Genomic DNA, 61,272 nt, shown 5'->3' on the forward strand with positions numbered 1-61,272 from the left:
CTGGCCCTCAGATTTTGCAAATAGTCCTGCCTGTTCCAACCTAAGGGACTTTGTACTTGCTGTTCCCCCTTCCTGATGGTCTCCTCTGCTTTTAGGCCTCAGCTCAAACCCCACCTCCTCAGAGAGGCACCCTCCAGCCCCCACACCCAGTCACCTTAGCCTACATCACACTCATCCACATCCTGCCTCGTGACTCTTCATAGTTTTTTTAAAGGCAACTTTTTTTTTATTTTAATCATTGTTCAAATACAGTTTTCTCCTTTTTACTCCCAATCCAATCCCCCAAAAGGCAACTTGTTTTAATTTTTAAATTAATTTTAGAAAGAGAGAGAGAAACATCAATTTATGTTCCACTTATTTGTGGATTCATTGGTTGGTTCTTACATGTGCCCTGACTGAGGATCCAACCTGCACCCTTGGCTTATTGGGATGATGCTCTAACCAACTGAGCTCCCCAGGCAGGGCATGACTCTGTACAGCTTTTTTCTTTCACAGTACCAATCACGTTCTGAAACATTCTCCTTGTTACTAATAAATTATATGCTTCCCAAATAAAGTGTGAGCTCTGAGAGGACAGTGACTTTGTGTCTCTTATTTACTGTCATACCCTTGGCTTCCAGAACATGGCTTAGAACCAGGGTCAGGATCAGAGGGAGGCGAAAAAGTCAGCCATTAAGATGTCATATTCTAATGCAATATTTTAAAAAAATCAAAATCCATGATCAACAAAATGTCAAAATCTTCCATAAAAAGACAACATCAGTACTCTTGGCTTTCCCTTCCCAACATGGTTCTGCATGGCACTGCATTTGTTTAAAAAGTTGACTATTTTGGTCATCATGGATTTTTGGCACGATTTTGTGTTTTTTAAACATTGTGTTGCAATATTATTTCTCTTAACCACTGAGGATTTCTTTTCTGCCTCCTCTGAAATTTTGCGGCCCAGAAAGGGCCTCCCTCCCCTTACTCTACTGCCAGCCCTGGCTGGCATCTGGTATTCACTCCTTCCATGCACAAGTGTTTGAGGACGAACCGATGAGGAGGAGGGAAGCTGGGAGCCAGATAACCGCCGACTCCATAGCCCCTCTTTTCGTCCCCTGCACAGCCAAGCAGTATTTCCAAGTGACCGAGTCCCTGGGTCAGACGGGCTTGGCTCAGAACCTGACTGTACTTTAACTTCTTGGGTGAGTTTCTCCTTCTGTAACCTGGGGAGAAAGTACCTACCTCATGGGGTGATCATAAGAATAAACGAGATGGTCCGTTTTAACTTGGGCCATTTCTTAGCTACCTGGGCCTCTCCCCAGTCACCACTGAACACCCCCACTTGAACATCTATTGAACCAAATGTAACTCCAGGATCTAACCTCCGAAACTGCACCCCCACCCCACCCCATGGTCTCCATCCTTCCCAGTGCTCAGGCCACAGGCTTTGACTTGCCTCTTCCCTTCACATCCACTTCCAATCTGTCTGTTCCACCTTCAAAATACACCCAGAATCCACACCTTGCTCACCTGGACTGTCACTACTCCTAGCATCAATCACCTGGATCAGTGCAGTTGCCTCCCCCCTGGCCTCTCAGCTTTTGTACTTGACCTCCACAGTGTTCCCCCACAGTGGCCAGAGGGTGCCTGTGAACACCTGAGTCAGGACATGTCACTCTTCTGCTAAAGAACCTTCCATAGCTCCTACCTCACTCAAAGCAAAAGCCCAAGTCCTCCCCAAAGCACACCAGGACAGCACAGTCTGCCCTGTTGCCTCCCTAGCCTCACCTTCTCGTGCTGCCTCATTCACTTCCCCCAGCCCACAGGCCCTCTCGTGGCACCTTTGAATACCCAGCATGTTTCTGCCTCAGAACCTTTGCATGGGATGTTTCCTCTGCCTGGAATGCCCTCTGCCCAGGTCCCCCATGACTCCTCCCTTGACCTCCCCTTTCTAAAGTGCAGCCTTCGCCATGCCCCCTGTCTTCCTTCCTTAAATTTTTCCCATAGTACTTCATATCATCTGATATTCTGTATCTTTCACTTATCTGATTTCGTATCTGCCTTCCCCATTAGAATGACAGCCCCATGAACAGACTCTTGCCCGCTTTGTTCACCACAGTGTTCCCACACTCAGCACAATGCCTGGTGCACAATAGGTGCTCAATAAATGTTTGTTGACTGACTAAATAGTTCCCCCCACCAAAGACAGCAGTTGGAATGAATCCTAGCCCCCATCCTTCCAGAACAACACTGAGATCTCTTAATCTTGCTTTGCATTTGGCTGAGGGTGTAGAACGGAATGGGGCTTGGACATTGACTAAGGTGGGAGTACCGGGAGCCTCCAAGAGAGACAGGGACACACAGAACCCCTTTGACTCACCCCTCAAGGTCTGATGGGCCTGCCATCCATTCCCTAGCATCCTGTTCATTTTCCAGAGCTAATTCCATCATGCCTTTTGTGTCTACCTCACCCACTAGAACTCGGGTGCTCTTGAGAGGGCTCCAAGTCTTGCTGGTGGGGCCCTAGATCATCCTCAACACCCAGCGCTGCACCATATTAAGACTATGTAAGGGGTACTATGTGAGGGAAAAAAATGGAAGGAGTAAATGCATGAATTTGATGATGAAATGTCCCGAAGCGTGATGCTTCACGTGCGTGTATGTCTGTGCACGTGCTCTGAGAAAAAACCCGGCTGGTGACAGTGGAGGCCTGGGTGTTGTACTGGTTCCCCTGAGTCCCAAGAGGTGTTTCTCTTACATCCCCCCTCGCCACCCACCTCTAGCAGACCCTAAGGGGTCTGAGGTAGCACACTCAGAACCAGGGAGCTTGGCCTGAGGCAGAGCACTGGGGACAGGGGAGAGTGGAGGAATGCAGCACCGGGGATGGTCAGCGTAGGCCTGGAGGCTGTGGGCAAACACTTGGAAGGCACAGTGAGAGGGTAGAGGGCCCAGGTCTTGAGATCGGGGGTGCCCAGAGGTGCTAGATGCACAGCATATAGGGTCCCCAGGAGGCAAGGCATTAGAACGTGAGGTGTCCTAGGCATGGAACATGCTGGTTGTGGCTGATTTCCTGACACGGGATGCAGAAAAGGTGGAGTGCCCAGGTATAGGGTACACGGGACTTGGGGTATCCAAGGCCCGGGATGGGGGTTAGTCCAGAGGCTCAAGGTAGGGTGTGTGAAAACAGAAGCACCCAGGAGTAGGAAGCAGGGGTACCAACCCCTGAGGGGAGGGGCGTGCAATGCCCCGACAAAATTGCGCTCGCACGGGCGCTGTGGTTCCCTGAGCCCAGCTACCGGCGTGCCTCCCAATGCGGCTGCGCGGCCTAGGGTTGGGGGCGGGGGTGCCGCAACTCTTTCGCATCCCAGTCTCTCCGCACCCTTCGCTTCCTGGGCCCCTGGCCCACGAGGCCAGAGACCGGGATGGGATGGAGTCTGGCAAACCGAACCCAGTCGCGAACGGGGGTGCTGTGTTGACCGCGGGGCACTGGGAGAAAGTGGAGGAGGGGCTGGGAGGAGGTCCTGGACAGGATTTTTGCAAATTGAGCATGCCACCTCTTTTCCTCATAAAAATAATGGTCACCCCTTCTCACAGCCTCGGGAGAATGCAAGTTACAACCACCTTCTAGGAAAACTCACAGAGATAGGTTCCTAGAGTCTGCGCGGGGAGGTGGATGGTCTGAGTAGTGACAGAGGGTGGGGTGGTAGGAGGAGGCTTGGAGCCAGAGGTCTCTGGAGGTGCCCAGGTGCCCCCCTAAATCCTGCTGGGTTAATGGAAAGCTAACAGGACTGGACTGGGAGGGGCGTCCTGGTCGCCCCTGAAACACTGTATCCACTCCCCAGCATCCCCAGGCATTCCATGGGTCCTACTAGGTGCTGTTGGTATATCTCAAAGTGGGAAATTGAGGCACCGCCCACCCTACCCCTATAATTGATAGATTTGCTGCCAGATACAGATGGATGGGGTCCTCAGCCTCTGCTTCATTCACATTGGGTCTTTCAGATCCAGCTGTCTGGCGTGGCAACCCAGAATCAAGGCTAGAGCTCTATAGATATAGAGTCCTGCACATGAAGGGGGAACGAAAGTGGCCCACATACACACTCTACCCCAAAGTTTGGGATACAACTGTGACCCAGGTTTCAGGTTAAGATAATCCCTGTCTAGTCCTGAAATGAAGGCTGTCTATAAAAGAGGGTAGAGGGTGGGTGTTCACCACAGAATCACCCCTGGTCACCCAGCCAGCCTGCAAGTCTGGTGTCTCTCTGGCGTTCCCTAAATTCAGCCACCAGGACATGTTTCTTGGAAGGGATTACAGGGCAGATTAATACATTTAGGTTTTCTCAGATACTCATAGTTCCCATGCAATTCTGCCCCAAGTTTTGTGTATTTGCTCCCCAACACCTCCCACTGCCTTTCCACACTCTTTCTCTTTTCCTCACCCATTCTACAATGCCAAACTTGGTTGGCAACCCGGGCAACACATTCTCTTTTCTGGAGACAGAGACTGACTGGGTTTGAGCTCCTCCCCATCCTTGGCCCACCCCCTTCCTCTGTAATTCAGATCTGGATTTGTCTGCCTTACTCTTCCTCACACCCCATTAATGCCCCTTCTTGGTCCACTAAGTTTCAGCCCCTACTTTGGACTTTGCTTTCCTATTTAGGCCTCACTTGGATGGACTTCCTTCCCTAATGATCAAAGCCAGGGATCTGCTCTTCCCCTTCCATCAGTCTTAACTGTTGCACCCATCTTTCATAAAATGGAGCCAGCCAGCAGCCAGGCTTCCAGACCCTCACCGGATCTCACTGCTCAGGACTTTCCCCCTACTCCCCTCTCCAGGATTCTACTCCCTTCCAATTTCCTCCCACCCCCTCTAGCACTGAGTTGTCTATTATGCTGAAGCGCCTATTTTTGGCCTGGGGCCCGGTTTTACAGCCCCTACTCCGGGTCTCGGCAGTCACCGCTGTGGCTCGGGGAGGCCAGGTCGGACTGGAAAGGGGGTACCAGGGGCTCCCTCTGCAGCCTCAGCCTGAAACCTGTCCCTCGCCTCAGTCAGCCAGATGCCCGAAACCCTGCCGGCTCCTATCCTTACTTCTTTACATCTACCAGCAGCAGTGTAGTTGTTAGGCTGAGAATATCCGTACCGGGTTTTTGCTCTTGCCAAGAACCTAAAATTCACTTTTTTTCTCTCTTCCCCCCCCCCCCCCCCCCCCGCCCACCTCAAAGTGAGACTTTTGAGGCGTTTCTAGATACTAACCTCCCCCTAACACTCCCCTCCGCCCCTGCAGCTCGGTCAGTTCCAAGCCCTTGTCCGGTAGCCCGGGATCTTCTGCTGGGATCTTGTCCCGTCCGGTGCGCTCCAGTCCTGGCTTTGCGGCCTTTTCTCGCCTTATATTGTACCTCTGGTCTCCCAGGGTGGCAGCCTCCTCTTCGCTCACCCAGCGCAGAGCCTCTGTATCCTGAAACCGCTTTTACCTTCCCGCTCTGGTGCAGCCAGTGCTCCAGGTTGCCTCGTGCCTGAGTCCTGCCCTCCTCTTACCCCTCCCCCTTGCACGTTGCTGCCAGGAATACGGGGGCAGCAGACGCCTCCTCAGCTACCGAGTGGCCCCCTCCGGGAGCCCCCTGCTAGCCCAGGTCCGCATACACCACACCGGGTCTTACTTGTTTCCACTGCATTAGGCATGACGCATTACTCCGTCTCCCGAGAAAGGATCCGGCCCGAAATTTGCGTGCCCCGCGTGCATTTGGCCGTGTCGCAGCTCCCCAACTCTCGGTTCCTCCCGTTTCTGCCTAATCCAAACCGGGTTTTGCATACCCTTTCCAGATCGCCCCATTTCTCCACTGTCCGGGCTCTTAGCCTCTCTTTTACTTCCCTGCCGTCATAATCCGGAGCTCCGGGTATTACATGCGCCTTTTTTCGCTACCCCCATCCCCTCCCCGTTCCAACGCTGGGATCCAGCACCTCGCCTTCCCTCTCACCAATTTCCCAGGGGGGTCGAAGAAGGCGAAGGGGAGAAAACTCCAGCCCGGGTTTTCAGGCCGGCCCTCGGTGTTCCTGGGGAGGCTGCGGCGGCCGGTCCCGGGCGGTGGTTCCGGCCCGGGTTTTGCGTGCTCCCGCCGTCCCCCTCCCGGAGCTAGTGCGCCGGGGAGCGGGGAGAACAGGCGGCTTGTCATTGCTGGTGCCCGGCGCCGGCTCGGTCCGCGCGTCCTGCGGTGCCCACGGGCCCGGCCCGGCGCCCCACCTCCGGCCCGGGGGCGCGACGCCGCCGCGCTCGCTTCCAGCCGCGCCCCCGCCAGGCTCCGCGCCGCCTGCTCCCTACCCAAGCCCACCGCGGCCACTGCGGGGAGCCCGAGCCGTCGGTGCGGGAGCTATCGGCGCTGCGGCTCCCCCGCCCCGCCGTCTGCCGAGGAGGCCCCGGCTGATGGGGCCGCGCGGGTCCCGGAGCGGCGCCGCCGGGCGGCGGGGGGTTGCAGGGGCGCCACTGCTGCCCCGTTAACCCCTCGGTCGCCGCCGCCGCCGTCCGAGGGGGCTGGGAAGTCTCCTGGGCGCACACGTGCCACCTCCGTCGGGGCCGCGGAGCTGCGGGGGATATGCGGGCCGCGGCCGGCACCGCCTCGGGGGGCTCCGCCTCACTCCAGCCCCCAGAGCTCTGACACCGCCCCCGCCCCGCAGCCTTTGCCGCCTCCCTCCCCGGGAGGGGCGCGGACCCGCTCGCCCCCAGCCCAGAGCTGCCGCCGCCGCCGCGAGGGGGCCGCCTTTGGAGCCGTGTGATCCGCTTTTTTCTTTTTTCTTTTTTTTTGGTTGGTGGCGGTGGTGCTGGGCCAGGGGAAAGAGGGGACACAGGCTGCCCTCGCCCCGCCACCCCTCACCCGTTTCCCTCCCCGTCCGGATTCCGGGAGATGTGCCGGGCGGGGGGCCCGGGTTCGCGGAGCCGCAGAAGAGACGCCCAGGGCCCAGCTCAGAGCAGCGCTGGACAGGTGAGTGTCTGCGGGCCCAGGGTGAGGGAGATGCAGCACCTGGGCCAGGTGTTCAGGCCAAGACGGAGAGGATGGGAACCGGGGTCTCTCTGGGCCGCAAAGGGGGAGGGGATGCTGGAGCCGCGGGTCATCGCACCGGAGCCGGAGGGGAGTCAGGAGAGGCCCGCACTTCACCCCTATCGGCGATGAGGCCGGAGGAGCGGCGCCCACGGAGCGCCGAGGGCTTGGGGGTGCAGATGGACGTCCGTGGGGACCGGGCGGGGGGAGGGGACTGCGAGTGTGCCCGCGCGTGTCTGCGTGTGCCCGCGCGCGCACCAGCCTTTGTGGGGAAGCGGCGCGGCGGTGCCTGCGTGTCCCTGGTGCGTGTGCGCGCGGGTGCTTGGCGCCCTGTTTGTGTAGGTGTCTGGGTGTGAGCGGAGAGGGTGCGTGTGCGCGCCGCGCGCGGGCCCCGGGCCTCGGAGGCGCCTTGTTGGGGGTTGGCACCGCAGGATGCTGGGCTGGGGGTTGTTTTTCTCTGGGAAACAGAGACGCGGGGGGATAGGGAGGGGTCGGTCTGGGCGCCTGTGTCAGGAAGAATGGTGCAGCCCAGGAGCATCTTCTCTCCGTGGTACTCAGTTAAGCATGGGAAGCTGTCAGAATTAATCCTCCGGGATTTGGGCTTTGAGAACGAGCCTTCCCGCTATACCAAGTGTTGGGGGCTTTCATTGCCATCCTCTCATCTGAGGGTCCTGGGACAGGAGTCTGGGCCAGAAGAGGGTGGGGAGTGCTGGGTGTGCTCCAGCCATGGCCAGGAAATACCTTCCAGTGCACCCCTGACCCCCATCTAAAGACAGCACCCAGCACCCTGTACAAGGCCTCCATGCGCATCCCTGTCCCAACTCTTCCAGTCTAGGTCAGCACCCAGCCCCATCCTTGCCCAGCACCTCACTGTACCTTACTGGCCCACCCCCTTCCCCCCAGAGATGGCAGCTGCGTGGGTGTCCTTCCATCCCAGTCTTGAGGCAGGGCCCCCTTTCTTCCTGGCTTCTGCAGGACCCTTAGCCTCGGTTTGTCTGCCCACATCCAAACATGTGGTGTGCCTAGGGGAGCAGGGGGAGGGGTTCAAAATGGCTGCCAAGATGGCTGGTCGCCTCTCTGCCTCTCTTTCTCTGTCTCTCTCTTCTTGGTCTGTTTCCTTAGCTGCTGCAGGAGTCACTTACAAGAGGGGGTTGAACAACGTGGGTACAGGCATGTGGGACACCTGAGTGTGGATATCTGCTCTGGGCCTGTTGACCTCAAATGCTGCTGGGGAGAGGCCGTTGGTCTCTTCTCCCCCTTCAACACCCCAGGGGCTGGCATAAGCTTGTAACCTGACCCCAGACTCAACCTGTTCACCCAGGCAGACGACCTGGGGGCTGGCTCTCTGCCCATCACCAGGTCTCCTAGGCCTGACATCTGAATTGATCACTGGAGTATCAGAGTGCCCCACAGAGGGTCCCCATCTGTCATCTTCTCTGCCTGCTCAGTGGCAAGGGGCTAAGGACTCCCGGTGGGCCTGAGTTAGGCCCCAGCTGTGGGGCAAGTTGACTTCTCCTTCCTCCCCACTCCTTTCCCACTAATGTTGAATTTATTACTTAAAAGTGGATAAAAGGGGGAGAATAAGAGAAGGTATACAACCTTCATTATCATATCGAGAAAATTATCCATGATTTTCCTAACTAGCAATTTGCCTGCCATGCCGTTCAGAACTGACTTGCCCATTAATTACAGAGATGAAAAATCATCTGGAAAGAGGAAAAGGGAACTAATTCGATCCCTGGCTGGTGGTAATCGCACCCATGCACTGAGCCACATACTTGCACGTGCACATGTAAGTGCCAGCCCTCTTGCTGGCATTGCCACCTTCCTCTTCCTCTACCTCAGTGACCTGCAAGTCCTCAGCCCATGTGCTGCTAGGCCTGTCCCTCCTCCACTGGGCACTGATTTCAACCCCCACTCATGGGGAGCTGGCACAGGACTTGATCACTGACTGGTCCATGGACGCCTGCCCTTGAATGTAGAGATGGCACCCAAGGTGGGGGAGGGCAGGGAGCTGGGGACCAGCGGACCAGCGCATCTGGGCTGTGGGGCCCTACAGGGAGGAGGTGGAAGGCAAGAGACTCAAAGCCCAATTCTATTCCCAGCCCTCCCTAAGGAGCTCCCTCTCCTGGTGGTAGGGGGACCAAAGAGGACCCTGTGGGTGTGGGGGGCGGGACTGGCAGGCACCTGGACTGCTCCCAAGTCTGTTTGCATCCCGGCCTGGGCTCCAGGACCTTGGACCTGTGGGTAGGGCTGCATGTCATTTCCATCTCCAGTGTCTGTCCTTCCTGTGTGCCCCAGGCTGGAGGGAGATGGTAGAGCGCTTCAGCCCCAGTATGGGCATCTGGGGTCAAGTTTCCTAGGAAGCTGCACTGCTATGCCCTGGAGTGGTACCCCTAATGGGGAACAGGAATGGGATCTCTGCACAACTGTCTGCTGGCCACTCGGAGCTCCGTCATGGTCTCTGCCCCTCCTACCTCACCAGTCAGACGGGTGGCCAAGGACACAGAAGGCTCTGGTTTCTGTGTGGGCTCCTCTCAAGGATCCAATTTCCAGACGCCAGACACTTCCCCTCCTCCAGGCCCCTCCATGGGGAGCCAGGGGGAGGGGCTGCTGAGGTGGGGGTTCCCTGGGTCTGGAACCTGACCGCAGTGACCCTGGAGGTGCAGGCTCCAGCCAGGGTCTCCCTTGGGCTGGGTCTTGCTGATCTAACAAAAGAAAAAAGTGGGGTCCGAGGGTGGGAGGGTGTCTCACTGCCCCCGGAATCCAGTCCTCTGTTCATCATCGTCTGTACCTGTGTGTCCCTGCTCTGTGACTGATTTGGATGGTGACCTGACTGAGCCAATATGTGGCCACCTGTCATCAAGCTGGTCCTGTGTGTCATGAAGGGGTCTCCTGTGTGCTGGTATTTGTGAGCCTTGCAGAGGTGTGGGCCCTGCGTATGTGTGTGCGCGTTTGTGGCTCCATGCGTGAGCAGCTCTCTGCATCCTGTGCGCTGCAGCCATGTGCCCAGGTGTGTAGGTCTCCTTGAAATGAGGCCGGGTCACCTCTTTATGCAGTCTGTGACCATTTGCCAAGTGCCTTCTCTACTAGGCGCCATGCTGGGGACATGGTGGGGACAGTGCTCTGGTCCTGCCCTCATGGAGCTCACATTCTAGTGACACATAGGTGATTTCGGTCAATGGCTCATGTAGTAGGAGTTGAGGAAAAGGCTGTGTCTCCCCCTTGAGAGCGACCAGGGTCCCAGCTGGGGAGGAGCAGCCCCAGATCGGGATGGCAGTGGCCCCTGCATCCCAGCGCTACAGCAGTCCCAGGCATGGGGCATCCTGGGGTCCCACCCTGCCAGTCCTTCCCTAGTGCCTCTTCCCCTGCCCCCTCTCTCCTTGCTGTTCCTCCAACATGCAAAGCATGATTCTACTCCAGGACATTCGCACTGGCTGTCCTTCCACCTGGGACCTCACCCAGACATCCGCAAGGGTTTTGCTCCCTCAGCTGCTTCAGTTGTCATCCCCCCAGTAAGTTTTACCCCATGCAGCCTCGTTAAAATTGCAGCCTTCCACTTGCTTCCTGACCTTCCACAGCACAGGTGGCTTTTCGCATACCCTGGAACTTCCTGATTTATTGGCCATTTGTTTGTTGTCTGTCTTCCTGACCAGGACCCAAATGCTCAGGCAGTTTGTGTTAATTCGGTTTGCTTTTGGATCCCAGGTGCCTAGACTCATACCTGGCCCACAGTGGTTGTTCAAGCAATCCTACCTGAGGGAATGGGAGGGGGCCTCATAATGAACCAGAGACCTCTGGGTGACGCCCATGGTTGTGCACATCTAGGGTTCTCCATTGCCCTGGACCCCGTGGGGGAATTAAAGGCTTCCTGCCAGAGGCCAGGCCAGACCAACTCTGCACCTGTCCCCTGGCACCTCTGGGCAGACTGGGCGGGTGGCCTCCCAGTGGGGCTGTCTGTGCTATGGAGTTTAGAGCCCAGGGGGGAAATGTGTGGGCTCCCTGCCCTTGCCAGGGGTAGGAGCCCCAGAGTCGAAGCCTGAGCAGCCCCCTCCATCTCCTTCTGGGGCACTGATTCAGCCTCCGTGTCCCAAGATGGGGCCCATTATGTGGTCTGCCCTGGCCCTGAGGGACTGGCCAAGGAGAGGCCCCCTACCCCCAATTTTGGGGGAAGGTAAATATTTTAATAAGTAGATGCTGAGGCTAAAAATAGCTCTGTTCAGACTGGTGTGGCTCAGTTGGTTTGGTTCTGTCCTACAAAGCTAAATGTCGCCAGTTTAATTTCCAGTCAGGGCACCTGCCTGGGTTGCTGGTTCAGTCCCTGGTCCAGATGCATATGAGAGGCAACTGATTGATATTTCTCACATCGATCTTTCTCTCCCTGTCTTTCTCCCTTTCTTCCCCTCTTTCTAAAAATAAATATTTACCAAAAAATAGCCTTGCCCCCCAAAGCTAAAAATAGCTAGGACCCCCTTCCTCAGAGGCTAAAGATACCCAGAATTCAGGTGAGGCTCCTCTCCACAGGCAGGTGAGGTGGTGCAGACAGGTGAGGGACGCAGGGAAAGGTTCTCAGCCATGGCAGTCCTGACACTGGAGTCACTTCATTCTTTGTGGGGGCTGTCTTGTGCATCCTAGGACTTTTAACAGTATCCCTGGTTTTCACCCACTAAATATACCAGGAGCATCCACATACATACACCCACACCCTGGTGGTAACACCTAGAAGTATTACCAGACATCGCCAAATGGCTGGGGTGGGGGACAAAATTGGCCCCCTCCCCCGCACACCCCCTCTCCCCGCAAGTTGAGAACCACTGCTCTATTGCAGACCTTCTCCATGAAGAGCCAGGTGTGTTAAAGACTTTTGTGGACCCCTTACCAATTCTGTCGCATATTCTTCCTCTGCCTGTTCTCAACCCTTTGAAAGTGGCAAAACCATTGTTAACTCACTGGCTATACAAAAGCAGGTAGTGACTGGGCCATAGGTGGCCAACTTCTGCCGTAGAGCACCCCCAAATTGCCCTTGGTAGTGGAGGTTGGGGTACCCTTATCAGCAGAAGGGCAGCCCCATTTGGGACGAGTCCGGTGCAACCTGTTCCTGTCACCTCCCCGCCCTCACCTCCTCCTAGTCTCCTGTGCACACTCCCCACTGGTCACACTGGCTTCCTCACTAGTCCTCAAACATGCACAGGATGCCAGGATGCCGGCCCCTTCCCCTCTTCCCTTCATTCTCTGCGTCCCTTACCCTGTCTCTTCACCCCCAGCATCTGGTGGCAGCAGAGGATCCAGAGCCCTCTTCCCTGGCTTCTATGACTTTTTAGTTTTGCTCTGCCTAGCCCACAGTGAGAAGCTTAGGGCTGTGCAATGGGTGCCTCGGTGGGGAAATGGACCATGGGACGCCGTGGTACCACCCTTCTTGGTGGGGAGCACAGAGGAGGTGTCTGGCCAGCCTGAAAGCCAGGGAGGGTTTCCTGGAGGAGGGGGCTTCACAGCTGTGGCCTGCAGGGGGAAGGAAGGATAAAGTGGAGGGGAAGAAGAATGGGGGGAGGGCCTTGGGGGAGGTCAGAAAGGTAGTGGCTCAAAGGGGAAAAGGAAAGATGATGTTTCATGGCTAGGTGTACAGAGAGGAGGCTGGAAGCTGGTCAGGGGGCCAACAGACTGAGTTTGTGAGTTTGCTTGTGTTTGTCTGTGGGGATGAGAAGACCCACGGTGGGGTCAGGGCCCACAGGACAGGGTCTGAGTGTCCAGCATAGGCTCCCTCCGGCTGCTGTGTGGGAGACGACTGCAGAGGGCAGAAGGGAAGGCCACTGTGGCTGTCCAGGTGAGGGTCCCAGTGGGGGCTGTGGGACGTTAGAGGTGCGCTGCTGTGGGGTTTTCCAACCTGAGTTGACATGGTTGGCTAGAGGCGGAAGAAAGAAGGGGTGGGAAGAATTTCAAGTTTCTGGTTTTCAGCAAGTAGACAGGGAGGAAAGGAGAGGGTGAGGGTAGGGAGCACCCACCACTCTCAGTCCCCCCACCTCCCCTCCCTGCATGCAGTCTAATAATCTTCCCTCTCCATAGGAGTCTGAACACTTGAGCTAGGCATGTGTGTCCCACCTCCCTCTCTACTCCGAACCTCCGTGGCTCCCACCTCACCCGGAAAAAAGCCCAAGTCTTTCTCAAGGCCCAGAAGGCCCTGCATGATCTGCCCTTTAAACCCCAACCCTTTTCTTCTTCCCACTCTCACCCTCTCTCGCCTGGCTGAAGCAACACTCCACATCCTGCCTCAGGGCCTTTGCACATGCAGTTCCTGCTGCTTGGCATCCTCTTTCCCCAGGTACTTAGGTGGCTCGCCTCCCTGAGACCTCTGCCAAAATGTCACCTCCCCAGGGAGGTTTTCCCTGTCTATACCGCTTCCCCCCAATCTCTCCCTCTTGGGCCTATTTCCCCCAAAGCACTCGTGCCTCCGTGGGAGTTGGGTAACCATCCGCTGAATGGATGACCTGTGTTCTGGGTTTGCTTCGTCTTAGTTCATTAAACAAATCGACAAGTGTATAGTCCTGGCCCAGAGCTGGGGATGCAACAGAGCGCTAGACGACCATGATGGAACTTTCCTTCTGGAGTCCCCTGTGGGTGGAAAAGGCAGCCGACCAGCAGCAGAGTCCAAATCCGATTAGGGGAGCAAAAGGTGGAGGCTCTGTGTGCTGCAGGTGTGGGTCCAAGTAGGGACCACTGCAGCCCTGGTGGGCAGATCCTTTGGGAGGAAGAGGGGGTGGGAGGCCCAGCACTGTGCAACAGTGTGTGTGTGTGTGTGTGTGTGTGTGTTGTGTGTGAGGGAGGGGGAGAGTTAGGGGGTGCAGAGAACAGGTACCTTGGGGGGACAGAGTAGAGAAGGTGATGACTAAGTGGCAGGAGACCAGGACCTGAGATGCCGTGTTAGGGCACTGAAGCAATAGGGAGCCATGGATGATTGCAGGCAGGGAGGGACTTGATTGGGTTTTCATTTTGCAAAGATCCCTCTGGCTACAGGGTGGAGATTGAATGGAGCAGGAGTGGCAGATAGAGAGTGGAGACCCTAGGGAAGAGGATACTTTAAACAGCCTCCACTCCTCTGCAGTCCAGTGCAGCTGGAGGGCAAACCCCACTCTGTGGTGCCAAGGTCTAGTGGAAGAGAGATAAAAAGTAAGATTCATGGGATTTTTTAAAAAGAAAGAAAGCCAGAATGGGATGTGGGAGTGCTGGGGCCAGCAGGACCTCCCAGAGGAGGTCATGTTTGAGTCAAGGCCTGAAGTGGGCAAGAGAGGAGCTGTTGGGGTGGCCGGGGAACAGTGAGCAGCCGCGCGTGCAAAGGCCCTGAGGTGGGACTGTGCCTGTTTTTCACCAGGGAAATGGGAGTTGAGTGAGCCAGGTAGTGAGGGCAGGGAGGCAGGAACTTGGGGGACTTACAGGCCACAGGAAGACTTGAGCTTTTACTCTGAGTGAGGTGGGAACCTCAGAGGGTTCTGAAAACTTTGGAGGGACACATGTGTACTCAGGTGCTCGTCGGCGCCCTCTGGCTGCTTTGTGGGGAACAGACTGAGCATGAGAGCTGGAGCCCAGAGACCTGGGAGAGGGCCGCTGGGCTGGTACAGGTGGAAAATGATGGGCCTAGACCAGGGAGGTGGCCAAGGGGTGAGGAGAAGTGAACAGATTCTGAAGGGGAGGCCACAGGAGCTGCCGGGTTGGATGTCGGGGAAAGAAGATGAGAGAGGGGTTCAGGATGACTATAGTTCCTGAGCGCCTGGGAGGACCAGCTGCCCACTGTTGAAATGTGGGAATATGGAAAGATGAGTGTTTGGCAGGGACCCTGCCCTCCCTGAGCCCACAGTTTCCTTCTTGAAGGAGGGCCATGCTCTGGGGACTCTCTGGGCAGCTGTTTTGTCTGTTTGAAGTAGATCTGTTAGTCTGGAGTAGGGATGGGGAAATGGTCTCCGAGAGGTCAAGCACCTTGCCCAAGGCAGTACAGCAGATTCCTACCCAGGGCCTGCCCCTTCCTCACCCTGTCATGCCTGAGGGCTTCCTGGAGGTGGGCCTGTGGAGCTGCTCTCTCAGGCTGCTGGGCTTGGGGAGGACAGGCTGCTGGGAGGGAACTGGATGCAGGAGACACTGTGTGGAGGGATGGGGTAGTGAGGGCCTCAGGGCCCCCCCACTCAGACTCCCACCCACTCGCGCACAGAGGGTTGCCACAGCAGCCTTACTTTAGGGCAAGCTAGAGGCGCCCCTTCTCCTCCAGCAGTTTCACCTTGCCCCGCCCCAGGGCATCTGAGGACAGAGCCTAGATTGCAACACCTACCACCAGGTTGCCACTGCACCCCACGCCCCTTGACTTGAGACAGACATGGGGATCAGGCCTTAGGTGCAAACACCGAGGCAGGTGGGCCGACCTGGTAGTCGGACACGTCTGGGGTTCAGTCCCTCTCTCAACTTGAGGGCAGTGAGCACTGTTTCCCTTGGGTTCATCTGAAGAACAAGGTGGCGACACATGCAGGTGCAGGCTCACCTGGCCCTGATGGTGTGGAGCCAGCAGGAGGGCCCATCTCTGAGGACCATGGATCACACGAGTTCCTCGGGGGACCTGGAAGAGGGGCTCTTCTAGCCCCCAGGGTCAAACCAGTTCCGGGTGCCCAGCTGGGGATCCTGCCTGGGTTCACAGCCCCCTTACCAGGTGGGTACCCCTAGGACCTCACTTTCTTCATCTGTGAAATATGGGTGTCCCCCTTTATTAAGTTCTTACAAGAATTAAAGGAGGTACGTGTGCAGAGTGCTCGGTACAGGACATGGTGTCTGCTGCTGTGCCCGGCACCTGGGGGGTCTGAGCACTGGCAATCCTAGCAGCACCCCATCCCACAGTCTGTGAAAGGCTCCCTGAAGTTGCATGGCCCGGGTCCTGCCCTCCTTTCTGCCTCCCACCTCCCATGTGTCCTGGCCCCTTTGTGACTTTCCTAGGGCTGATGTGACAAAGTACCCTAGACTAGGTAGCTGTAATACCAGAAATGTATTGCCTCGGTTCTGGAGGCCGCAAGTCCAAGATCAGGGTGTTGTCGGGCTTGGTTCCATCTGGGGTCTCTGAGACCAAAATCTGTCCCAGGCTTCTTCCCTGGCATCTGGGACCTGCCAGCGGGCCTTGCTATGCCTTCACTTGTTGAACCATCACTCCAGTTCTGCCTCCGTCTGCACATGGGGTTCTCCCTCTGTGCATACTGTGTCCAAACTTCCTGTTTTCATAAGGACACCAGTCCTACTAGTTTGGGCTGACCTTACTGACCTCAGTGGAACTTGATTATTTGTTTTGTTTATTGATTTTTTTTTTTTTAGAGAAAGAGAGAAATACCAATTTGTTGTCCCACTTATTTACGCACTCACTGGTTGATTCTTGTCTGTGCCCTGACGGGGGGTGGATCGAACCCACAACCTTGATGTATCAGAACACTGACCAACTGGGCTACCTGGCAGGGCCTTGATTACTTCTTTTAAATAAGGCTTCACTCTGAAGTGCTGGGGGATAGGACTTGAACATATCTTTTGGGGAGAGGATAAAACTCAATCCATCATAACCCCCTCCAAAGACCTCAGGGATGGCCTGGGTCTCCCTGGTGGCTCCTACATGCCTGTGACTGGCTTCTCCACCGAGGTGGGCACCAGGCGACAAGTGAAACTCTCCAGTGTGGGGTGGGCACACAGGCCAGGATGGGAGGGAATGGGAGCTGCAGAGCCCAGCTCCTGAGCCGGTGGTTCTGAGTGTGCCTAGGGCTTCCTAGGGGAGCTGCTCCAGGGAGGGGTTGCAAAGAGCAGCAGGCAGCCCTTGGGAAACCCTTCTGTGGCCCTGAGACATTGGTGTCTGGCCAGTGTGGGCCAGGTTGGGCCCCTGGTCTCGGGGCAGACGCCCCCTCTCCAGCTGCCCCCTCCACCGTTCGTCACTCACCCTGGTTCATTTGATGTTTGTTTGAGGACCTACTGTATGTCTGGGTGCCAGGAAATGGTCCCAGGAGCTTCCGTCCCCCTGGGGGTGCAAAGGAAATTCACCAGTGGACAGGTAAAGTCACATGGTGGGGACATGGTCGGTGGTGACAGTGGTGATAACTGCTGCAGGGGCCTGCTGCACTTACTGCATGCCTGGCTCGGCCCTAAGTGTTTCACGGGTGTGAATCCATCTTATCCTGCAGCTGTCCTGTAAGGCACCCCCATTTCACCAAGAGGAGAATGGGGACACAGGAGGTCACAGGATGGCAGGGGCTGACAGGCAGCCCTGACTGCAAGGCGCTGTGATACAGGGTGTGGGAGGCCCGTGCACGCCTCTGAGGAGTGCCCATCCTAGCTGAGGTCTAAGGGGTGCAGAGCTGGGGACGCAGGCCAAGACCTTGTGGCAGGAACCTGTTGGCCTGAGCGGGGCTGGGGACAGGAGTCAGCACATGTGGCCTTGCGGGCCGCATTGTGCGAGCTGTTGCAGGTGTTTAGGCTAAGGAGCGATCTATCTAGATTGTCTTTGGAAAGACCCCTCTGTGGAAACAACCCAGTGTCCATCTTGCACAAATAGATAAAATGCGGTCCGTCCATACAGTGGAATATTATTCAGTCATAAAGAGGAACGAAGCACTGGCATGCTACAACTTAGATGAACCTCGAAAACATCGTGCTGAGTGAAAGAAGCCAGATACAAAGGGCCATGTGTTGTGTGATTGCCTGTGTATAAAATGCCCAGAGCAGGCAGCTCTTCCGACACAGAAAGCAGACAGTAGTTGCCAGGGGCTGGAGGGAGAGTGGGGAGGAGTGTTTAATAGGCACAGAGTTTCTGTTTGGGGTTGGAAAAGTTTTGGAAATAGCTCTGGTCGGCATGGCTCAGTTGGTTGGAGCATCAGCCCATAACCAAAAGGCTGCTGGTTCGATTCCTGGTTAGGGTGCAGGCCCAGGTTACAGGCTCAATCCCCCACTGGGGCACATGGGAGGCAGCCAGTCAGTGTTTCTCACATTGATGTTTCTCTCTTTCCTTCCCTTCCTCTCTCAAATGAGAATAGAATAAACCCTTAAAAATTACTTTTTAATTAAAAAAAGTTTTAGAAATAGAATATGGTGGTGGTGACACAACATCAGAATGTAGTTACTGCCACTGGCTTGTATGGTTAAAATGACTGATTTTGTTGTATGTAAATATGACCTTTTTTTTTTTTTTTTTTGCAAGGCCTCTCTGGTGGCTGGGGTGCCTGGAGTGCAGTAGGAAAGGGGTCAGAGCTGCCGTGGGTGGGCAGTGAGCTGGGTCTGGAGGGTGGCTGTCAAGCATGGGCGGACACTGGGATGTTCTGGAGGCGCAGACCCAGGACTTGCTCCTGAACTGGAGGTGGGAGGTAAAGGATGGCGGAGCCCAAGGAGTCAGACTTCTGAGGCTTTGGCCCGAGGACCTGGGAGGGTGGTGGCAGGGTGGGCGGATGCAGGGCTGTGTTTCGGTCCAATCAGGCTGAAGGTCTGTTGGAGACTCCAACAGAGGTGTAGGTGGTGAGGAGGGAGGCAGGGCTGGAGCTCAGATGCGACAGTCATCACAGTATAAATGGTGGCTAAAGCCATGAGGTTGGTTGGGACCTCTGAGAGGGGGGTATGGGCAGGGAAGAGGTGTGGGGACCCCAGTGGGGTCCCGGGGTACAGCCTAGGAGGAGGGAGAGGAGCCATCCCCTCCAATGGGTGCCCCCTGTGCCCCGAGTCGCACTGCGCTGTGGACAGCACCCTCTGAGGGGTCCCAGCTGGCCCCCTGTGTATGTGTAGACTGTTGACCTTATCAGAACCCTGCCGGTTCAGACTGCTGAGGGAACTGGGCAGGGGTGGGGGAGGACCTGTTCAAGGTCGCACAGCACAAAAGCAGCAGAGTCATGGCATAGCCGTGGGGATCCAGACCCACATGGGTTAGCTGTCCTCAGTGCCTGGCACCCCAGCCTCCCCAGCATTAACCAGCTGCCAACCAGTTCAACTGCCTCTCCTGAGCCTGGCAGGCTGGGAGATGGGATTGGGGGAGAAATGAGGTGGTGGGGAATACCCTTCCATCTCAATGCTGTGAAAGGAACCGAAAGTTCCGCAGGCCAGGTCTGGTCAGGGTTATGGGAGGGAGACAGTTTTGGGCAGTAGAGGGGCAATTCCAGCTGCGGGGTGGGGAAGAGGCAGAGAGTTGCCGCAGGGACGGGCACTGGGATGCAGGGCTGCACTGTGAAGTCTCCGTCCAGTGGGATGTGAGAGGAGATGGAGGCCTGAACACTGAAAAGCTGCAGCAGGTGTTTGGGATCCTGGGAGAGCGGTCCAGGCAGAGGGCACCCCTCAGGCAAAGGCAGGCTGGGGGGCAGAGAGAGGCTGGAGCATGTAGGAATGTTGGGATGGGAGAGCCTGGTGGCCCCAGATCCCCAGCAGCCCCTGGACCCTGGTGAGGAACAGAGGCCCCAATGGAGAGCAGAGGGATCTACATCATTAAATGATTTCTTCTTGAGTGGAAGGCAGGCGTGGAGGCTGGGAGGGAGAGGCCAGGACGATGTCCAAGTGCAGCTGGATTGTGGCTTGCTCCTGGGTGGGGGTGTTGGGGACCAGAAATGGGCAGATTGGTGAGATTCTTTGGAGGCAGAGCCCACAGGACTTGCTGACAGAGTTTATGAAGGGAAGGGAAGAGGCGAGAAATTGAGGCAGATTCTTAGGTTGGAGTCTAAGATTCATTCAACAAACATTTGTTGCTGTGTGCCAGGCCTGTTCTAGAAGCTGGGAATGGGGTCGTATACATAACAACCCAATGACCCCTGCCCGTGCAGGGGCCACTCCATACACAGGGTAGTTGCATGTAACCAAAGGCCCAAAGGAGGTGAGGGAGCACGGGGAGTGGCCTTGTGGATAACCGACTGGCGGGCAAAAGATAAATGTAGAGGACTCGAGCCCCTGGGGTAGGGCTCGGCTGGTGGAGAAAGAGCAGGAGGCAGGAGAGGCGGAGCAGAGAGGGGGCCAGCAAGCTAACTGGGCCAGTCAATAGACTTCGTCTGGGGCTGGGGGAGGCGGGCAATAGCTGGGGCTCTGTTCAGAGATTCCAGACTGGAAATGAGAGATTTGGAAACTGTTGAGTAGTTGATGGTGTTCAGATGGTGGGAGAGGCACTGGGGTGACAGCAGGAGAGGACAGAGTCGGGGTTCATACACTGGAGGACCAGCCCACCCCAGGAGATGTGGTTCCAGCAAGTTCCTGGCCAGGCTGGTGTTGCCTGCCCAGGGCCACACGTGGCAAACTGGGTGAAGATTCAGCAAAGGGCTGAGAGTGGAGATCTGGGCATGCAACCTAAGAGAGGAAACTGAGGCAGCAAGAAGTGGGAAGGAGGGACTGAGGGAAGAGATAAAGGGTCAGAACCCAGCCCTGTGCTGGAGAAGCCCCAGTGAGGGGGACGAGCTGGCAGGGGTGGCCAGGGCTGCAGGGGAGGGCACCCAGTCCTCACCCTTCCTGGCCCTCAAGGGGACTGCACACTCCTCCCCGCCTGCCTGTCTCCACTTTACCTCTAAGGTCCCCTGGAAAGGAGAGAAGGGACTCAGTTGTCCCTGGTCCTCATCTGTGGCGCCAGCCAGCTGGATTCTAATTAGCTACCAGAGTGAGAGAGCTAGGGGGCAGGGCCTGGATTCCTGCTCATGATCCACAGGGCGAGGCTGCAAGTCCAGTTCCTACCCTGGGTTCTCTGCCAGGGGAAGAGTCCAGGCTGGAGGACCAATGGACAGGGTCAGGATTTCAGGACGGGGAAGAAGCTTCTGGTGGGTCCCTTTCCCCAAGATATAGGGTCTGAGGCCTGGCTGGTAACATGCTGATGAGTTGTCCCTGTCGCCAGAAGGGGTTATCAAACCACAAGAGGTACTTCCAGGAGGTCCCGAAGTGCCTACACAGGTGGGCCTGTCTGCTGGGGTGGGGGTGGGAGCACAGCATGAGCTAGAAGCCCTGGAGGGGGACAGTCTCTGGCCAGAGGGTATGGCTTCTGTCAGTGGAGGTGCTGGACTTGGACTGGCCTCTCTTGGGCCTGCAGGCCAGGTGCTCTTGACCACCAGCAGGAGGGAGTGGCCCAAAAGCCCCTTGTCCTGGGCCTGCTGAGGAGTGACCCCCATCTCACTCTCCCTGTCCTCCCCAGGCTGGTGGCCCAGGCTGTGGTGCCCACTTGGTGATGAGGGTCAAGGACCCCTGCACAAGCCACTAAGAGCCTCGGAAACACCCCCAGCCGTTGCCATGGCCCGCCTGGCTGCCGTGCTATGGAGTCTCTGCATCACCGCTGTCCTGGTCACCTCGGCCACCCAAGGTAGGTGCTGCTGGGGCCATGCCTCCAAAACTCAGTCAGGAGGGTGGGTGACACATTGAAATACCTCTGGAGCACTGATTAAAGCCCTTACCCCATTCATACCTCAGAGGAACCGGGCCAGAGGAAGACTTGGTGGTCACACACCCCCAGCACCACTGAGGGGTTCCCAGCCCCTCACCCCCAACACCCAGGGGTCCCAGAGCCTGGGATGCAGGCTGTGGCACCCTGGCACCAGGGGTCCTTCCTGGTTAGCTGAGGCGTGTGTGTGTGTGTGTGTGTGTGTGTGTGTGTGTGTGTCTGTGATTACATTGCCCGGCTCTCACTGGGAAGAGGCTTAATTAAAGTGTGCCCGTTGACATTTATTTAAAAACAACTAATTACCCAGCTCAGCCCTATGCCGGCCCTGGGATCTTGTGCATGCCACAATTAGTGCCCTGGGCCTGCCTGCCACTCTCCCTCACCAGTTACTCAGTTACGGTCCCCATAGCAGGCAAGGGCAAGTCGAGAAGGGAGGCAGAGAGAAGGGGCTTGCTGGCTTTATCTCTCCCCCTGGGGCATAGCCCCTGCCCACCCCTCGCTGCTTCCCAGTGTCCCATCATATAGCCCTACCTTCAGAAAGCCACAAAAGGGGAAAGGGCATTATTCATCCATTCCCCTGGGCCTTGGCACTGGTCTGGCTAGCTGGCACCTTCTGCTACCCCAGTACCCGGGTTCTCTGCCCATGCAGACCCTGCCCCATACCCGTGGTTGGGGTGGGAGGGGTTGCTTTCACTCCCCAGACCCATCTGAGCCAGCCCTCCACCCCCAGCCTGCTCCCAGACCCAAGAAAGGCTAAAATTAGCTGTGGAAGCAGATGGTACTGGAGGAACATGTAAAACTTTCCCCCGAGTGGGACAGCTCACCCCAGAAAACCCCAGGGGCCTAGCTGCCATTCTCCGTGGGTCCCCAGCCAACAGTGGAGGGACCATATCTCAGAAAAGGGGACTGCGTAGCTCTGCCGCCATCATGCACTGGTCCCTTCTCTTTATCTACAAATCACAGGTGGCCCTGTGTTGGAGCCTGTGAGCCACTCTGTGCATCCCCACTCCTTGCTGGCACCCAGCAAGGCCTGGCTGGGACCGGTGTCTGGGAAGGTGGCTGCCCCTGATGCCTGCTTGGACCCTGCCAAGCATGCTTTGTCCTGCAGGGACTGGCTGCCCTAATCATCTTAATAACAACAGTAATTAGCACCCTGTTGTCTCACTGTGTGCTATTGCGTACCTCCCCCATCCTGGTTCTAGGTGGTGAGAGCTGTCAGCCCCTTAGGGAAGGAAACAGGCACAGACTGGACAAAGTGACTGGACAGTGACTAGACAAAGCCACAAGCCAGGGAGTGGCCAAGCTGGGATTCAAACCCCAAGCTCTCAGTCCCTCCGTGGCATGTGATGGGGACTGGCATGTAACGATGTGACCCTGCTAAGAGCTGGGCCTGCCCAGGGTGTGCTCTGTCATTCTCACACAGCCTGGGAGGGTCCCAGGTGGCTCGAGGAGGCACCTCTGGTGGCACCTTCCCCCTTCACAGTGCCACGCTCAGCTCTTCCTTCACAAACATACCTAGCGCATAAATACTGGGCTATGGGTGCTCATTTTACAGACCAGGAAACTGAGGCCTAGGGAGGCTACAGGGATGGTGGTCCAAAGGAGTGTGCATTAGAATTGCTGGTGGGTGCGTAGATCCAAAGGCTCCCAGCTTCACCCCAAGATCGTGATTCTGCAGGCCTCAAGGTAGTAGGGTGGCCACAGTTTGCATTCTGAACCAGCTGCCCTGAAATTCTGGTGCTGCTGATCCCTTCTCACACTGTGAGAAGCCCTGGGCCAAGGGACATGCCAGGCCTGTCAGCTGGAAAGTGGCAAACTCAAGCTCTGTGGTTTCTTCCAGAATATGAGTGATTTCCCCCAGCCCCCATGCCACTTCTCCTTGTGTGGGGTGGTGTGAGTTTAGGGAAGCACCCAAGAGTACCCTCACTTCTGACACTAATTGCAGTTCGGGGGTCCCTCAGACCAGCCTCAGGTTTGATGGTTTGCTAGAAGGATTCACAGCATTCAGAAATGCCGTTAAACTTACAGTTATGGTTTAAGCCAAGAGAAGAGGTGCATGGGGCAGCATCCAGGCAAGTTCCATGCGTGGAGCTTGCAGTTGTCCCTCTCTGTGGGGTCGTGGACAGCATTAACTCTCCTGGCAGTGCTAGGTGACAACACACCTGGTGTGCTGCCAACGTGGGCAGCTCCCCTGAGCCTTGGGTCCACCACCTTTACTGGGGCTCAGTCACATAGACCACCCATATGGCTGACCTTGATCTCAGCCCCTCCAGGGGTCACCTGATGCCTCATGACCCAAAGCTGCCTCCCAAAACTGCATTGTTAGTGTTCTAGCTTGTCAGGGCTGCCATAACCAAGTACCACAGACTGAGGGGCTTAAACAACAGAAATTTATTTCCTCACAGTGTTAGAGGCTGGAATCCCAAGATTAAGGCACAGTCAGGGGTGGTTCTTTCTAAGGACCCCAAGGGAAGGATTTGTTCTGGACTTCTGTCTGGCTTGTAGAAGGTTATCTCCTGCCTCTGCGTCTTCATGGCCTTCCCTCTGGTGTCTCTCTCTATGCAAATTTCCTCATTTTATATTGAATTAGAGCCCATCTTCATGGACTTCTTTGAACTTGATTATCTCTATAAAGACCCTAACTCTAAATTTGGTCACATTCTCAGGTCCTAGGGGTTAGGACTTTAGCGGAGGAACTTGGTGAGGGGGATGGGACACAATAACAGTTAGCACAGGCTGTCTGGCATTGCCAGAGACCCCCAGGTAAACAGACACTCTATTTTTTTAAAGATTTTATTTATTTATGTTTAGACAAAAGGGAAGGGTGGGAGAAAGGGAGAAAAACATCAGTGTGTGGTTGCCTCTCACACACCCCCTACTGGGAGTGTGTGGGAGTGGAGGGAGGGCCCAGAGTCTGGTCCCCCTACTGGGGACCTGGCCCACAACCCAGCCATGTGGCGTTACTGGGAATCGAACCAGCGACCCTTTGGTCTGCAGGCTGGCGCTCAGTCCACTGAGCCACACCAGTCAGGGCTAAACAGATACTCTAATCAGGTAGAACATTCCAAGGACTTGAAGGGTCCTCCTAGGTCCTGAGGCAAAGGCCAAACACTCTGAGCAGGTTAATAACCTTACTGTACATTGGGCACACTGAGAAGTCCATTTTACAGATGAGTAAGCTGAGGTTCAGACAGCTTGTGTCCCAGACACAGCCAAGGTGCAGGTGGTGCCTTGTCTGTGGGGTCTTCACTCTCTTCTTCCCTGTGCTGAGCGTGACACTTCCCTTGTTCCCGCAGGCCTGAGCCGGGCTGGGCTCCCATTTGGGCTGATGCGCCGGGAGCTGGCATGCGAAGGCTACCCCATCGAGCTGCGGTGCCCGGGCAGCGATGTCATCATGGTGGAAAATGCCAACTACGGACGCACAGACGACAAGATCTGTGACGCTGACCCTTTCCAGATGGAGAATGTGCAGTGCTACCTGCCAGATGCCTTCAAGATTATGTCTCAGAGGTGAGGGGCCCCTCCGGGCTCTCGAAAAAGGGGTGACGGCAGTTCCTGGAGTCCCTGAGTAAAGTGCCTGTCCTCCGTGCACCTCCTGGACAGTGCACCCTGTTCACCTTCCGTCTTTTCTTCTGTGCATTCCACACGTTTCCTGAGCACCTTCTTTGCTATTTGCAGGTGCCATCCAACAGCAAAGAAGCCCCAGCCCACCCCCCACTCAGCTTGTCTCCCCACCAGTCTGTCCCCCTGTCCCCCACACATGCACACATGAGCATAGTGCCTCCAGAAGCTCACAGGGAGGCAGTGAGGGCCTGCAGTGCAGAAGCAGTGGCAGGACAGGTCAAAGGTGTTGTGGGAGTGGAGGGAGGGCCCAGAGTCTGGTCAGGCTCTCCTGAGGAGGTAATATCTGAATGCAGATGACAGAAATGCATGTGAGTGCCTGAGTGTGTGTGACTGTGTGTGTATGTGTGAATGTGAGTGAGTGTGGGGGTGTGCCAGGCAGAGGCACTGCGTATTCAAAGCTGCAGAAGCCTCTCTCACACCCACAGCCAGTGCACTTACAGCTGGTCAGTGTTTCCTTCAAATTACACTTATTTGACCACTGTTCATACCAAGTCCATGTCTGCCCCCCACCAGTACCTTCTGCCCCCTCTCCTTGTCCCCTCTTGCTAGCTACAGCCTGTTCCCCCCGCAGCCGCCAGAGGGCGTGGGTGAGCACCTGAATTTGGGCACAATCCCTGTTCTGCTCAGAACCCTCCCTGGCTCCCACCTCACTCAGAACAAACTCCCAAGCCCTCCCTCAGCCTGCAAGGCCCTGCACGCTCTGCCCTTTCCTCTCTCAGCCCTCATCTGCTCCATGCTCCCCCTGGATTCCATCCAGCCACCTGCTCTTTACACATATCAGGCATCTTCTCCCAAGGGCTTGCTTTGGGCCTTTGCATCTGCTGTTCCCCCAGCCACCTGGCTCCTCCCTCGCCTCACTCAGGGATTTTTCACCCAACTGTCTTCTCCTCCAGGCCTGCCTGACCACCCTATCTAAAATCAAAGCTCCCCCTTCCTTGCCCCTTCACTGCTTTGTTTCTCTCCTAGCCCTGACTTCCACCTACAGTTCCATCAGATATTTTGCCTCTTTATGTTGCTTATTTTATGTCTTCCCTAACTGGACTGTTAGCCCCACGGGGACAGGGAGCTTTGCCTGTCACCGCTGTGTCTGCAGCAGGCATTCACTGAATTTTTGCCAAATACTTGCGGGAATGAATCTAGGATTCACTCCAGGACCTGGGCACAGACTTGGAAAAGGGAAGGAGGGCTTGGGCCAGCTCTGTAGCCCCTTGACTGCTGGCAGAGGATTCTAGAATATGTCACTGGGCGGGGTCCCTAAGCGCCTCCAGGGAGTTTTGGGCAGAGGACAGGTGTGGTAAGGTGGCTCAGCCTGGCTGGCCAGTCTGGAGCCACCTCAGCCCCTCCCTCCCACCCTTACTCTCTCCAGCACCCATCCCCCCTCCAATAACCTTGCCCCCTTTCCCCTTCCAGTCTCCCCTGCATGGGTGGAAATGATCTAGCCTCCAAGTCTTTGCTTGGGTGGTACCCCTTCTTCTTCGGAACCCCTTTCCTTCTTCCTGCCTCCAAATTCTCTCTCAGAGTTCACCAGCACCAGCTCTGGGGTCTGTGGTATCTCCCCAGCACCTAGCACAGCAGCTGACCCAGTTCTGATGCTCCTGGGTTCTCAGTTCCAGAGGGGATGCACAGTGTGGTCGCCAGGACTAAGGGAGTGTCAGGAGGTTGCTGGTCCATTGTCTTTAACCCTGGAGGTGCTTTGTATCAGTGCATAGTTTACCACTCTGACAAAGACACCCCAGAATAAGTATAGCAATTGGAGCTGAGCAGACCTTCCACACCTGCTTCCCTGTCTTGGTGCCTCCCCACACTTATCATAGGCACTTCAGCTGCAGGTGGTCTGGGGCGTACAGTCTCCAGTTAGAAGGCCAGCAGTTTTCTCTTTCCTATTTGATATTGAAGTGAAATTGACATATCAAAATTCACTGTTTTATTTTATTTTTAAAGATTTTATGCATTTCTAGAGAGAGGGGAAGGGAGGGAGAAAGAGAGGGAGAGAAATGTCAGTGTGTGGTTGCTTCTCACATGGCCCCAACGGGGACCTGGCTCTCAACCCAAGTATGTGCCCTGACTGGGAATTGAATCAGCCACCCTTTGGTTCACAGGCTGGCACTCAGTGCAAGGAACCATACCAGTCAGGGCCAAAATTCACTGTTTTAAAGTGAACAATTTAGTGACATTTAGTATATTTTACCGGTTGTGCAACCACCATCCCTACCTAGTTCCAAAACATTTTCATCATCCCAAAAGGAAATCCTGTACCCAATAGCAGTCATTTCCCATTCCCTCCTCCTCCTGGTGAGCCACTAATCTCTCTGTCTCTTTCTGGACGTTTCATTTAAACAGAATCATGAAACTTGGCCCTTGTGTCTGGCTTCTCTCCTTCAGCATGGTGTTTTCAAATTTCATCCACATTTAGTGACTGTCAGCGTTCCATTCCTTTTCCTGGCTGAGGAATATTCCCTTGTATGCATGGACCATGTTTTGTTTATCTGTTCACTGGCCGATTGACATTTGGGTTTTCCCCACCTTTTGGCAATTGTGTGAATGATGCTGCTGTGAATATTCATGTACAAGCAGTGGTTTAAGCACTTGCTCTCAGTTCTTTTGGAAATATAACAAGGGGTAGAGTTTTGGGTCATAGGGAACTTTCTGCTTAACCTTCTGAGGCCAAAGTTCTATTTTGAAAGAAGGGATTTGAGGGGGGTGGGTGTGAGCAGATCCTCATTCATTAAAGTCAGGATTGAACAGAGCAGCCCTTTCTGCCTCATACCTGTCAGCAAGTCCTCCCACATGGCTTCCTGCACGCCCACCGTCAGGCTGCGGTCCTGCCAGCTAAAACTTGGGCTGCTCCAGGAAACGGAGACCCTGACTATGGGGACAGACCACAGAGGAGAAACATCTTTTCATTGTTGTTAAGTGGGCCTCACTTTACATGTTAGCCACGCCCTGAGAAGCTAACAGGCACTCACATTTCCCCGTGGGGAACCAAGAATGGCTTCACCATAAGGTGAGGACTCTCCCCCTGTCCTGGCTACTCTGGCCACAGATCTGTCCTCACAGCAGCGCTGTCCAAAGACATGGACACAGATGGACACTGTGAGCATTTCATGAACAGCACGTTTGCAAAGACACTGCCTCACGTGTGTGGCTTCACATGTCTTACTCTTCATAAACAAAGGAGGGGCTTTACTGTCAATTTAGGGAAGAATAGCAAGGACGTGATAACACCAGTGACACACAGATAGGATGGAAGTGATGAGGCGTGGCTGGGGGAGCAGTTCATGGGGTGATGCCCTGGTCCCAGCCCTGATCTTGATGCCATGCTGGGGTGTAAAGCAGAAGAAAGCTGTCCAGTGGAAAAGAGAGCAGGCAGGAAGCAGAAAAGTGCCCACAAAAGGCGCCTGGCCTGGGTCTCCATGCTTCCTTCCCAATTTGGGGGTGTCCATTCCTGTCCTTACCCCAGAGGCCCCCCAGTTCTAGGCCTGTCTTATCCCAGCTCCCATTTTTCCTCTACAGGTGTAATAACCGCACCCAGTGCGTTGTGGTTGCCGGCTCTGATGCCTTTCCTGACCCCTGTCCTGGGACCTACAAGTACCTGGAGGTGCAGTACGACTGTGTCCCCTACAGTGAGTCTTCTTGTTCCTCGCGCAGACATGGGCCCTTTCCCCACCCAGAGTGAGCGAGGAGGAGACACCTTGACCTGCTACACACACACACACACACACACACACACACACCACAGGACCAAGTCGGGGCCAGGTTCATGGGGGACAGCTGGATCTATTCCCTCTCTCGTACATTCTTTTCTCCTCGTCACCCTTGTCCATACTCGGTGCCTGCCCCTCTCCTCGACACCCCCCCAGCCACCACCAAAGACTCTGTGCCTTTCTAGGTGCGCCTTCTTCAACTCTTGTTACCTGGCCCACTTGCTCTGCTTCTTCATGTGCCTCTGGCTTGTTTACACACTTCAGTGCCTCCATACACCTCCATACTCTGCTCCTCATACTTACATCTCCCCTCAACCCTACCACCCTACAATCCCTCTTTGTCCCTATTCTTCTCTCATCCCTTCCCTTCCTAAACCCCACCCTTACACACTTGCTCTTCCCTCTCACTCACCATGCTTCCTCTCTGCACTCTCTCTCCTTTTTCTTGTCCTCCTCGCCCTTCACAAGCCCCCACTTCTGCCCCTTACCAGTCCTGGCAGCTGGACTCTATGCTCACAGAGAGGCAGACACCACTGAGGCCCCGTAGCAGATTCAGTGTGAAGGGCTGGAGGCATCTTCTACAGATTTCTATCTCCTAGTTGGTTTGCCTGTTACCATAGGAGCACTTCCTGTTTACAAGGAAGTGCCGCCATATTGGACTGAGAGGGGCCCCCAGGAAGCCTAAGGAAGGTTATCTTAGGAGCCAGAGGCCTGGCTTTCTTGTACCTGGCCAAGGAGAGCAGACAGACAGGGTCTCTCCTCCTCAGCACCCACCCTTAACATCATCCTTCTTTCCTACCCTCAGACTTCCCTCTGCCTCCCCTCTCCCTCCCCCAGCCCCTCAGCTTTACATAGCCAACCTGGAGGTGGGGTCTCCGGTCAGAGGGGGAGGAGGCAGGGCCAACAGAGAGTGTGTGGGGTGGGGGCAGGGAACAGGCGCCTGCCCGTGACTCGCCCTCCTCTCCCCTCCCACTCCAGCCTTCGCCCCCAACCTTTGATTTCTCCTCGCAGGCGACAATCTACACTGGGGAAAACAGGATCACTTCTGTGCTCCCATAAGTTTCTTCTTTTACTCCTCACCCTTTGCTTTCAGCAACCGAGGCCTCCAGCCGCCACCTGAGGGGGACGCCCATCTGATCCTTGAAGCCTTCCCACAGCACTGGGGCCATTGCCTACCCCCGGACTGGGGCAGCAGGGAAGGAGGGCAGGAGGTGGGGAGCTTAGCACAGTGGGGGAAATCTGGCTGGGTCCAAAGCTCGGCCAGGCTCTTGAATTTTTCTGGCTCTGAAACTTGAGCAAATGACTTAATTTTGCTGGGCCACTGTAGGGGAGACAAGAGTCAAGGAGATGGTGTGGGCGAAGCAGCTGGCCCAGGGCCAGTCCCGGAGTCTGCTCCCAGTGGCAGTGGCCGTATCCTCACCCCCAGCGCTCAGACCCAGCCTGGGTCAGGATGTGCTCAGTAATGGTCCAAGTGCCCTTTTAAGCCGGCTGAACCTGTATATTCATCTGTGGTGAAGGAATGGACCAAACACCTTCCCTGGAATGCTGCCAGGAATAGAGAGAACATGGATAACGCTCCCCATGTGCCCTGGGCCACAGGTGTGATGGAACTGGTGCCGGCCTTTGCCAGCTGTGTGGCTTCAGCCATGCTGCTTCAGTTCACTGAGCCTCAGTTTCCCCAGCTAGAGACAGGGTTCTTAAGACTGCCCAGGATGTGCCTAGCATGGTCCCTGACACCTAGTGAGTGGTGGGCACCTGGTAGTCATTGTTTCTGCTAGAACTAACAATTGTTGTTGCTATTAGTAATCAAAAATAAAACAAAAAACAGATGATGAACACAGTTCTTCCTGAGGCAGATGGGTTAAAGGGCAGGAAAAAATCCCTTGGTCCAAGTGGAGCCCAAAGTGGATGCCACACAGGTAAAGAAGCAGGAAAAAAGTTCAGAGGGCTTGGATAGGAAAGGGGTGGAGAGACCCAGAGCCGACCCCCGGGTGGGCAGGAACATGACCCACAGAGATCAGGAGATAGGCAGGTCAGTCCAGGGGATGGGTAAGCCCCCAATCTGATGGGAGAGAGCTATCCTGAGCTCTGGGAGAGACAGGACACACACATGCAAACACAGCAGTAGTGTTGGGGGCGCACAGTGGGGCCGTGTATGTTCTAGACAGGCAGACCTGAGGGCTAGTTTCTGGTCCCAGAGGTTGGGGGCTGGGGTTACTGGGAGGATTGAAGCTAGGCCACAGAACAGGGAGGCTGGGCACTCACTTGTCCCCAAATGTTTGCTGAGCACCTCCTGTGTTCCAGGCCCTGGATGAGACGCTGGGAAGGCAGCCACACCCTGCCCCTGTGGAACTCCCTGCTCCTACCTCCAGAGAGGTGGTAGAAGAGCCAGGCCCTGGTCCAAGGTTCCTGAGGGGCCAGGGGCACAGAGCCTGGAGGCTTCAGAGGCTGGGGTGATCCCAGTGCTAGTGCAGGCCTGTCCGTGGGTGTAGGGACTACCATGGGGAGGGGGCAGTGGTGTGTGGGACCCCCCCCCACACACACATTAGATAGGCCCAACTAACGCTGGATTTGCCTTGCAGCTATGCACAATCTAACCATGCCCCCTTCCTCCCCCAGGTACACTGGCCCACCAAGCAGCGGGTGGCATGGAGCTCCTGGCTCCCGGGGCCCCCAGGGGGGTTGCTGGGCAGAGAAATTGAGTCTCGGGGGAGTGTGTCTGTGCCACCTGCTATCCTGCCCTGTCTGTGATGTCTCCCCAACCCAGCCTCTTCCCTCTGCCTCTGTTTCCCCACCCCAGCTCTTTGAGGCTCAGAGGGGCTCGCCTGTCTGCCTCTCAGTCATTCTGTGTCCACTCTGTCACCCTTTCTCTGTGTTGGCTTTTTTTGGGGTTGTGAGGGCTTGGGGGAACCCAGCTGGACTCGGGTGAGGCCAGCACAGACTGGGAAGGAGTTCAGCCTGTTCTCTCAGCTCTGGGTACCCAGGTCCCAGAAGGCACTGAACCTCTTCCCCTGGGCCCCTGGTTCTGGCAGGAGGGCAGCAGGCAGGGTTGGAAGGGATCAGTGTCCCCTCTACCACTCCCTCCCTGGTGCCCTCCTAACCAGAGCCCACCTCCCAGCCTGGATTCCCCTCTCCCATGAGGGTGCCCACTCACATCTGAAGGCATGGTCCTCCTACCTGCCTGTAGCCCCCTCACCCCGTGTCTCTCTTGGTCTCTGTCTTCCTGCGTGTTTTTCCCTCCCTGTGACTGTCTCCCCACGACCTCTTGCCCCAACCCCACCCCAGAGAAAGGAACTTGGGGGGTGGGGGCTGAGCTGATGCTACGTTCGGGGTTGGGGAACCAGGAGTGAGGAAAGAAAGGAAAAGGGGGCATGTTGCCAAAAAAGAAACGAAAGCAATTTAATCTCTTTTTTTTTTCTCTTTTTTTCTTGCGCATTTTTTTTCAATTTGTTTTTTCTCTCTCTTCCGATGCTTAAAGTAGAAGTGGAGCAGAAAGGTAAACGCACTGTTACCAATGCTAACCCCTAACTCACACTTTGTTTTACCTGTACCATACTTATGTGACCTGCCCTCCCCTCTTGGCCCCTTCTTCTCCCACCCCTTCAACTGGGTCCAGTTGCTAGCCCCCAGCCCAGGTATCCTCCCAGTGGGGCCAGCCCTGGTCCAGCCGTGGGCAACTCCACCCTCCAGACACCCGAGGAAGCTCCTCTCTGAGTACATGGCCAGGACCTTCTCTCTCTCTACCTCTCTCTCTCTCTCTCTCTCTCTCTCTCTCTCTGCCTCTCTTTCTGTCTCACCCTGTCCCTCCTTCCTAGTCCCTGGCCCTGCCAAGGGGACCTGGCCCTCTCTCATCCTTCTTTTGCCTCCTTCAGGAGAAGTTTGTAAGCATCCTGGGTGGGTAGGGACCCCCTTCCCTGGCTCCCAACTGGGGGCGGGGCGGGGTGGGGCACTGGGTGAGCCGTCTTTCTCCTCTCTTCTTCCTGCCCCAACTTTGGTAACTTATGTCCAGTTGGGGGAGGCGGGATGGAGGGGACACCTTTGTTTTCCTTTTGGAGAGCAGATTCGCCCTATCTCTCGGGCTCCTGGTGGCTTAAGTTCCTTCTGGTTTGGCGTTTTCAAGGCCCAGAGCTGTTTTGGAGCACAGAGCACCAGTTTCCCCCACCCCTAACCCCCAAACTCAACCTGCTGGGAGCCCACCCCTGGGGAGGGGTATAAACTGTCCCCAGCCCTGGGAGGGCAGCCTGTCAAATGGGGGGGCGGGCAAAGGGGTGGGGATGGGCCTCACGGTGGGGGGAGCGTGGGGTGGGAGAGCATTTTTCTCTGGTTCTGAAACACTTGCAAAGCTGCAGTCAGGGTTTCTTCTGGGCTGTTGTGGTTAGAGGACCAGGGAGAGGGAGGAGGGGACAGTATGGGCCAGGTATGGGGACTTCCAGGAGCACCGTAATTTCTTGCCGGGTTTAATTAACCTTCAGCAGGGCAGCAAGAGAACTCCATGGTGGGTTGGACTGTCTGTTGTGGAGGGAAGGGCAGGGGTTGCAGCTGAAGGGGTTGGAGGGTGGAATGTTGGGAGTAGGTGCTTCCTCCCCTGTGAGTTTTTGGGAAATTGACAGCTCTGAGGCTGGCAGCAGGGGAAAGGCTGGGTGAGCATCCTTGCAGATAGCTTTTGCCTTGAAATTACGGTGATCTGTAGAGCATCCCCTCCAAGGGAGGTGGGGCGGGGTCCCTCCAAGCTGCTCCCCTACCCGCTGTCTCCCTCCCCCATCTCAGAGAGGCCTGGGCAGCCAGCCCACGGTCTGCCCCAGAACACCTTGCCACTCTCTCCCTCTCTCGTTCCTGGAGTCTCTCTCCCATCCAGCACCAGACACTCTTCTTTCAGGTCCGGTGGTGGTTTGGATACGCAGCCCTGGATCTTTTCTCTTCAAGAGGCGGGTGGGAGAAGGGAAAGGAGGTGTTGGGAACTTGGTGCTGGGGAGGGGTCCTTGCTGGCAAAGGCCCCAAACAGACCCTCCCTCATCTTTTCCCCCTTCCCCAGAGTAACCTCTAACCACGTTTTCCTCCTCCACACCCTTCTGACCAGGTCAGGCTCTGAGACCTCTCACCGCCCCCCTCATACACACAACTGGCAAGGGCCTCCCCCACACCCTGGCTTGGGGAGAGGGGAGACCTGGGCACAGAGGAAACGGGTGGAGGCCAGGTGTGCTGGTGACAGGATACAGACCAGCACCTCAGGGCACTGGGGATAGGGAGATGGTGAAGCCCCAGGGCCCAAGGCAGGATCCTTCTGTTCCTTGCCCACCTCTGTGCCCTCAGCTTCCCTTCCCCTCCTAAAATAGGGCATGCTCCTGGCTGCTTTGTGCCTGGGGACCCTTGAGCTGCCCCCCAAGCCAGCGCCAGGTCCCAGCCTTCCCTGTCCCTTTTGGGGCCAGCTGCTTTGGTGACAGGCCAAGCAGAAGCAGAGAATTCACTGCAAACCCTCACCCTGGCCTATCCATGGGTTCTGCTAACAGGGAGGTGAGAGGGAGGCCCCAGCCATCCTGGATGGCAGGGCCTCTGGCAGTCACCACTCTGGGAGGAGGAGGGAAGTCTGGCCTTGCTGACCATGAGAGTTCAGATCTCTACCCGGTCAGTAGGGGGCCTAGGAGTAGGTGACCCTGGGACATGATGGGGCAAGGGTGGGCAGGCCAGCAGGGGCCAATGAGATGCAGTTGAGGTTTTCCTCCTTTTCAGGGATTGGGGGGGTGGGGCGGGGCCCCCCACCTTTCTGACATCAGCGCTGCCTTGGTCCCTCCTCCCGAGCCGGGGATGGTTGCAGGTAAATCGGGGTCCGGGGCAGGGGCGGTGGGGGGGCCTGGCTGGGGTGGGCTGGGTCTTTATCCTAGCACTTGGTTCCCTCCCTTACCCACTCTGAGCTGGACCTGGGACTGCCCCCCTGAGGGACCCTCAGTGGGGCCTGGGCCTTGGAGTGAATTCTCTGCTCACCCCCTCTCTCCTCTGCCAGCACTAACCCTTTCTTCCCAGGTGGTCTCCAGTGTGCCTCCCTTGGAGCCAGGACCTCTGCTGAGGCCCCCCACCTTGTCTCTCTTCCCTCCATGCAGCTTTCCTTCCCTCTCCCCAACTCTCCTGGGGAATCCCCTCCCTCCCCATGTCCCATTCCCATCCCTGTGCACCAGTGTCAGTGTCTGCTGCTGAACAAACCCCACGAGACCCTGCCGGCTGGGGGCAGGGCTGGGCACTGTAGGGGAGGGGCTGGACTTTTCCAGAAACCCTTCCTGATTGTGTGGGTACTGGGGCGGAGGCACAAGCTGCGTCAGGAACCTTGGGTGCTTCTCCCACCCTGAAATGGGGGGTACCCTTTTACACCCACAGTGGGTACAAAAACATTACTACCTTGCAGTTTTTGCAGGAGGAAGAAAATGGAGTAAAAAAAAAAATCTGCCCTTGTGTGGTTGGTGAAGGATGGGACCCTCAACTCTAGCTCTTCCATAGGGGGCGGAGACGAAGGCGAAGGGGCAGGGTGCTGAGTCCCTGGAACCTCAAAGCCGCCCGGCGGTGGCTGCAGTGAGGAGTTCTTTCTGCCCCACTTAAGGCACAGGAGAAAGTCTGGGAGGGCTTTTGCCAAACCCCTTATCCCCAGCCTGTGGGGTCTCTAGCAGCCAGGAAAGGAAAGAGGGGCACCACCTCCCCACCACTAACCCTGCTCTTAATGACCTTCAGGGTTGACATCTCCTGGGAGAGGGGCAGCTGGGTGGGGTGGGGGTCCCAGCCCAGAAACCCCCTTCCCATCACCAGCCCTACCAAGCAACCGTGACTGCAGCAGCAGGAGGGAACAGCCTGGCTCCCTCCTGGGCCTTGTGACCAATTTGCCTCTCTCTCCCCTCTCTTTCTCCCTGCCCCTCCCTTCCTTCACCCCTGCTCCTCCTCTCTGTCTCCTCCCCTCCTACCTGCCCGGCCCAGTCTTCGTGTGCCCAGGGACGCTGCAGAAGGTGCTGGAGCCCACCTCAACGCATGAGTCGGAGCACCAGTCTGGCGCGTGGTGCAAGGATCCACTGCAGGCAGGTGACCGCATCTACGTCATGCCCTGGATCCCTTATCGCACAGACACGCTGACCGAGTATGCCTCGTGGGAAGACTACGTGGCTGCACGCCACACTACCACCTACCGCCTGCCCAACCGCGTAGATGGTACCGGCTTCGTGGTTTACGACGGCGCTGTCTTCTACAACAAGGAGCGCACGCGCAATATCGTCAAGTACGACCTGCGCACACGCATCAAGAGCGGGGAGACAGTCATCAACACGGCCAACTACCATGACACCTCTCCCTACCGCTGGGGGGGCAAGACCGACATTGATCTGGCTGTGGACGAGAATGGGTTGTGGGTCATCTATGCCACTGAGGGTAACAATGGGCGGTTGGTGGTGAGCCAGCTCAACCCCTATACGCTACGCTTCGAAGGCACATGGGAAACAGGATACGACAAGCGCTCTGCATCCAACGCCTTCATGGTGTGCGGGGTCCTCTATGTGCTGCGCTCAGTCTATGTGGAAGACGACAGTGAGGCGGCTGGCAACCGTGTGGACTATGCCTTTAACACCAATGCTAACCGCGAGGAGCCAGTCAGCCTGGCCTTCCCTAATCCCTACCAGTTTGTCTCCTCCGTGGACTACAACCCGCGCGACAACCAGCTCTACGTCTGGAACAACTACTTCGTGGTGCGCTATAGCCTGGAGTTTGGACCCCCTGACCCCAGTGCCGGTGAGGAGGGCGCCTGTTCACTGTCCCAGGCCCCACCCACAGTCACAGGGTGGGGGCACACTCGGGGAGTTCTCAGGGACTTGAAGGTGGGCTGGGGAAGCCCTGGAAGTCTGAAAGAGTCACAAAGAACATGCCACTCTAAGCACTTCGCTGATTAATAATTTATCTCATTCTCATGGTCACTGGGATTGTTACTGTCCCCATTTTACAGATGAGGAAGCTGAGGCCCTGGGGGGGTGGGAGATTCGTTTATTTATTTTTAATTTTTTTAAAATTATATATATATTTTTTATTTTTAGAGACAGGGGAAGGGAGGGGGAGAGGGAGAGAAATATCGATGTGTGAAAGATACATCAGTTGGTTGCTTTTTGCACACCCCCAACCAAGTAGTTGGCCTACAACCCATGCATGTGCCCCAACTGGAAATTGAACTGGCAGTCTTCTGGTTCACAGGCTGGCACTCAATACCCTGAGCCACACCAGCCAGACCCTATTAGTTTATTTGAGAACTTGGACTCAGAACTCTCAGGGTACCTAACGATTTAGCTGCACTGCCTCTCACAGTGGCCTGTGTACTTTTAGCCCTGGAATCTTTACCAACCAAAATCTTGGGTGGAAGGCCAAGTATCCAGTGAAACAGAACAAGACTGAATGCTGATGTTGATGGGCTGAGGGTCTCTTTAGTTCCATTTGCCCCCTCAGCTTCCTTGAGCGAGCTCTGAGCAGCTTCTGGGCTCCAGGGAGCCTAATCTAATTCAGCTTCATTTGCATAATGGGGAACTGAGGACCCCAGAGGGAAGGGATGTGGCCAGGTTACAGAGTCCAGAGTGAGAGTAACCAAGGATGGGAGGTGGCCGTTCACCTCCTTCATGGCCTGTCCTCTCCTGTTTTTTCAAACTTCAGGGTGCACACAAGGGAATTCTTACCACCTTTTGATGCTTTACATGGTCCCACAGGTGTGAGGGAGCTCTATAGGCAGGAAGAATACAGGGGAGATCCATTTCCAGACCCAATGAGAACCAGGCACCTTTCCCTGTCATTAGCAAGAAAGATGCTAGGGATCTCTGTGCCCCGGGCATGCTGTGGCAGGGCCCTGAGCATAGGGGTGACTCTGTCTCATGTCTCCTCTCTATTCCAGGCCCAGCCACTTCCCCTCCCCTCAGCACGACCACCACAGTCCAGCCCACACCCCTGACCAGCACAGCCTCACCCACAGCCACCACCCCACTTCGCCGGGCACCCCTCACCACGCACCCAGTGGGTGCCATCAACCAACTGGGACCTGACCTGCCTCTAGCCACCGCCCTGGCCCCTAGCACCCGGCGGCCACCAGCCCCCAATCTGCACATGTCCCCAGAGCTCTTCTGTGAACCTCGAGAGGTGCGACGGGTCCAGTGGCCAGCCACCCAGCAGGGCATGCTAGTGGAGAGGCCCTGCCCCAAGGGCACTCGAGGTGAGTGCAGAGGCCTTGGAAACTTCCAATGTGGCTGGCTTGGGGGTGGCCACTGCTGGTCTGGGCAGGGGAGGGACAGGGGACATGCCCACCATTCAGCTTAGCATAGATACACTTACCTGTTCATCTTCCCTGTCATAGTGTGATGGGCCCCAGGTGGCCCATAGTGTGGCCTTCATGTGGCAGGGGTCACACCTGACATCTGCAGCTGTGTCTCCAGAGCCCAGCTGAGCTCTCAGGGCACAGTAGCAGCTCAGTTAGTACCCCTGCTGCTGCCCCCCACCCCACCCCATGCCCTGTTCCCTCTTGCAGTACTGAATCCCTACCACATGAAAAGCACCATGTAGACCCTGCAGGGAGGCCACAGAGGTGACTTGGGTATGTCCCAGCCTGAGGCTGAGATGGAACCAATAGCCATGGGAGCAGCTGATGGCTGGACAGACAGCAATTAAAGTGCCAGAGGGGTGGAGCCAGGACCATGTGCTCCAGGGACCTGAGAGAAGGGTCAAGAGGCTTTATGGACAGGGGGCTTCCAAGATGGACTTTGCCAAAAAGTTCTAATTCTTGTAGGCAAAGATGGAAGGGGAGCCAAGAGGGAAAGCTTAGAAAGTCAGGGGTGACTTATGTCACCTCAAAATGACATCTCTCTTGACTATCTGGCCTGCTTCATGTCTGATCTTCCATGTTCCCCTCACCTACTTGCCCTCTCTGTCATTTCTTTCCCCCTGCTTTGGCCCTTCTTCTCTCCTTCCTTGTGGCTCCCTTTTCTGTTCCTGTCTGTCTGTCCCTGCAGGAATTGCCTCCTTCCAGTGTCTACCAGCCCTGGGGCTCTGGAATCCCCGGGGCCCTGACCTCAGCAACTGCACCTCCCCCTGGGTCAACCAGGTGGCCCAGAAGGTACCAGCAGCAGCCACTCCTCCCAGACAGGCACCCTGTGCTCACACACTGGTCTCTGGGTGGCTGGGTGCAGGGGGTAGTGGAGCAATGGGAGAGAGGGCAACAAATGGGTGGCAGGTCTGGGAAGCAGGAATGTGGGGTTGCCTCCCTGGCCTACGGAGTTGGGAAGAAGACAGACAGGGAGAAGGGGCAGCAGAGAGCAGTGAGAAGGGCCAAGCAGGCCAGGCATGTGCAGAGGGACCATGGTGGGAGCAAGATGGTCCCTGACAGAGCTGGGTCCCCCACTTCTGCCTCATGCAGATCAAGAGCGGGGAGAATGCAGCCAACATTGCCAGTGAGCTGGCCCGCCACACCCGGGGCTCCATTTATGCAGGAGACGTGTCATCCTCTGTGAAGTTGATGGAACAGCTGCTGGACATCCTGGATGCCCAGCTGCAGGCTCTGCGGCCCATTGAGCGAGAGTCAGCTGGCAAGAACTACAATAAGGTGGGGCCTAGCAGTGGGGCCAACAGTGGGCACTGCCCAGGAGGCTCAGAAAGTTTCCAGCCTGGTACCTACAAGCTGGGTTGCCACTCCTGGTCAGAGGAAGAGGGACAGAATCCAAGCCTGCTGGTCTCATTCCTGGGCTACCTTGGAGAGTCCTGGGGGTTGGGAGATGCCTTAGGAACAACTCTTGATCATGGCCCAGCACCAGGTTGGTGGCAAACAGAGTGTCAGGATGAGCAGAACCAGAGGCTAGGCCTGACAGTGCCTCCATCTCTTTCCCTAGATGCACAAGCGGGAGAGAACCTGCAAGGACTACATCAAGGTGAGGCCCAGAGGGTTCTTATTGACTGAGGGGTGTGGGACAGGCCCCAGGAGGCACTGAAGGGATGGAGGTTGAGAGGAGAGGACACAGAGCCCAGCCTGAGGAACCAGAGGATGTGGGAGGACTCACGATGCCACCCCCAACCATCCCCCCTCTCCCCTGCCCTTTTAGGCTGTAGTGGAAACAGTGGACAACCTGCTGCGGCCAGAAGCTCTTGAGTCCTGGAAGGACATGAATGCCACAGAGCAGGTGCATACGGCCACCATGCTCCTGGATGTCCTAGAAGAAGGTGCCTTCCTGCTGGCCGACAATGTCAGGGAGCCAGCCCGCTTTTTGGCTGCCAAACAGAATGTGGGTGAGTGCTGTGGTCTCACTGGAGCAAGTTCAAGTGCAAATCTTGAACTGCGTAGCCCGCCTGTTCCAGAGGCCACAGGGAACACCCCGGCATGCTGGCCCTTGACCTTGGGCCGCTGGACTAGGGACAGACTCCAGCCCCATATGCCCTGTCATCCTCTCTCCCCACAGTCCTTGAGGTCACGGTTCTGAACACAGAGGGCCAAGTGCAGGAGCTGGTGTTCCCCCAGGAATACCCAAGTGAAAACTCCATCCAGCTGTCAGCCAACACCATCAAGCAGAACAGCCGCAACGGTCAGTGCCTGGCCCCCAAGCTGACAGCCCACCCCACTTACGAAGAACAGCGGCTCTCAGCTTTTATGGGGTTGAAGAGTCCGAGAAAAGGTTGGGACCCATAACAACACAGAGAAGTCCTCCACTCAAGCTGGTGGAACTCATTTCAGGGTACTCACAGGGTCTTCCCGAAGCCCCAGAGCCCAAGACACTTTGCAGTCTGAAGGGCGCACCTCTGTGCAATAGCAGTTGATCCTCACGACTCAGAGAGGATTGTCCCATTTGAGATTAAGGCTCAGAGAGGTTAGGGATTCTCTCGAGGTCACTGCAGGTGAGAGGTGCCTGGGAACCCAGGCCCTGTGTGTCCTGGCCTGCTGCCCTATTGTTTGGCACTGCCTACAACTAAGCAGTCATCCCGGGGCAGGGTTCCCTAAGCTCCCTTTGCCTGTGTTGCGGCCTGGTAAAGCCAGGTCCCAGTGGCTGGAGATGCACCAGCCAAGGGCTGATGGCACACCCCACTACACCTATCCTCCCCAGGGGTGGTCAAAATTGTCTTCATCCTCTACAACAACCTGGGTCTCTTCCTGTCCACTGAGAATGCCACAGTGAAGCTGGCAGGTGAAACGGGCACAGGCAGCCCAGGGGGCACTTCCCTGGTGGTGAACTCGCAGGTCATCGCAGCTTCCATCAATAAGGAGTCCAGCCGAGTCTTCCTCATGGACCCTGTCATCTTCACCGTGGCCCACCTGGAGGTGAGCTAAGGCATTCCCACCCTCCATGAGGGTCCCAGCATCCTTTGTGTTCCCAGGCTGCATACTGCCCCCACTGCCTATTCATCTATCCAAGAGCAAGTTCCCACCCCTCCCTGGGCCACCAGCCCCCACCTCAGCTGCTTAAGTCTGTCCTCAAAGATACTAGATGCCTGGAGTCCCAGGCACTTCTACATGCTTGTTGCTATCCCTGTAGCTGGGTGTGAGGGCTGGAGGGGACTCCCCAGATCTGACTCCCCGGCCACCACCACACAACAGGCCAAGAACCACTTCAATGCTAACTGCTCCTTCTGGAACTACTCGGAGCGCTCCATGCTGGGCTACTGGTCGACCCAGGGCTGCCGCCTGGTGGAGTCCAACAAGACCCACACCACATGTGCCTGCAGCCACCTCACCAACTTTGCCGTACTCATGGCTCACCGCGAGATCGTAAGCTGGCTGGCGCTCTGCTGCGCACTCCATGCAGGCCTGCTCTCTGGCTCAGCTTTGCATGGCATCATAGAGTGGAGCATGGGCAGTGCCAGGGAAGGCCAGCTTTGTGGGCATGGGGGGGCCACTGGTCTAGCCCAGGGTATGAGGCACACCTCTGATTCTATCTGGTCATGGTCCCACCTCCTCCCAAGGTACTCTGGAGAAGCAAGTTGGTGTCACCTTTTGTCATCTCTCTACACGCCTTCCAGAGCATGAGGAAGTGAGCGTGCCACCTGGAGAGGGGAAGGGGCTGGCAAGTTGGCCAGGGGCAGAAGGCCAGAGGGCTAGGGGGCTGTGGCCTGCGGCCTTGCCCCCAGCTGGCACTTAGCTGACTGAGCCTAGGGTGAGCCTGGCTGTGAGCCAAGGGTGCTGAGCGTACTCTCTGCTGTCCCCCAGTACCAGGGTCGCATCAATGAGCTGCTGCTGTCAGTTATCACCTGGGTGGGCATCGTGATCTCCCTGGTCTGCCTGGCCATCTGCATCTCCACTTTCTGCTTCCTGCGGGGCCTGCAGACCGACCGCAATACCATCCACAAGAATCTGTGCATTAACCTCTTCCTGGCTGAGTTGCTCTTCCTGGTCGGCATAGACAAGACTCAGTACGAGGTGGGCCAGGCACAAGGTGGGGGTTGGGGGAGGGAGGAGAGGCCTCCTGGCTGGGAAGCCCTCATCTGTGGTACCCTCACCCCCCAGATTGCCTGCCCCATCTTCGCTGGTCTGCTGCACTACTTCTTTCTGGCTGCCTTCTCTTGGCTGTGCCTGGAGGGTGTGCACCTCTATCTACTGCTGGTGGAGGTGTTTGAGAGCGAGTACTCCCGCACCAAGTACTACTACCTGGGCGGCTACTGCTTCCCAGCCCTGGTGGTAGGCATAGCAGCTGCCATCGACTACCGCAGCTACGGCACGGAGAAGGCGTGAGTGCCACTGCCTGCCCCACCCTCTGTCTCTCCTCCTGCCTGGTTGCCTGCTCAACAGCAGGACCCTTGGGGCACTGGGCTCCTGGGGTCGGAGGGAGGGGCCCTCCTCTGCCTCTCTCTACCTGGCCCTGCTTCCTTTATAGTTGCTGGCTCCGAGTGGATAATTATTTCATCTGGAGCTTCATTGGGCCCGTCTCCTTTGTTATCGTGGTAAGCTGGAAGGCAGTACCCTTTTTCCAGACTAGCTTTGTCCCTGTACACCCCCAGTCTCCCCAAGCCCTTGAGAACTGTGGGAACTGAAAGCCAGCTGAGAGGACGGGAGCAGAATGGGTCTGTAGAGTTCCAGCACTGAGGTCTGTCCATCCAGGAGCTGTGATTTGAGCCCCTGCTCCCAACAGGAGGGAGCTGTTCACAGACCCCCAGGAGCATTGTTGGCATGCACCTGAGGGCCCCGGTGAAGGGGTCCACCCTGAAATTTGGCCCGGGAGCTCACACCAGCAGGCAAAGCAACCCCAGCACACAGCCCCTCCATTTGTTCTGCCCCCAGGTGAACCTGGTGTTCCTTATGGTGACCCTGCACAAGATGATCCGGAGCTCGTCTGTGCTCAAGCCAGACTCCAGTCGCCTTGACAACATTAAGTGAGCACCCCTTCCTCACACCTCTGTCCCCTAAAGCCCCACATTGGCCTAGCCTAAAATGTGGTGCTGTCACCTCTGTTGTCACACAACGTGATTTTTAAAAAAATATTGCCCATGTCTTGTCAGTAGATCACTTTAAACATTTTTTTTTTACTTGAGGAAGGGAGGGAGTAGGGATAGCGCGAGAGAGAGAAACATCAATTTGTTGTTCCACTTATTTACACATTCATTGGCTATTTCTTATAAGTGCCCTGACTGGGGATCAAACTGCAACCTTGCCGTATCAGACGATACTCTTAACCAACTGAACTACCCAGCCAGGGCCCACAGTGTTATTTAAGGACAAAGATAGTATTTTATCGTGCTTGTTAAAGCTATACTTAATGAATATTTAAAAACCTGGCATTAGCCTATTCAACCTCTGGTTTGGGGGACAACGCTGCTTAGGGCAAGGCTGAATTTAAAAAGTGAGTCTAACCCTGGATGGTATGGCTCAGTGGCCTGAGCGCCAGCCTGTGAACTGAAAGGTCGCTAGTTTGATTCTCTGTCAGGGCACATGCCTGGGTTTCAGGCCAGGTCTCCAGTAGGGGGCATGTGAGAGGCAACTGATTGATGTTTGTCTCATATATCAATGTTTCTCTCCCTCTCTTTCTTCCTCCCTTCCCCTCTCTTGAAAAGTAAATAAATAAAATCTTCACATAAAAACAAAGGAAGTCTATTTCAAGGCAACTTAAAGATAAATAAGCAGCAAAAGTAAGGGTCTAGAAATATGGCCAAAAGGACAAAGGATGCAGGGGAGTGACTGTTCACAAACTTCAACCCTCAACCCCCGACCTCTGCTGCCCCTCAGGCCCAGGCTGGGTGCAAGAGTTGCTGGGCATGCCATTCCCCTGAGGCAGACTCACTCAGGTGGGTCTTTGCAGACAGCGTCCAGGTCCAAAGAGGCCAATGGGGGAGGCATCTCCACTGGGAGGGACTCTGACATCCCTGTCCCCTCTCCCTACCCACCCCAGATCCTGGGCCCTGGGGGCCATCGCACTACTCTTTCTGCTGGGCCTCACCTGGGCTTTTGGCCTCCTCTTCATCAACAAAGAGTCAGTAGTCATGGCTTATCTCTTCACCACTTTCAACGCCTTCCAGGGGGTCTTCATCTTCGTCTTTCACTGCGCCTTACAAAAGAAGGTGAGGTCAGGGACAAGGTCCAGGTGCCTGCCTTCTGCAGTGGCCTGTGTCTGCTTCAAGGGGAATGTGGGTTCAGGGTCAGGGAGGATTTAGCCAGGGGTGAAGAAGGTGCTGAAAAAGAACTGGACAGAGGACTGGAAGAGCAAGAAAGCAGGGTAGCTTTGGGACGTGGTGACGGGCTCTCCCCAGGGTGTGGGGCATGAAGCAGGTGTGCGAAATGGAAATGACTGGACACCATCCAGACAGACATCTCCTACTTTAATACTCCTGGGACAAACTGAGTCTCATGGTGATAAGAAGTTTCCTTTTTAAATAAAACATGTTGAAATCTAAATTTTAAGAGAAAGTAAATGAAGAAAATGGTAGAAGTGGAGGAGAGTGAAGAAGGCATACAGGGTGCACACGACTCAAGTCATGGAAACTTAGTCCTGAAGGCAGTGGAGACCCCTGTCAGGCTATTGTTAGTCTGGGGGGACAGTAGGTTGGGTGAGGCTAAGATCAGGGATGAAGGAGGCAGCAATCAGAGGGTCCTGCGAAGTTGACTGTGTCCCTCCTCTCAAAACTGGTGGCCCCCATTGGACACACAGGGACAGTAACATCCTTACTAGAGCCCCCAGGCCCCTGTGGCCTGACAAGGGCCTTCTTTTCAGCTGTACCTTCCTGCTGTCTCAGACACCCAGACATGGACCTTCCTCAGGGCTTGTCCCCTGCTCCTCTCCAGATTCCACAGGGCCTGCTGCCATATTTTTCTCAAGTCTTTGCTGAAATGCTTGCTTCTCAGTGAGGCCTCTCCTGATCTATTTGAAATCTGCGCACCACCCCACCCCCCACCGCTGCCAGCACTGTCCCTTCCCCACCATAGGCTTCTTCACAGCACCTAAAACCATTAGACATTCTACATTACGTACTGATGTTTGCATCTGTGTCACGTCTATCTGCTAAAATAGCAGCTCTGGTAGGTAGAGCTTTGTGTCTTATTTGTTTTGACTATCTCCTGCACTTAATCCACTTTTGATACATAAAGGATGTTCATCAAAGAGCTGTTGAGTCCATGGATGAGAAACTGTGGTGGAGGTGGAGAAAGGAAGATGGGCCTGAGTGAGGAGAGAGAGCCTACCTGTATAGCTGCTGGGGAACAGGACAGGTTTCTGATGCCTGCCCATAGCTTGGTCTCTGGACTCCTGAGGTGGGGACACCTGCTGCCAGCTGCCTGTCCTCTTTGCCTCCCAGGTGCACAAGGAGTACAGCAAGTGCCTGCGACACTCCTATTGCTGCATCCGCTCCCCGCCTGGGGGCACTCACGGCTCACTCAAGACCTCAGCCATGCGGAGCAACACCCGCTACTACACAGGGACCCAGGTATCTGAGGTGGGGCCAGCCACCAGGCAGGGCTTCCTGGGGCTGAGTGTTGGATCCAAAGCCCCACAGGCAGGGCAGTGCTTGGGGGCATGTCCCTAGTGGTGCTCATCAAGCAAGTGGTCTCAGGAAGATCCTGGAGGGTGGGCAGCTTGAGGATCCCCTTATGTCTGGCTGTGTCCCCAGAGCCGAATCCGGAGGATGTGGAATGATACCGTAAGGAAACAGACAGAATCCTCCTTCATGGCTGGTGACATCAACAGCACCCCCACACTAAATCGAGGTGAGACAGCATCCCTTGCCCCTGGCTCCAGTCCCTTGAGATTCCTGGCCTATGGCTCTAGGATGCCTTTTGACCTCTAACCTCCTGGGCAGGTACCATGGGGAACCACCTGCTGACCAACCCTGTGCTGCAGCCCCGTGGGGGAACCAGCCCCTACAACACCCTCATTGCTGAGTCAGTGGGCTTCAACCCCTCCTCACCCCCTGTCTTCAACTCCCCAGGTGAGACTATTGTGGTGCTGGGAGAGGGTGACAGCCCAGGTCAGGGAGCTTGGGGGTCTGCGTCTGGAGGGGTCTTCACTTGGGATGTCTTCATGCCTCTTGAACTGGAACCTAGACTCAGCATTCCAAGCCCACTTACCTTCTTTTTTTTTCCCTCCTGGCTGGCACCTACAGGGAGCTACCGGGAACCCAGTAAGTGTGACTTTCCTGGTACCATTTCCAAGGCTGGGAGGGGAACAAGACAGTGGCTCCCTCAGATGGCCTTACTTACTTAGGGAGGAGAACTCCAGGTGCTTCTCTGTCCCCAACACACACACATGCAATCTCTGGCTTGGTGGCTGGTGTTGCATTTGGACCTCAAGTGGGGAAAGAAGGTGATGAGGATCAAAGCACAGGAAATGGACCCAGTCACCCAGGTCTTCTCACACTGCTAAGATGCTGAGCCCGAAGCTGGAAGGGGACCCTGGGAAAACTGGTCTCCTCTCTCACCTTCCACCACCCTGCATGGTGGATGTCCACTGCCAGTGAGGAAAAGAGAATGAAAGACCCCAGTCCGCAGGGGCAGGGGTAAACCCCCAGTCCATGTGGCCTGTATCCTCGCTGTTTGGCCCTCCTTATAAGCAGCCCCCTTCTGCTGCAGAGCACCCCTTGGGAGGCCGGGAAACCTGTGGCATGGACACGCTGCCCCTCAACGGCAACTTCAACAACAGTTACTCCTTGCGAAGTGGGGATTTTCCTCCAGGGGATGGAGCACCAGAGCCACCCCGAGGCCGGAACCTGGCAGATGCTGCCGCCTTTGAGAAGATGATCATCTCGGAGCTGGTGCACAACAACCTGCGGGGCAGCAGCAGCGGGGCCAAGGGCCCTCCACCACCTGAACCCCCTGTGCCACCTGTGCCAGGGGGTGGCAGTGAGGAAGAGGCGGGTGGGCCCGGGGGTGCTGACCGGGCGGAGATTGAACTTCTCTACAAGGCCCTGGAGGAGCCTCTGCTGCTGCCCCGGGCCCAGTCGGTGCTGTACCAGAGTGATCTGGACGAGTCAGAGAGCTGCACGGCGGAGGACGGGGCCACCAGCCGGCCCCTGTCCTCCCCTCCTGGCCGGGACTCCCTCTATGCCAGTGGGGCCAACCTGCGGGACTCGCCCTCCTACCCGGACAGCAGCCCCGAGGGGCCCAGCGAGGCCCTGCCCCCACCCCCGCCCGCACCCCCAGTTCCCCCTGAAATCTACTACACCTCGCGCCCACCGGCCCTGGTGGCTCGAAACCCCCTGCAGGGCTACTACCAGGTGCGGCGGCCCAGCCATGAAGGCTATTTGGCAGCCCCAGGCCTCGAGGGGCCAGGGCCTGATGGGGATGGGCAGATGCAGCTGGTTACCAGCCTCTGAGGGACCTCATGGACCATGGGCTGGTGGCCCAGGCCAGGGAGGGAACCCTGGGAAGGGCTCTGGTGGGAGAGGGAGACTGAAGGAGGCAGTGGCTGGTGGGCCACCCTCCAGGCGTCCCTTGTCCAAAGTCCCTGTAGGCCACTTGGGGGCTCTGCTGTGGGGACCTGAGGTGCAGGGTTCATAGACAGGGTTTCCCACCAGCCACATGCACCAGCTTGATTTGGGGGAAGTGCCATGAGGAAGAGCCAGGAGGTCCCCAGGGGAGTAAGGAAGGAGAAATTGGAAGGGTGCAGCCCACTCTTGACTTCCCCCTCCCCTCAACTCTTCCTTCTGCTGGAGGGAAATGAAGGATTGGTATCCCTGGGCCAAAGGCTCTGCTGGCTGGAACCTGTCAGTTGCTCCTCTTTCTGTAGCCAGAAATGCTGGGCTACACCAGGAGGGAGCAGTGGGGGGCAGAAGGACAGAAGGACAGGTTCCTCCTGCACTACAGTTCCCTGGCTCCCTGGAGACCAGGGCCTCTGGCCAAGGATAAAAGCCCCAGAGCCAGCAGAATGGGCATTTGTGGCTGGTGGTTTAAAGGTTGAATTTTCTCTGAAGCTCCTTCCCTCTGCTCTTAGTCCCTGCCTCCCCAGCAAGCCTGCCCCCTCAGCCCTCCTCAAGTACACCCAATGACCCCCTCCCTTGGGGTGACTCCTGATGAAGCACAACTCCCCAAAGGGCCCCCAGCCCACAGGGGTGGCCATATTTGGGCAGTTCCAGTCCTGTGGGCTCAGCTATCTGGGGAGCAGATTTTGGGTCTGGATCTCCCTGGGGAGTGGGTCCTGGGCTTGGATCTTTCCCTAGGGGGCCCTTGTTCTCTTCCTCTCTCTTCCTCCCTTATTGCTGTAAATATTTCAACGAAATGGAAAAGACAAAAAAAAAAAAAAAAAAAGAAAAGAAAGAAAATCTCATCACTTGAAGCCACCAGGAGCCTGTGGCCCAGCCAGCCCAGGCTTCCTCCGGAGCAGAGTGCCGCCTCTGGATCCTGGCAGCCAGGACTTCTCTGTATATGTGTGCATCCCCAGCCGGGTGGGCGGGCCGCCAGAGCAGCTTTTCACAGTCCAGAGACAAAAAAATCTAGAAGCAACAGCAAAACAAAGAACCCGTTTCCTTCCTGGCACCCGTTTCTGTCATCTCCTTCCCTGCTCCGCCTGCCCCTGGCATCAGTCAGCCTTCCTGGGGTGTGTACCTCACTGCCTGCCCCAGGATTGGGGGCCTGTCTCCCCCTTTCCTCCCCACTGGCCTGGGGGAGGCACCCCTCACACCCAAAGATGCTTTTGCCAAGATGGCTGTGCTGTCCTTTTGAGTTCCTGCCTCTTGTCTTTTGCTTCTGGAATTCAGCTGGGGATGAGGAGTTGATTTCTTTCCTAGAAAGGTTCATGGGGGAAGGAAGATGAAGGCAGCAGGGTTTGATGTGACTGAGGAGGGAGGGCTGGGAGTGATAAAATAGTTGTCTTTGGGGGTGGGGGCGGGCACAAAGGTGAGAGATCACCTTCCCTACTCTACACCCTCCTGCAGAGGAGGCAAAGCCAGACACTAGGGCCTGGAGTCAGGATACCCGTGTTCTGGAGGCTCAAGCCCAAACCTGTGGACTCTAAAAGTGTCAGGCTTAACATGTCTCCTGAGTACCTCTTCTAGCCCCATCCTCTCTAGCCTGTCACCCTGGCCCTCCCAGAGGCCCCCCAACTCTGGGGAGTAACATAGTCCCATTTCCATACTAACCCAGCCCCATAATTGCCATTTCCCCAGGGGTGGCCCTCACCTCTGCTCTGACCCCTTGTCTCTTGTCCCTCTTTTCTCACAAGTGCCATGAGTTTTCAAACATCTTTGGGTCTCAGCCTGCTGCTGCCATGAACTTATTTGGGTTAAGGGGGAGGGGTTCTAGGGAGGAACTAGAGAAAAGGGACAGGTAGGTGGCTGGAGGAGCCCTTTTTGCTGCTAGAAAGCCCCTCCCTTCAGGGGAGCTGGGGCTGGCTTGTCCCCATCAGGGGAGAAGGGGTCAGACCAAAGATGGTGGTTTGTCCTGTATAGGGGGACAGGAGTGGGGAGAAGGCAGTGTTGGGTTCCATCTCTGGCTTTTTCTAGTAGGGAGGCTTTTACTAGAAGAGCATGAGTGAGTCGGGACCCAGAAGAGAAGTAAGGGTGGGGACTAGCTTGCCCAGGTGACTCTGAGGAGGGTGGGAGCCAGCTCCATGGCCTGCTTTGGCTTTAGGGGGCCAGGAGTTTGCTCCACTGTGGGAGGGGCAGCTGGAGATCTGAGATGCTGGTGGGAAACAAGGGTAGATGGAGGAGTTGGCCTGACTCAGGCACCAGCCCAGCTAGAGACAGAGGCTGCCTCTTAACACCAGCAAGAGGGCTGGAAGAGTTGGCAGGGTGTGAGAGCTTCCAGGGGGACTGGAGGCATGCAAGGAGCCCCTCATCTTCCCTTGCCCAGCCCTCTTTTTATCTCCAGACCGACAATCAAAGGGAGAGAGAGGGTGCAGTGGATCCCTTGGTTCCCATTTCAGCCAGAATCACCAAGGTGAATTCCTAGGTCTCAAAGCTATGTGGCAGGGCCCCCTGGTGGGGCTGAACACCACTGCAGTCCAGTGCAAAGCCACCAAGGAGAGCCCAGGTGTTCGTCCCCCCCCACCCCAACCAGACCTGGTGCCTTGACGCCCCCAACCCCAGCTGGGACGGTATAGAGAAGGAAGGGTCTTGGTTTCCTCTCCTATTCCCTTCCTTGGGCTCCTGAGTTTATTTGCTTCTAGGTTTTGTTATTTTTATCTGGGATTTTGTTTTGGTTTGTTTATTTGTTTTTCTCTTGGTTTCCCTTGCCTTCCTTTCTCTGTGTCTCCTCCACCTCTTTCCCAGTTTTTTCCTCACTGTCTCTGTGTTCCTCTTCTCTCATCCTCAATTTCTCTTTGTCCATTCAGGCCTCCCACCCTCCATGCCCCCAGTCCCTCCTTGGTCTCCTTTTCGATATGCCAAACCAATTTTGGGTCGAGTGCATTTAACGAGAACAAAACAAAAGGCTCATAACAACAAGAACGTTTCAGAAAAAAAAGTTTTAAAAAATTGTTGAGTCAAAAAAAAATAAAGAAATTAAGATTTCTTGGAATGATGAATGGTGTGACTCTTTGGGGGGGCGGGGGCTGTGAGAAACAGGTGAGTGGACCTGCACAGAGCGTCTACATGAGGCTTTGACACTGGGAAGAGAATGCACTGCAACACTTGGAATCTACAGCAGAAGGCTGGAGTCAAAATTGCCCAGAACTTGGTAGGATCCTGGGCCCAGGCAGCAATTCAGGTGTAGTTTTTCTTTGAATCCTCATAAACACTGTAGGGTGGATGAAGGTTATTAGAACTCCACTTTCAAAACAGGGAAACAGGCTTTCAGAACCTGGATGTATACACCAAGGCTCTCCTGGGCCTGGTAACTGTGCCATGTGTCTTTCGAAGCCCTGCCTGGCCCAACATGTGCCCACAGGCTGTATTAGAGCAAGCATGGGAATTTTACACTGCCTATCTGATTCCTAGACTCCCACACACTATTGGAATATGCATTTTTGAAAGTGACAACATAATGGGGTTGCATAATAAATTTCACATCCTCAAAAAGAACTGCCAGCGCTCAGAAACGACCAAACAGTGAAAGCATCTCTTCATGCCCCTCTGCCTGCCACACCTGCATCCAGGACACCACATTCCCATTTCTTCTCCCACCTCTCCAGCCACTCCTTCCCAGTCCTAGTGGCTGGTTCCTTCTCATCTCTGGACCTCTTAATGTTAGCAAGACCAGGAGCTCAGCCTTGGACCTTTTCCCTACCTACCCTGGGAAAGGTTGGTCCATTTCATGGTTTTAAATGCTATGTATATACTGATGAGTCCTGAGCATAGAGTTGCAGTCTAAACTTTACCTTGAGCTCCAGATTTACATTCATCCAGCATCCCACTCCACATCTACCCCTGAGTGTCTGGCAGGATCTCAAACCTAATCTGTCTTAAACCCAGTTCCTGACCACTACTCCCCAGCTCCTCCCAAACGCTTTGCCACCTCAAATAATGGCCAACTCCATCTCAAGACTCAAACTAAAATCCTTGGAGCTTCTCTTGAACTCATCTCCTTGTCTCATACTATACATCTGACAGTAAATGCAATGACAACTCTAATGTTAAAATGTCCAGTATTAACTAGTTCTTGCCATTTTGGTTCAAGCCAACCCTGTGTCTTATCAGGAGCACTGCAATGGTCCCCTTACTAGCTCTCATTCCTCTTCAGGCTTTTCTCAACACAGAAACCAGAGTGATCTCAGTAAGCATATTTTGTCCTTCCTCTGTTCAAAATTACCTAATGGCTTTCTCTCTTGCCCAGATGAAAGGACAAGGTCAGCACAATAGCTGACAAGGCCCTACAGCATCAGATATCATCCCCATGGCTCCCCTCCTCCCTCCTTCCACGCCAGCCACACTGGGATCCTCATCTGCAAGCACACAGACACCCTCCTGCCTGCCTCAGGGCCTTTGCATCATGCAAATCAGAGCTTCCTAGGAGGCTACTCCATTTAAACTGCTAGTGGTCATTCCAGAACTTCCTAACCCTGTTCTTCCTTTGTTTGTTTCTCATAGTATTCCCATCCCACAAACTAAATATCTTTTTTGCTTGTTTATTGTCTGCCTCCCCAACTAGAAGGTAATATAGGATGGTGTTTTCACTTCTGTTCCCCTGAGTGAGTCTGAGATGAAAGCTAAGACTGATGGGAGTTGTGACTGCTGCTCCGTTCATTAGCCTCAATTCCCACACATCTCTCACTGTGTAATGCTAAGTTTTTAATTCAGCATGGCCCTGAAACCTAACTTCAATATTTTAGCTGGTGTCCAACCCAAGAAAAAGCAAAATATGTTCCTGTGCTGAAAAAGGAACTGATTCTACTGGACTTAACTGAGATGACCTGTGAACCAGTTCAGTAGTTAAACTTAATTATGTATGATTTTGACGTCATGGTCTGATTTTGAAATACAATCCTGGCCTAAGATGAGATTCCACAACATGGCCTGTTCTTCTGTCTTTGTGTCCTTTACTCTCCCCAGCTCTACACACATCCTTCCCCAGTAAACACACAGTAGAAATCTGCTGGGCCAGACAACCAATGACCCTCAGGCAGCTATTAGTGGTACCAATTTGCACATGTGCAGGAATAACATTTATATTGAGATTTGTCATTTCAAAGCTCTTTTCTACATTTCATCTCATTTAATTGTCACAAGGTATATATTATTATCCCTATTTATCAGATGAGAAAACTGAGGTAAGAGTGATCAAATAAGATTACTAAACAAGTTCACAGTGCCTACACTCTGCGGATGCTTTACATATGCTATCCAATTTAAGCCTTTCAATGACCCAGTGGGGTAGGTGTTACTTAGTCCCATTTACAGCTGCAGAAACTGAAGCCCAGAAGGGTTTAGAGAACATCTCCACATGGTTAGAGAATATATCCACACTCACTCAGCTAATAAGAAAGAGCTGGACTAGGCCTCTATCTTGGTCTTCTAATCCCAGGGCTGCTTCTGGGACTGTTTGCACCCAGTCACAGTTGTCTACTCCCCATCACTGTCCTACTTGGCATACAGTAAAGGAGACTGACAACCTGGCACCTCAAAGTCAGAGGAAATGCCCACTGACTGCACCACACCCTGATCATCCCTATGTAGCTAGTATTAGGACTGTCTAGAGTGGACCCATGGGAGTCAAGCCAGAGGGAAGTCCTTAATTCAGAGCAATAGAAGAGCCTCTTCAGATCCCCAAAGGGCTGAAAACACTGGGGACCTCTGCCCTTGAGAAAACTGACTCTCCCACGAACTCTTGGGAAGGCCTGGGGGAGCTGGGCTGAGGCTAATCCTCCAACCCCTCATTTCAAGGTTAATCTGCTCCACTTTTACCCTTTCAAACACTGCAGTCATGGAAATCAGCAGTGATGACAGGTCCCTGCTGGCTTCTCCCTTCCCATTTATATCAATCACTTTTCACTTGACCCAGATTCTCCTTGATCAAAACTGTTGCAACTGTGACTCTTTTCGATCTGTCCTGTCCCACTGTCTTCCATCACCCTCTGTCTCTGTCCAAGTAATCTCAGCTTCTCACAACTGAAGTCCTCAATTTAAGTCAGCCAGTTCTCTCCTGGGAATTGATCCTACAGAACTGCACATGGCCATAAAGACTCAGTGGCAGACCCTGACTGTGGCTTAGTGGGTTGAATATCATCCTGCAAACCTAAAATCTGCCAGTTCAATTCCCAGTCAGGGCACTAGTTGGGGGTGAGAGAGAGGCAAAAAGCAGATCAATGTTTCTCACATATTGATGTTTTTCTCCCTCTCTTTCTCCCTCCCTTCCCCTCTCTCTAAAAGTAAATAAATAAAACCTAAAAGAAAAAAAGACTCAGTGGAAAGATTTGATGTAGATAGGCTTCTAAGAGTAAAATATAAGGAATAATTTAAAATTTCAGCATAAAAAACAGTTACATAAATTGTGTACATCAATACAAACAGAATACCATGCAACAATTAAAAATGATGATGTAGAATAACATTAAATGATGTGGAAATATATTAGTAGCACTAAGTGTAAAAAGCTGGATATAAGACTGCCCTAGTTTTTAAAATAATATTTATGCAAAAAGTGTGTATACATATATAAAATTGTGTATGTATGCATATATATGTATGTGTGCATAGTATATACACCAAAATATTAACAGCTTATCAGTAGTGGGTAATTTTTACTTTCTTGAAATTTGTTGTTTTTGTATGAAACATATATTACTTTGTCATAGGAAAAAGTATTTGTGTGTCCTACTTTCTGTGGAAGAACAAAGACCAAGAATAACCAATAACTAGAAGAAAAGAACACAGTGGGGACTAACCCTGCCAAGATTAGTTACAGTGTGATAATATTTAAAATGATGTGGTATTGGCACAGGAAGAGACAGATAGGCTAATGAAAAGACCTATAACTAGACAGAGACCTATGACTAGATGGAAACCTGCTCTAGACACAGATTATAAGTCTCTAGGGAAAGAACAGATTAATCCAGAGGATCTCAAATGTTGTAGTATTGGGATCCCTTTATCCTCTTAAAAATTAACAAGGATGAGGGATGATCAGGTGGAGGACAGAAAATTTCAGGGTAGTTAAAAAAAAAACACACAACTCTGTATGAGACTATATACATGTCATACATTTGCCCAAACCCACAGAATGTACAACACAAGAGGAAACCCTAATGTAAAGTATGGACCTCATGCTCTAAGATGTGTTCACATAGTTTCATCAATTATAACAAATTCACTACCCTCGTGGGGATTTAATGGTGGTGAAGCCCTGATTGGTGTGGCTCAGTTGGTTGGGCTTCGTCCCACAAAGTAAAAGGTCAGGCTGGGTTGCAGGTTTGGTCCCAAGTCGTACACAAGGCAACTGATTGATGTTTCCCTTTCACACAGCTGTTTCTCTCTCTCTGTTTCTCCCCCCTTGCCCTCTCTAAAAATAAAGAAAATTTGTTTTAAAAATGGTGGGGGAGGCTATGCATGGTGGGGACAGGGAGTATATGGGCAATCTCTGTACCATACTCTCAATTTTGCTGTAAACCTAAAGCTGCTCTAAAAAAAAAATTAAGTTTTTTTTTAAAAACTACTGAGGAACCTAAAGAGCTATTGTTTATATATATGCATAGGGATTATATTTATTTATATTGACTAATTTGGAAATTAAAACTGACCAAAAAAATTTTAAATACTTAACTAACTTAAATCAGTAAATAAATCCATTAGATGTTAACATAAATAACCTATGTTATGAAAAATATTTTTTTTAAAGCAGTGAAAGGAATGGCATTGTTTTACATTTTCGTAACACTCCTACTAGCTTAATGGAAGAAGTCAGCTGCATTCATTCTCATACAGGCTTCTGCAATCAATCTGTTGCAATATGCTGTTTTGAAGTATATGAAGAAAATCCCTCACACAGATAAGTAGTCATAAAAGTGAGGAGTGTTACAGCCTTTTCAGTTAATTGGGAATATTCTACTCTGTTACTACACCAAAACTCAACATGTGATGGTGTATTTTTACAGAGTAGAATATGAAACTGTATCAATGAACTTTTTTACTGTGTTATATTGAAACCTATTGTTTATCCTACAGTTTTAATTGATCTTTTCCTTATGCATGATTTTGTAACAGCATGCATTGGTCTTTTGGAAAATACTAATCTACTGAGTTATTACATTTCACTATACAATATTTTTAAAGTCATTGTTTGTTAATATCACCACTGATCTCATCAAAAAGCTTTTAAATATTTAAAAGTTGCCAGATTCATGGTGGTGAATAAGTTTCCCAAATGTCTAAATTTTGCTTGAAAGCTCAAATTTTATCATTGGCAACAACCATCAGTTGTCATCACAATGACTAGCTTACTTCAATTAGGAGAAAATATCTGGCAAATATCCTAATCTGAGTAACCACAGGCTGTCATTCTTTCTAGTAAAAATGGTGTTCCATGAAAAAAGTCACCAGTTTTACCTCAACTCAAACAATTGTACAAGTATATTACCTAAACTGCCATCATTCTTCAGCATGCAGTAGAAGTGCTCTATGCAAACTTCCCATTTCACCACAGAGAATATTAAAAGGACCTGCTACAGGGCTAAGCTTTAACACAATTACTAATTTTCACTGCTTCTTCAAAGACATTCTTAAGTGAAAGTATTTTGTTTAACACTGAGTGTGTAGTGGTGAGGAATACAATAACTACTGCTACCTTTTGGTGCACTGCATTGATTCCTGCTAAGGTACCAGCAGTTTTACCCACCATTGCTTTATACCAATAATTCACATGACAACACAGCACAAATGAGAAAGGCAAATAACTCCTTAAAATTATAATAAAAATAGTTTATCTCTTGGATCCCCTAAAAGGATCTTGAGAATCCCCAGAAGATCACATTTTGAGAACCACTGGACTACTCAATAAACAGAACTAGGACAACTGGTTATCCATGTGAAAAAATAAACAAAAATAAAGTGTTTGCTTTGGCTGGTGTGGCTCAGTGGATCAAGCGCTGGCCTACAAAGCGAAAGGCTGCCAGTTCAGTTCCTGGTCAGGATACATGCCTAGGTTGCAGGCCAGGTCCCCAATTGGAGGTGTGTAAGAAGCAAGCAACCAATCAACATTTCTCTCCCTTTCTTTCTCCCTCTCTTTCCCTCTCTCTAAAAGTAAATATATAAGCCCTGGCTGCTGTAGCTCAGTGGATTGAGCACTGGCCTGTGAACCAAAGGGTCACAAGTTCTATTCCCAGTCAGGGTACATGCCTGGGTTGTGAGCCAGGTCTCCACTTGGGGCCATGTGAGAGGCAACCACACATTGATGTTTTTCTCCCTCTCTTTCTCTGTTCCTTTTCCTCTCTCTAAAAATAAATAAGTAAAATCTTTCAAAAATAAATAAATAAATAAAATATTCTTGAAAAATAAAGTCCAGGCAGATTTTTTTTAAAGCTAAAAATGAAAAGTAAAACTTCTAGAAGAAAACACAGTAGGATATCTTATTGACCTCAGGGTAAGATTTCTTAAGCAAGGCCAAAAACCTACAAAATATGTATATAGATTGATCATTCTGATGACATTAGAATAGTAATAGTAATAAATTCTGAATATCAAAAGTCACTATAAAAATGAAAAGGCAAATCTCAGATGTGAGAAGAACTCCCGATCTCAGTAAGATAAAGACAACCCAGCAGGAAAATGGGCAAAGATACAAATAAGCAATTAACAAAAGGCAAAGAATCAATAAACATATTAAAATAGTTCAACCTCACTAATAATCAGGCCAATGTAAACTGAAACCACTAATTCACATCTACCCAAAGGACAAAAATGTAGAAGTGTGATAATACCAAGCATTGATAAGGACACTGAGCAACAGCAGGACTGCTGTTGGGAATCAGAACTGAGATGATCATTTTGAAGGGCAACTGTCAATGTTTAGTAAAGGTGAATACTCCTATAGCCTATTAGCCAGCAATTCAACTCCTAGGTATGTATCCTAGAGAAACTCCTGCCCGTATACACAAGGAGGCATACACAATGTATGCTGTAGCACAGTTTGTAAGAGTAGAAAGCTAGAAGTAACCTAAATATCAATCAAGAGGTGAATGGGTACATAAACACTGTCCAACAAAACTTCTATGATCTTGGAGTTGTTCTCTATCCATGCTGTCCAATGCAGTAGCCACTAGCCACAGGTAACTATTAAACAATGAAATGTGGCTGATGTGGCTAGAGAAACAAATTTCCCCATGTGGCTAGTGGCTACATTAGACAGCAGAGCTTTCTAGCAGTAAAAATAAATGAATTAGAGCTATATACATACATGTGTCAACATAGATAAATCTCAAAAGCATTATATTGGACAGAAAAAAAAAAACAGGTTTCATAAGGTAGGACGGCGACTAGAGTGAAGCAAGTGAGGTGTCTAGGGTGAAAACTTTAGGCGGCACTCACCCTCAGGAATGAGCATGTCATATTTTATCCCCTATGTGAGTTGCCTTACCCTAGATCCAGTCCTATAAGGATATATCACAGTGTGATACTGTGTCAGGGTTCCCCAAGATCATCTCCAGTTCAATGATTCTCTAGGAAGACTCAGAGGATGTAGCATATAGTTGTATGCATGGCTATGATTTCTTACAATGAAAGAATACAAAGTAAATTAGCCAAGGGAAAAGGTGCATGGGGTGAGGTCTGGAGGAAACCAGATGCAAGCTTCTAAGAGTTCTCTCTTAGTGGAGTCACATGGGAAGCACTTAGTTCCTGCAGCAGAGTTGTGACAACTAGTGTGAAATGTTATCTACTAAAGAAGCTCATTAGAGACTCAGTGCTAAGGTATTTACAGGGAGCTGATCAAGTACCAAAATTCCAGACTCTAGAAAGAAAGCAGGTGTTTAACAAACCACACTGTACAAATAGTTTAGGCATCACAAGCCACTCTTATTATTCAGGGACTGGAGGGAACCCTCCTAAAATCTAAGTTCCTAGACACTAGCTAAGGGCCAACCTTGCCAATAAACCTTTCTAAGAATAGCAGTCTCAGGCCTATTAGGTTAATTCTTTTTTTGCACTGATATCATTTATATAAAATTGTAGAACATGACATATACTACATATCACTTAAAGACACATGCATATAGCCCTGGCTGGTGTGACTCAGTGGATTGAGCGCTGTCCTGTGAACCAAAGGGTCTCTGGTTCAATTTCCAGTCAGGGCAAATGCCTGGGTTGTGGGCCAAGTTCCCAGCAGGGAGGGGTGTGTGAGAGGCAATCACACATTGATGTTTCTCCCCCTCTCTTTCTCCCTCCCTTCCCCTCTCTCTAAAAATAAATAGAAATTTTTAAAAAGGCACATGCATATAAAGATATACAATATATACAGAAAAATAAACACCAAATCCAGGGTTGTAGTTACACTGGAAGAAAAGGGCAGAGGAGCAGGTTTGAGGCAGGGGCCTTTCAAGTGCATCCCTGATAATATACTTAAGCTGGGTAATGAGTAGAAGCATATTTTGCTTTAGCATTTCTTAACAGTTTTTCAAGAGTGTGCCCCTGAAATATTACATAAGAATGGAGACTTACCTGCTTATTACTAAGTACTACTAATAGTTCTTGTTTATTGAGTGTTTTTCACACTCCAGGTATTATGCTAAGCCTGATATATGGATTTATTCTGTTTTTAAAAATCTACTGAATTACCTGGCCGGTGTGGCTTAGTGGACTGAGTGCCAGCCAGTGAACTGAAAGCTTGCCAGTTTGATTCCCAGTCAGGGCACATGTCTGGGTTGTTGGCCAGGTCTCCTGTTGGGGGCACAGGAGAGGCAACTGATAGATGTTTCTCTCACACATCAACGTTTCTCTCCTTCTCTTTCTCCCCTCCTTCCCCCTCTCTAAAATTAAATAAATAAATAATTTTAAAACAAAACAAAACAAAAATCTACTGATGACTGTGTGAGGCTCTATGCTAATCTCCAAAATATCTTGAGAGGTCAGCGTGAGGCAGGTGAGATATCTGCCCACAACCAACTTTCAATCTACTGAGTGATTATGAATGATAACAAGCACAATTTAAAACCAACAGAAGTACAGATTCTGAGGGATACTAAGATAATAAAGCAGGCTGATGGGATTAAGGAAGGGCTACTTTAACTAGGGTGGTCTACGAAGGGTTGAGAGGAACATCTGAGTTGAACCATAAACAAGGAGGATGAGACAACCATGTAATCATCTGAAGGAAGCAGATTCCAGACAGAGGGAACAGCAAGTGCAAAGCCCTGCACCAGGAATAAACTTGGAATGTTGAAAGACGGGAAATAAAGCCAGCAGGGTTTGAGAGTGGTGACAACAGGGAGACTGGTAGATGAGGCCTGAGAGGTCAGCTAAGGCCTCCTAAACCACAGTAAAGATCTTAGGTTTCATTTCAAGTATGATAAGCCTTTGAAAGTTTTAAGCAGGGTAATGACATGATCTGGTTTACAATTGAGGATTATTCAGCCAGCTGTCCAGATCCATTTTCATTATTAGCACCACCAGGCTGATGAGCTTTTCAGGGGCTATGAAAAGGCTGGGGCTGGGGATAAGGGAAAAAAAGTTCCATAATGCAAAAAGAAAACTACAAAGTTGGTATGAATAGATGTTTAATTAAACATCTAGAAAATGTAACATTATAGCAACTTCATTCATCATTAAATTTAGTATTCATAAGTAATCAAATTATATTTGGAAATAATTTGAAAATTAGATTCTCTTGAGTCACAAAAATTTCCACATAGGCCTAATGATTGCCAAGAAATCACAGCCATCACAAATTTCAAAGGCAGGAAAAAAACTTTCCATTTTATTCGGTGCAAAAAAAAATTTTTTTTTACTTAGTGTGAGATGTACATACAAAAATATACCTAGCATTATGAAGCCTTAAGACTCTAGGGAGGCTACAGAGGTGGCCAGATAAGAAATGCTAATGGCCTGGATCAATGCTCTTCAGACTTATATATTCTGTGAGTGTGAAGAGTGTCCAGTGGAAGACATTTAAACAGACAGATATAAATGATAAGAAGGTACCAGCCATCCCAAGAACTGGGAGGAGATTCTAGGTAGAGGACCTGCGCTGGGAGTGCCACGTCATATTCATATATATATATTTTTTAACATTATATTTATTTATATTTAGAGAGAGGGGAAGGGAGGGATAAAGAGAGGGAAAGAAACATCAGTGTGTGGTTGCCTCTCACGCACCCCCCAGCCAGGGACCTGACCTGCAACCCAGTCATGTGCCCTGACTGGGAATTGAACTATCAACCCTTTGATTTGCAGGCCAGCCCTCAACCCACTGAGCCACACCAGCCAGGGCCCACGTCACGTTTTTAAGGAACAAAGAGAAGTGAATTTGGTTGGACTGAAGTTGGGGCTTGTGGGCTGTAGGAAATGAAGCAATGTTATGTTGAGTCTTAAAGACAATACAGTAGTGCTCCCTTACCAAAGGAGGATAGTTCCAAGACCCCCAGTGGATGCCTAAAACTATGAATAGTACCCAATCCTATATATACTGTTTTTCCTATACATATGATGAGGTCTGTCCAGAATGTATCCAGGCATGTAATGTGAAAAATAGAGACATTTATCAAAAAAGATACAAGATACAAGAAGCATTGTACATAGGACAATGACAC

The 61,272-nt window shown here is 53.3% G+C and overlaps 1 protein-coding gene across 6 annotated transcripts; it reads left to right on the forward strand.

The window, feature by feature from the left end:
* Nucleotides 1-5,619: 5,619 nt before the first annotated feature.
* On the forward strand, nt 5,620-50,578 carry ADGRL1 (adhesion G protein-coupled receptor L1). Of its 6 annotated transcripts, XM_028520118.2 has the most exons (24): nt 5,620-6,958; nt 21,150-21,314; nt 24,689-24,902; nt 28,530-28,639; nt 32,202-32,216; nt 35,675-36,475; nt 37,614-37,928; nt 38,722-38,825; nt 39,126-39,311; nt 39,595-39,633; nt 39,805-39,988; nt 40,159-40,281; nt 40,798-41,012; nt 41,289-41,459; nt 41,898-42,107; nt 42,195-42,415; nt 42,562-42,628; nt 42,966-43,057; nt 44,071-44,239; nt 45,470-45,598; nt 45,782-45,878; nt 45,971-46,099; nt 46,274-46,291; nt 46,740-50,578. In XM_028520118.2, exons 2-24 carry the CDS (start codon nt 21,245-21,247, stop codon nt 47,480-47,482), a joined length of 4,422 nt encoding a protein of 1,473 aa, XP_028375919.1. In that variant the 5' UTR covers nt 5,620-6,958; nt 21,150-21,244; the 3' UTR covers nt 47,483-50,578. The 6 variants fall into 6 exon arrangements, with proteins under 6 accessions (XP_028375919.1, XP_028375920.1, XP_035888263.1 ...); XM_028520119.2 differs by lacking the exon at nt 32,202-32,216 and having other exon boundaries at nt 5,621-6,958; XM_036032370.1 differs by lacking the exon at nt 46,274-46,291 and having other exon boundaries at nt 5,622-6,958.
* Nucleotides 50,579-61,272: the final 10,694 nt, after the last annotated feature.

This window comes from Phyllostomus discolor, chromosome 8 (genome assembly GCF_004126475.2).
Source record: "Phyllostomus discolor isolate MPI-MPIP mPhyDis1 chromosome 8, mPhyDis1.pri.v3, whole genome shotgun sequence".
In the NCBI taxonomy this organism is placed as follows: Eukaryota; Metazoa; Chordata; class Mammalia; order Chiroptera; family Phyllostomidae; genus Phyllostomus; species Phyllostomus discolor.

Excerpts from the sequence above, each read along its gene's own strand:
- ADGRL1 (XM_028520118.2), top strand. The coding sequence starts at position 21,245 with ATGGCCCGCCTGGCTGCCGTGCTATGGAGTCTCTGCATCACCGCTGTC. Across the intron at positions 40,282-40,797 it reads CAAGCAGAACAGCCGCAACG|GGGTGGTCAAAATTGTCTTC; the intron begins GTCAGTGCCTGG and ends TATCCTCCCCAG. Across the intron at positions 41,013-41,288 it reads TCACCGTGGCCCACCTGGAG|GCCAAGAACCACTTCAATGC; the intron begins GTGAGCTAAGGC and ends ACCACACAACAG.